Genomic DNA, 71,808 nt, shown 5'->3' on the forward strand with positions numbered 1-71,808 from the left:
CTCTCTGCTTTCTGTTGGTTAGCCAATCCTCTATCCAAGCTAATATATTACCCTTAGCTGCGTGTGATCTTATCTTGTGTATTAATCTTTTGTGCGGCACCTTATCAAATGCCTTCTGGAAGTCCAGACATACTACATCTACAGGATCCCCGTTATCCACTTTGCTTGTCACATCTTCAAAGAACTCTAGCAAATTAGTCAAACACGATTTACTCTTCGTAAAGCCATGCCGACTCTGACGGATTGCATTTTGACTTGCATTTTAGGAAGGTAGTGGAGGCATTGGAGAGAGTGCAGAAGAGGTTTACGAGTTTGGTTCCAGGGGCGAGGAAGTTGAGTTATGAAGTAAGATTGGAGAAGTTGGGACTGTATTCCTTGGGGAAAAGAAGTCTGAGAGGAGACTTGATAGAGGTATTGAAAATCATGAGGGGTCTGGAGAGAGTAGATAGGGAGAAACTGTTTGCACCGGGGCAAGGATCGAGAAGGAGAGGGCACAGGTTTAAAGTAACTGGCAAAAGAAGCAAAAGCGATAGGAGCAGCGAGCGGTCAGGGTCTGGAATGCACCACCTGATAGCGCGGCGGAGGCAGGTTCAATTGAAGAGGGAATGAGATGATTATTTGAAAAGAAAGCATGTGCCGGGTTACGTGGAGAAGGCAGGAGAAAGGCACGAGGTGAAATGTTCACCGGGAGAGCTGGTGCAGGCACGACGGGCGGAATGGGCTCCTTGTGCAATGTAAGGATTGTGTGAATGTGGATGTAGAGGTTTCGGAGTAGCTGTGTAAAGTGTGTGAGCTTTGAGGTGTGAGTTTTGATTGTTGCTGTGTCAGCAGCAGCAGCGGCAGCGGCAGCAGAGAGCTGGTTTAAAATGTTGTGAGGCGAAAGGTGCAGCTGAGAGAGTGTTTGAGAGGTGTATTTGCAAGTGAAAGCTGTTTTTGTATAAGTGAGGTAGAGTGTTTGTGAGATGAGAGTGCTGTCTGTGAGTGTTGGGTGAGCGTGCGTGTTTTTTGTGTGTAGCTGCTGCGGGTGAGTGAGTGAGAGAGAGAGAGAGAGAGAGAGAGAGAAAGAAAGAAAGTTGGATAAAAACAAAAAGCTAAAAGCTACTGCGGATGCTGGAAATCCAAAACAAAATAAAAACAGAATTACCTGGAAAAACTCAGCAAGTCTGGCAGCATCGGCGGAGAAGAAACCAGTCAACGTTTCGAGCCCTCATGGCCCTTCAGCAGAACTGAAGCATAGTTTCAACAAGGGAGAAATATAAATTGGTTTAAGGTGGGTGGGGGGGGAAGAGACACATTGAGGGTGTAGTGTGAGCAGATAATCAAAAGATGTCAGAGACAAAAGGGTCAAAGAGGTGTTGAAGGTGGTGGTCTTTGTCTGAGAAAAGTGCTAATTAAGAATGACTAAAGACCTTTAGTCTTTCCACCCCACCCCCACTAGAGCTGTACTTTGAATATCCTGTCTTGCATTCTTAATTAGCACTTTTCTCAGACAAAGACCACCACCTTCAACACCTCTTTGACCCTTTTGTCTCTGACATCTTTTGATTATCTGCTCACACCACACCCTCAATGTGTCTCTTCCCCCCCACCCACCTTAAACCAATTTATATTTCTCCCTTGTTGAAACTATGCTTCAGTTCTGCTGAAGGGCCATGAGGGCTCGAAACGTTGACTGATTTCTTCTCCGCCGATGCTGCCAGACTTGCTGAGTTTTTCCAAAGAAAGTTGGATTTTGGAACATGTACATGTTGAGAAGTAAAGAAAGCAGATGTTTGTAAGAAAACTATTTTTAGCATTGAAAATCCCCTGGAAAGGGGAGGGTGCACCGTTCCCAGAGATACTGCAATACCGGGTCGATGCGTGGAGTGGACGGAGCAAGCCCCTATTCCATCTCCCTGCTCCAAAAATCAATTTAATATATGGTCCCCAGATAAGGGACGTATCAGATATTAAACTGATAAGAACAGATTTTTTTTTTTTTTTTTTTTGTAAAAATATACTTTATTCATAAAAATCTTCAATCACATTCAAAACCATTTCAAAAACAACATTACAAGGGTACAATCCAGGTTAAACTTTTACAAAATGTATCACCAGGTGCATCAGTACAAACAATATTACAGTCATTTACAGCCTTTCATTTTGATCTGTACAGCCCGAGGGGCTCTAAACAGTTCCCAGTCTCTCGGTGCGCTGTGGTAGAAAGGTCTTAGACAGCGACCCTTCCCCATTGCGCCTTTGCGGCAGCTGCCCCAAGCTTTAGTGCGTCCCTCAGCACGTAGTCCTGGACTTTGGATTGTGCCAGTCCGCAACAATCGGTCGGGGACAAATCTTTGTGCTGGAAGACCAACAAGTTTCGGGCAGACCAAAGCGCGTCTTTCACCGAGTTGATGATCCTCCAGCTGCAGTTGATGTTTGTCTCGGTGTGTGTCCCTGGGAACAGCCCGTAGAGCACAGAGTCCTGTGTCACAGAACTGCTCGGGATGAACCTCGACAGCAACCACTGCATCTCTCTCCAGACTTTCTTTGCAAAGGCACAATCCACAAGGAGGTGAACAACGGTCTCTTCCCCACCACAGCCACCTCGAGGGCATCGTGCAGAGGGGGTGAGACTCCTGGCGTGTAGGAAGGATCTGACGGGGAGGGCCTTTCTCACCACCAGCCAAGCTACGTCTTGGTGCTTGTTGGAAAGTTCTGGCGATGAGGCATTCTGCCAAATGACTTTGACAGTCTGCTCGGGGAACCATCCCACAGGGTCCACCCTCTCCTTATCCCTCAGGGCCTCTAGGACGTTACGTGCTGACCACTGCCTGATGGACTTGTGGTCAAAGGTGTTTTTCTGCATAAATTTTTCCACCAGGGACAGGTGGTACGGCACGGTCCAACTACTTGGAGCGTTCCGCGGCAGCGTGGCCAGACCCATCCTTCGCAACACCGGGGACAGGTAGAACCTCAGCACGTAGTGACACTTGGTGTTTGCGTACTGAGGGTCTACGCACCGCTTGATGCAGCCGCACACAAAGGTGGCCATCAGTATGAGGGCGATGTTGGGCACGTTTTTTCCCCCTTTATCTAGAGGCTTGTACATCGCGTCCCTGCAGACACGATCCATTTTCGACCTCCAGATAAAGCGGAAGATGGCTCGAGTGATCGCCATCGCGCAGGAGTGTGGAATGGGCCAGACCTGCGCCACGTACAGCAACAGCGAGAGTACCTCACACCTGATGACCAGGTTCTTACCCGCAATGGAGAGGGAGCGTCGCTCCCACATGCCCAGTTTCCTTTTCACCATAGCCACTCGCTCCTTCCAGTTTCTAACGCATGCCCCGGTCCCTCCGAACCATATCCCCAGCACCTTCAGGCCGTCAGCCCTGACAGTGAAGGGGACAAAGGATCGGTCAGCCCACTTCCCAAAGAACATGGCCTCGCTCTTCCCACGATTTACCTTGGCTCCCGAGGCCAGTTCGAACTGGTCGCAGACGTGCATCAGTCTGCGCACCGACAGCGGATCCGAGCAGAAGACGGCGACGTCGTCCATGTACAGGGAGGCTTTTACCTGAGTGCCTCCACTGCCTGGGATCGTCACTCCTCTTATGCCCGGATCCTTCCTGATGGACTCGGCAAAGGGTTCTATGCAGCACACGAAAAGGACAGGCGAGAGAGGGCAGCCCTGCCTGACTCCAGATTTAATGGGAAAGCTATCTGTTTCCCACCCATTGATTGAGACTGCGCTACTGATGTTAGTGTAGAGCAGTTGGATCCAATTTCGAATTCCCTCCCCAAAGCCCATTTTGGAGAGCACATCCCCCATGTAGGTGTGCGATATTCTGTCAAAGGCCTTCTCCTGATCCAAGCTGATGAGGCAGGTATCCACACCCCTGTCCTGTACATAGGCAATCGTATCCCTGAGCAGCGCCAGGCTGTCAGAGATCTTCCTGCCTGGCACAGAGCAGGTCTGGTCAGGGTGAATCACCAATTCCAGAGCGGATTTGACCCGGTTGGCGATGACCTTGGACAGAATCTTATAGTCCACATTCAACAGTGAAATGGGTCGCCAATTTCTAATTTCCTCCCTTTCCCCCTTGTGCTTGTAGATGAGGGTGATGATGCCTTTCCTCATGGATTCTGACATGCTGCCGGCCAGGAGCATACTCTCGTACACTTCTAGCAGGTCTGGGCCGATCAAGTCCCACAGAGCCCAATACAACTCCGCCGGCAGGCCGTCGCTTCCGGGGGTTTTACTCTTCTCGAAGGACTCGAGGGCCTTAGTCAGTTCGTCAGGAGTTAGCGGTTTGTCTAGGCTCTCCCGCGTACTGTGGTCTAGGACCTCTGTGATAGAGGACAGGAAGGACTGGGAGGCCGTGCTGTCCGTGGGCTTCACGTCATACAGTCCGGCATAAAAGGATTTGCTGATCCTCAGAATGTAGGACCGTGATGACTTTACTGAGCCGTCTTCTTCCTTCAGGCTGCTGATCACAGAGCGCTCTCTGTGTACCTTTTGGAAGAAGAAACGTGAGCACGTCTCATCCTGCTCCACGGAGCGGACTCTGGAACGGAAGATGATCTTGGAGGCCTCCGAGGCAAAGTGCGAGGCTTGCTGGCCCTTCACCTCTTGGAGCTCCTCCTTGACATCGACCCCCATCGACTGCAGCCGGAGCAGATTCTGCATCTTTTCCTGGAGTCGGGACATTTCCCTCTGTTCCTTTCTAGCTTTCTGGGTGCCTTTGAGGATGAAAAACCTCTTGATGCTTCCCTTGATCACTTCCCACCAGTGTGTCAGGGACTCAAAGAGGGGTTTCACGGTTCTCCAACCTTTGTAATCCCTCTTGAGCTCCTCAATGTTCTCTGGGGTCAGCAGTTGCACATTTAGCTTCCATGCCCCCCTGCCCACCCTCAGGTCTTCCTCCAAGTGGCAGTCCGCCAGTAGGAGGCAGTGGTCAGAGAAGAACACCGGCTTGACGTCGGTGGATCTGACTGTGAATGCGCGGGACACAAACAGGAAGTCTATCCTGGAACGAATGGACCCGTCTGGCCGCGACCAGGTGTATCTACGCTGCGCTCCGTCTGCAGGGTTGCTGAAGACGTCGTGCAGCTTGGCATCCTTAACTGTTTCCATCAGGGATCTGGACGTAGCGTCCAATCTGCTTCCGGCCCTGCCGGATCGTCCAGCCGCATCGATGATGCAGTTGAAGTCCCCGCCCAGAATGACCGGCCTGGAGGTCGCCAGCAGCAGTGGGAGCTGCTGAAAAACCTCCAGCCGCTCAGCCCCTTGTGCCGGGCCGTACACGTTAATTAACCGGAGTGGAGCGTTCTTGTACATTACGTCTGCTACCAGGAGTCGCCCGCCCACCACCTCCTTGACCTCGGAGACGGTGAAGTTGCCTCCCCGCAGCAGAATACCCAGGCCGGAGGAACGAGAGTCGTTTCCGCCCGACCAGATCGATGGCCCGTGGGACCACCATCGTGACCATTGCCTGTAGGAGCTGAGGTGCGGTATCGCACACTCCTGCAGAAACAACAGGTCAGCTTTGACCTTGGCTAGGTAGTCCAAGGTCGCAACACATCGCGTAGTAGATTTAATGCTACGCACATTTATGGATACAATCTTTAAACCCATATTAAAGCATTTATTCTCCTACCAAACCCACTGTCTCTGAGAGTCCCAGACCTTTAGTCTGCTCCTTCATACCCGTAGTGAGCTCAAATTCCTTCACTTTGGATGGGCTGAGGTAGATCTCCTTGGCCGTGTTCTGCTCCGGTGGCATCTGGAGGTTCACGTAGTGAGCGGATTTTGAGATGACCTTTGCTGGAGAAGCTTCTCCAAAACTCACCCCCTCTGGGGGGTTGCTGTTCCCGGCTTCCTGGAGCTGGGGTGCGATGATTGCCTCACTGCTCCCAGATTCCAGGGGCTGTGGTGCACTGGCCTCCTCAGGTTGCAGGCCAAGTTGGGGTGCGCTGGTCTCCTTGTTGTCTCCAATTTTCTGGAGCTCGGGTGTCTCGTCCTCCAACGCCCTGGAGCTTTGCCGCCTCTTCTGTCGGTGCCGCTCTGGCACTTCATCATCCGAAGAGCTGCTGCCCTTGTCATCCGTGTCGGATGGGAGACGCCTCTTGCCGCTTCTCTGGGAAACGCCTTTGCTTCTTCTTCGCTCCCTCTTACTTTTCTTGTTCTTCACCGTCCGCCACTCCCCCTGCTGCTTTTCCACTGCTGCCTCCTCCTCCATTGATTCGCTGTCCTGAGGGCTGGAAGGTTCAGGGGGTAGTGCTGTTGATTGGCTCTCTGTTGCCTCAATCTCTTTCTCCACCTTGTCTCTCTCTGTGTCCTCCTTTGTCCCGTTGAGCTCCCTGGGGGCCCTGGTGGTTGGAGTGACCCGGAACCTTTCTTCTGCTTCCCCCTGGTCGGCTTTGGCTGCCTGTGCGTAAGTACGGCAGCGTTTGGGGCAGGTCCTGTAGAGGTGACTTGCCTCGCCACACAGGTTGCAGCACTTGGCCTGTTTGCAGTCTTTTGTCTGGTGCCCTTCCTGTTTGCAGATCTTGCAGAGGGAGGCGCTGCAGTTGGCCGCCACATGGCCAGCCTTGCCGCATGAGCGACAATGCTTGGGTTGCCCAGCGTAGACCAGGTAGCCACGGTTTCCCCCGATTGCGAAACTGGAAGGAGGGTGGAAAATGGCTCCCTTACCATCGGTCTTTAGCGTGACCTTAAACAGGCGTTTGCCTGTCCAGATCCCCAAGTCGTCTCGAATCTCCGTGCCGCTCCCCACCTTATCGAAGTACCTGGTGAGGAAGGTGACCACGTCGGCGACAGGGACGAAGGGGTTGTACACATGCACCATCACCTCACGTTCCCGTTGCAACGGCAGAGAAAAGTGCGGCTCCGCCGTCAGGATCTTCATCTCCGGCAGGTCTCTCTTCTCCTCGAACACCCTCAGGAGCCGGACGCAGTCTGCCACTTGCTTGAACGTCACGTCGAAATAACCACCTTTGCGGGAGTCGTGCAGGGTGAAGATCTCCGTAGCTTGGAAGCCGCACGCCTTCAACAGGATCCTCCTGGTGAAGAAGCCCCGATCCATAGGTGATCCTCCTTCGTCACTGTGGTTCACCGTGACTCGGACGGTGATAGGTAACCCACGGTATGGATTTCGATTGCGATTGGTTATAGCCCTTCCATCCCGACCTTGCCTTGGTAGGACCATGGTGTCGCCCCTGCAACACTTGATCTTAGCCAAAAGGCCGAGAAGCGATTCCATTTGCCTTCCTTGTTACCTGCTGTACCTGCATACTAGCTTTCAGCGATTCGTGCGCGAGGACACCCAGATCCCTCTGTGCTGAAGCATTTCTGAAGTTTCTCTCCATTTGAATAATAAGTCGCCTTTTTATTCTTCTGACCAAAATGGATAACCGCACACTTATTAAACTTATTTAACTTAGTTAAACTCCATCTGCCAAATTTTGGCCCATTCACCTAACCTGTCCATATCCATTTGTAAATTTCTTATTTCTTCATTGCAACTTACTTTCCCACCTATTTTGGTGTCATCTGCAAATTTAGCTATAGTACCTTCTACTCCTGAATCCAAGTAAATAGTTGGGGCCCGAGGACCGAACCCTGTGGCACCCCACTAGTTACAGCTTGGCATCCACAAAAGACCCATTTATCTTGACTCTCTGCTTTCTGTTGGTTAGCCAATCCTCTATCCAAGCTAATATATTACCCTTAGCTGCGTGTGATCTTATCTTGTGTATTAATCTTTTGTGCGGCACCTTATCAAATGCCTTCTGGAAGTCCAGACATACTACATCTACAGGATCCCCGTTATCCACTTTGCTTGTCACATCTTCAAAGAACTCTAGCAAATTAGTCAAACACGATTTACTCTTCGTAAAGCCATGCCGACTCTGACGGATTGCATTTTGACTTGCATTTTAGGAAGGTAGTGGAGGCATTGGAGAGAGTGCAGAAGAGGTTTACGAGTTTGGTTCCAGGGGCGAGGAAGTTGAGTTATGAAGTAAGATTGGAGAAGTTGGGACTGTATTCCTTGGGGAAAAGAAGTCTGAGAGGAGACTTGATAGAGGTATTGAAAATCATGAGGGGTCTGGAGAGAGTAGATAGGGAGAAACTGTTTGCACCGGGGCAAGGATCGAGAAGGAGAGGGCACAGGTTTAAAGTAACTGGCAAAAGAAGCAAAAGCGATAGGAGCAGCGAGCGGTCAGGGTCTGGAATGCACCACCTGATAGCGCGGCGGAGGCAGGTTCAATTGAAGAGGGAATGAGATGATTATTTGAAAAGAAAGCATGTGCCGGGTTACGTGGAGAAGGCAGGAGAAAGGCACGAGGTGAAATGTTCACCGGGAGAGCTGGTGCAGGCACGACGGGCGGAATGGGCTCCTTGTGCAATGTAAGGATTGTGTGAATGTGGATGTAGAGGTTTCGGAGTAGCTGTGTAAAGTGTGTGAGCTTTGAGGTGTGAGTTTTGATTGTTGCTGTGTCAGCAGCAGCAGCGGCAGCGGCAGCAGAGAGCTGGTTTAAAATGTTGTGAGGCGAAAGGTGCAGCTGAGAGAGTGTTTGAGAGGTGTATTTGCAAGTGAAAGCTGTTTTTGTATAAGTGAGGTAGAGTGTTTGTGAGATGAGAGTGCTGTCTGTGAGTGTTGGGTGAGCGTGCGTGTTTTTTGTGTGTAGCTGCTGCGGGTGAGTGAGTGAGAGAGAGAGAGAGAGAGAGAGAGAAAGAAAGAAAGTTGGATAAAAACAAAAAGCTAAAAGCTACTGCGGATGCTGGAAATCCAAAACAAAATAAAAACAGAATTACCTGGAAAAACTCAGCAAGTCTGGCAGCATCGGCGGAGAAGAAACCAGTCAACGTTTCGAGCCCTCATGGCCCTTCAGCAGAACTGAAGCATAGTTTCAACAAGGGAGAAATATAAATTGGTTTAAGGTGGGTGGGGGGGGAAGAGACACATTGAGGGTGTAGTGTGAGCAGATAATCAAAAGATGTCAGAGACAAAAGGGTCAAAGAGGTGTTGAAGGTGGTGGTCTTTGTCTGAGAAAAGTGCTAATTAAGAATGACTAAAGACCTTTAGTCTTTCCACCCCACCCCCACTAGAGCTGTACTTTGAATATCCTGTCTTGCATTCTTAATTAGCACTTTTCTCAGACAAAGACCACCACCTTCAACACCTCTTTGACCCTTTTGTCTCTGACATCTTTTGATTATCTGCTCACACCACACCCTCAATGTGTCTCTTCCCCCCCACCCACCTTAAACCAATTTATATTTCTCCCTTGTTGAAACTATGCTTCAGTTCTGCTGAAGGGCCATGAGGGCTCGAAACGTTGACTGATTTCTTCTCCGCCGATGCTGCCAGACTTGCTGAGTTTTTCCAAAGAAAGTTGGATTTTGGAACATGTACATGTTGAGAAGTAAAGAAAGCAGATGTTTGTAAGAAAACTATTTTTAGCATTGAAAATCCCCTGGAAAGGGGAGGGTGCACCGTTCCCAGAGATACTGCAATACCGGGTCGATGCGTGGAGTGGACGGAGCAAGCCCCTATTCCATCTCCCTGCTCCAAAAATCAATTTAATATATGGTCCCCAGATAAGGGACGTATCAGATATTAAACTGATAAGAACAGATTTTTTTTTTTTTTTTTGTAAAAATATACTTTATTCATAAAAATCTTCAATCACATTCAAAACCATTTCAAAAACAACATTACAAGGGTACAATCCAGGTTAAACTTTTACAAAATGTATCACCAGGTGCATCAGTACAAACAATATTACAGTCATTTACAGCCTTTCATTTTGATCTGTACAGCCCGAGGGGCTCTAAACAGTTCCCAGTCTCTCGGTGCGCTGTGGTAGAAAGGTCTTAGACAGCGACCCTTCCCCATTGCGCCTTTGCGGCAGCTGCCCCAAGCTTTAGTGCGTCCCTCAGCACGTAGTCCTGGACTTTGGATTGTGCCAGTCCGCAACAATCGGTCGGGGACAACTCTTTGTGCTGGAAGACCGACAAGTTTCGGGCAGACCAAAGCGCGTCTTTCACCGAGTTGATGATCCTCCAGCTGCAGTTGATGTTTGTCTCGGTGTGTGTCCCTGGGAACAGCCCGTAGAGCACAGAGTCCTGTGTCACAGAACTGCTCGGGATGAACCTCGACAGCAACCACTGCATCTCTCTCCAGACTTTCTTTGCAAAGGCACAATCCACAAGGAGGTGAACAACGGTCTCTTCCCCACCACAGCCACCTCGAGGGCATCGTGCAGAGGGGGTGAGACACCTGGCGTGTAGGAAGGATCTGACGGGGAGGGCCTTTCTCACCACCAGCCAAGCTACGTCTTGGTGCTTGTTGGAAAGTTCTGGCGATGAGGCATTCTGCCAAATGACTTTGACAGTCTGCTCGGGGAACCATCCCACAGGGTCCACCCTCTCCTTATCCCTCAGGGCCTCTAGGACGTTACGTGCTGACCACTGCCTGATGGACTTGTGGTCAAAGGTGTTTTTCTGCATAAATTTTTCCACCAGGGACAGGTGGTACGGCACGGTCCAACTACTTGGAGCGTTCCGCGGCAGCGTGGCCAGACCCATCCTTCGCAACACCGGGGACAGGTAGAACCTCAGCACGTAGTGACACTTGGTGTTTGCGTACTGAGGGTCTACGCACCGCTTGATGCAGCCGCACACAAAGGTGGCCATCAGTATGAGGGCGATGTTGGGCACGTTTTTTCCCCCTTTATCTAGAGGCTTGTACATCGCGTCCCTGCAGACACGATCCATTTTCGACCTCCAGATAAAGCGGAAGATGGCTCGAGTGATCGCCATCGCGCAGGAGTGTGGAATGGGCCAGACCTGCGCCACGTACAGCAACAGCGAGAGTACCTCACACCTGATGACCAGGTTCTTACCCGCAATGGAGAGGGAGCGTCGCTCCCACATGCCCAGTTTCCTTTTCACCATAGCCACTCGCTCCTTCCAGTTTCTAACGCATGCCCCGGTCCCTCCGAACCATATCCCCAGCACCTTCAGGCCGTCAGCCCTGACAGTGAAGGGGACAAAGGATCGGTCAGCCCACTTCCCAAAGAACATGGCCTCGCTCTTCCCACGATTTACCTTGGCTCCCGAGGCCAGTTCGAACTGGTCGCAGACGTGCATCAGTCTGCGCACCGACAGCGGATCCGAGCAGAAGACGGCGACGTCGTCCATGTACAGGGAGGCTTTTACCTGAGTGCCTCCACTGCCTGGGATCGTCACTCCTCTTATGCCCGGATCCTTCCTGATGGACTCGGCAAAGGGTTCTATGCAGCACACAAAAAGGACAGGCGAGAGAGGGCAGCCCTGCCTGACTCCAGATTTAATCGGAAAGCTATCTGTTTCCCACCCATTGATTGAGACTGCGCTACTGATGTTAGTGTAGAGCAGTTGGATCCAATTTCGAATTCCCTCCCCAAACCCCATTTTGGAGAGCGCATCCCCCATGTAGGTGTGCGATATTCTGTCAAAGGCCTTCTCCTGATCCAAGCTGATGAGGCAGGTATCCACACCCCTGTCCTGTACATAGGCAATCGTATCCCTGAGCAGCGCCAGGCTGTCAGAGATCTTCCTGCCTGGCACAGAGCAGGTCTGGTCAGGGTGAATCACCAATTCCAGAGCGGATTTGACCCGGTTGGCGATGACCTTGGACAGAATCTTATAGTCCATATTCAACAGTGAAATGGGTCGCCAATTTCTAATTTCCTCCCTTTCCCCCTTGTGCTTGTAGATGAGGGTGATGATGCCTTTCCTCATGGATTCTGACATGCTGCCGGCCAGGAGCATACTCTCGTACACTTCTAGCAGGTCTGGGCCGATCAAGTCCCACAGAGCCGAATACAACTCCGCCGGCAGGCCGTCGCTTCCGGGGGTTTTACTCTTCTCGAAGGACTCGAGGGCCTTAGTCAGTTCGTCAGGGGTTAGCGGTTTGTCTAGGCTCTCCCGCGTACTGTGGTCTAGGACCTCCGTGATAGAGGACAGGAAGGACTGGGAGGCCGTGCTGTCCGTGGGCTTCACGTCATACAGTCCGGCATAAAAGGATTTGCTGATCCTCAGAATGTCGGACCGTGATGACTTTACTGAGCCGTCTTCTTCCTTCAGGCTGCTGATCACAGAGCGCTCTCTGTGTACCTTTTGGAAGAAGAAACGTGAGCACGTCTCATCCTGCTCCACGGAGCGGACTCTGGAACGGAAGATGATCTTGGAGGCCTCCGAGGCAAAGTGCGAGGCTTGCTGGCCCTTCACCTCTTGGAGCTCCTCCTTGACATCGACCCCCATCGACTGCAGCCGGAGCAGATTCTGCATCTTTTCCTGGAGTCGGGACATTTCCCTCTGTTCCTTTCTAGCTTTCTGGGTGCCTTTGAGGATGAAAAACCTCTTGATGCTTCCCTTGATCACTTCCCACCAGTGTGTCAGGGACTCAAAGAGGGGTTTCACGGTTCTCCAACCTTTGTAATCCCTCTTGAGCTCCTCAATGTTCTCTGGGGTCAGCAGTTGCACATTTAGCTTCCATGCCCCCCTGCCCACCCTCAGGTCTTCCTCCAAGTGGCAGTCCGCCAGTAGGAGGCAGTGGTCAGAGAAGAACACCGGCTTGACGTCGGTGGATCTGACTGTGAATGCACGGGACACAAACAGGAAGTCTATCCTGGAACGAATGGACCCGTCTGGCCGCGACCAGGTGTATCTACGCTGCGCTCCGTCTGCAGGGTTGCTGAAGACGTCGTGCAGCTTGGCATCCTTAACTGTTTCCATCAGGGATCTGGACGTAGCGTCCAATCTGCTGCCGGCCCTGCCGGCGAGTGTTGGGTGAGAGTGCGTGTTTTTTGTGTGTAGCTGCTGCGGGTGAGTGAGTGAGAGAGAGAGAGAGAGAGAGAGAGAGAAAGAAAGAAAGTTGGATTTTGGAACATGTACATGTTGAGAAGTAAAGAAAGCAGATGTTTGTAAGAAAACTATTTTTAGCATTGAAAATCCCCTGGAAAGGGGAGGGTGCACCGTTCCCAGAGATACTGCAATACCGGGTCGATGCGTGGAGTGGACGGAGCAAGCCCCTATTCCATCTCCCTGCTCCAAAAATCAATTTAATATATGGTCCCCAGATAAGGGACGTATCAGATATTAAACTGATAAGAACAGATTTTTTATTTTTTTTTGTAAAAATATACTTTATTCATAAAATATCTTCAATCACATTCCAAACCATTTCAAAAACAACATTACAAGGGTACAATCCAGGTTAAACTTTTACAAAATGTATCACCAGGTGCATCAGTACAAACAATATTACAATCATTTACAGCCTTTCATTTTGATCTGTACAGCCCGAGGGGCTCTAAACAGTTCCCAGTCTCTCGGTGCGCTGTGGTAGAAAGGTCTTAGACAGCGACCCTTCCCCATTGCGCCTTTGCGGCAGCTGCCCCAAGCTTTAGTGCGTCCCTCAGCACGTAGTCCTGGACTTTGGATTGTGCCAGTCCGCAACAATCGGTCGGGGACAACTCTTTGTGCTGGAAGACCAACAAGTTTCGGGCAGACCAAAGCGCCTCTTTCACTGAGTTGATGATCCTCCAGCTGCAGTTGATGTTTGTCTCGGTGTGTGTCCCTGGGAACAGCCCGTAGAGCACACAGTCCTGTCTCACAGAGCTGCTCGGGATGAACCTCGACAGCAACCACTGCATCTCTCTCCAGACTTTCTTTGCAAAGGCACAATCCACAAGGAGGTGAACAACGGTCTCTTCCCCACCACAGCCACCTCGAGGGCAACGTGCAGAGGAGGTGAGCTTCCTGGCGTGTAGGAAGGATCTGACGGGGAGGGCCTTTCTCACCACCAGCCAAGCTACGTCTTGGTGCTTGTTGGAAAGTTCTGGCGATGAGGCATTCTGCTAAATGACTTTGACAGTCTGCTCGGGGAACCATCCCACAGGGTCCACCCTCTCCTTATCCCTCAGGGCCTCTAGGACGTTACGTGCTGACCACTGCCTGATGGACTTGTGGTCAAAGGTGTTTTTCTGCACCAATTTTTCCACCAGGGACAGGTGGTACGGCGCGGTCCAACTACTTGGAGCGTTCCGCGGCAGCGTGGCCAGACCCATCCTTCGCAACACCGGGGACAGGTAGAACCTCAGCACGTAGTGACACTTGGTGTTTGCGTACTGAGGGTCTACGCACCGCTTGATGCAGCCGCACACAAAGGTGGCCATCAGGATGAGGGCGATGTTGGGCACGTTTTTTCCCCCTTTATCTAGAGGCTTGTACATCGCGTCCCTGCGGACACGATCCATTTTCGACCTCCAGATAAAGCGGAAGATGGCTCGAGTGATCGCCGTCGCGCAGGAGTCTGGAATGGGCCAGACCTGCGCCACGTACAGCAACAGCGAGAGTACCTCACACCTGATGACCAGGTTCTTACCCGCAATGGAGAGGGAGCGTCGCTCCCACATGCCCAGTTTCCTCTTCACCATAGCCACTCGCTCCTTCCAGTTTCTAACGCATGCCCCGGTCCCTCCGAACCATATCCCCAGCATCCTCAGGCCGTCAGCCCTGACAGTGAAGGGGACAAAGGATCGGTCAGCCCAGTTCCCAAAGAACATGGCCTCGCTCTTCCCACGATTTACCTGGGCTCCCGAGGCCAGTTCGAACTGGTCGCAGATGTGCATCAGTCTGCGCACCGACAGCGGATCCGAGCAGAAGACGGCGACGTCGTCCATGTACAGGGAGGCATTTACCTGAGTGCCTCCACTGCCTGGGATCGTCACTCCTCTTATGCCCGGATCCTTCCTGATGGACTCGGCAAAGGGTTCTATGCAACACACGAAAAGGACAGGCGAGAGAGGACAGCCCTGCCTGACTCCAGATTTAATCGGAAAGCTATCTGTTTCCCACCCAATGATTGACACTGCGCTACTGATGTTAATGTAGAGCAGTTGGATCCAATATCGAATTCCCTCCCCAAAGCCCATTTTGGAGAGCACATCCCCCATGTAGGTGTGCGATATTCTGTCAAAGGCCTTCTCCTGATCCAAGCTGATGAGGCAGGTATCCACACCCCTGTCCTGTACATAGGCAATCGTATCCCTGAGCAGCGCCAGGCTGTCAGAGATCTTCCTGCCTGGCACAGAGCAGGTCTGGTCAGGGTGAATCACCAATTCCAGAGCGGATTTGACCCGGTTGGCGATGACCTTGGACAGAATCTTATAGTCCGCATTCAACAGTGAAATGGGTCGCCAATTTCTAATTTCCTCCCTTTCCCCCTTGTGCTTGTAGATGAGGGTGATGATGCCTTTCCTCATGGATTCTGACATACTACCGGCCAGGAGCATACTCTCGTACACTCCTAGCAGGTCTGGCCCGATCAAGTCCCACAGAGCCCAATACAACTCCGCCGGCAAGCCGTCGCTTCCGGGGGTTTTACTCTTCTCGAAGGACTCGAGGGCCTTAGTCAGTTCGTCAGGAGTTAGCGGTTTGTCCAGGCTCTCTCGCGTACTGTGGTCTAAGACCTCCGTGATAGAGGACAGGAAGGACTGGGAGGCCGTGCTGTCCGTGGGCTTCACGTCATACAGTCCGGCATAAAAGGATTTGCTGATCCTCAGAATGTCGGACCGTGATGACTTTACTGAGCCGTCTTCTTCCTTCAGGCTGCTGATCACAGAGCGCTCTCTGTGTACCTTTTGGAAGAAGAAACGTGAGCACGTCTCATCCTGCTCCACGGAGCGGACTCTGGAACGGAAGATGATCTTGGAGGCCTCCGAGGCAAAGTGCGAGGCTTGCTGGCCCTTCACCTCTTGGAGCTCCTCCTTGACATCGACCCCCATCGACTGCAGCCGCAGCAGATTCTGCATCTTTTTCTGGAGTCGGGACATTTCCCTCTGTTCCTTTCTAGCTTTCTGGGTGCCTTTGAGGATGAAAAACCTCTTGATGCTTCCCTTGATCGCTTCCCACCAGTGTGTCAGGGACTCAAAGAGGGGTTTCACGGTTCTCCAACCTTTGTAATCCCTCTTGAGCTCCTCAATGTTCTCTGGGGTCAGCAGTTGCACATTTAGCTTCCATGCCCCCCTGCCCACCCTCAGGTCTTCCTCCAAGTGGCAGTCCGCCAGTAGGAGGCAGTGGTCAGAGAAGAACACCGGCTTGACATCGGTGGATCTGACTGTGAATGCACGGGACACAAACAGGAAGTCTATCCTGGAACGAATGGACCCGTCTGGCCGCGACCAGGTGTATCTACGCTGCGCTCCGTCTGCAGGGTTGCTGAAGACGTCGTGCAGCTTGGCATCCTTAACTGTTTCCATCAGGGATCTGGACGTAGCGTCCAATCTGCTGCCGGCCCTGCCGGCGAGTGTTGGGTGAGAGTGCGTGTTTTTTGTGTGTAGCTGCTGCGGGTGAGTGAGTGAGAGAGAGAGAGAGAGAGAGAGAGAGAAAGAAAGAAAGTTGGATTTTGGAACATGTACATGTTGAGAAGTAAAGAAAGCAGATGTTTGTAAGAAAACTATTTTTAGCATTGAAAATCCCCTGGAAAGGGGAGGGTGCACCGTTCCCAGAGATACTGCAATACCGGGTCGATGCGTGGAGTGGACGGAGCAAGCCCCTATTCCATCTCCCTGCTCCAAAAATCAATTTAATATATGGTCCCCAGATAAGGGACGTATCAGATATTAAACTGATAAGAACAGATTTTTTTTTTTTTTTTTGTAAAAATATACTTTATTCATAAAATATCTTCAATCACATTCCAAACCATTTCAAAAACAACATTACAAGGGTACAATCCAGGTTAAACTTTTACAAAATGTATCACCAGGTGCATCAGTACAAACAATATTACAATCATTTACAGCCTTTCGTTTTGATCTGTACAGCCCGAGGGGCTCTAAACAGTTCCCAGTCTCTCGGTGCGCTGTGGTAGAAAGGTCTTAGACAGCGACCCTTCCCCATTGCGCCTTTGCGGCAGCTGCCCCAAGCTTTAGTGCGTCCCTCAGCACGTAGTCCTGGACTTTGGATTGTGCCAGTCCGCAACAATCGGTCGGGGACAACTCTTTGTGCTGGAAGACCAACAAGTTTCGGGCAGACCAAAGCGCCTCGTTCACCGAGTTGATGATCCTCCAGCTGCAGTTGATGTTTGTCTCGGTGTGTGTCCCTGGGAACAGCCCGTAGAGCACAGAGTCCTGTGTCACAGAACTGCTCGGGATGAACCTCGACAGCAACCACTGCATCTCTCTCCAGACTTTCTTTGCAAAGGCACAATCCACAAGGAGGTGGACAACGGTCTCTTCCCCACCACAGCCACCTCGAGGGCAACGTGCAGAGGGGGTGAGCTTCCTGGCGTGTAGGAAGGATCTGACGGGGAGGGCCTTTCTCACCACCAGCCAAGCTACGTCTTGGTGCTTGTTGGAAAGTTCTGGCGATGAGGCATTCTGCCAAATGACTTTGACAGTCTGCTCGGGGAACCATCCCACAGGGTCCACCCTCTCCTTATCCCTCAGGGCCTCTAGGACGTTACGTGCTGACCACTGCCTGATGGACTTGTGGTCAAAGGTGTTTTTCTGCATCAATTTTTCCACCAGGGACAGGTGGTACGGCACGGTCCAACTACTTGGGGCGTTCCGCGGCAGCGTGGCCAGACCCATCCTTCGCAACACCGGGGACAGGTAGAACCTCAGCACGTAGTGACACTTGGTGTTTGCGTACTGAGGGTCTACGCACCGCTTGATGCAGCCGCACACAAAGGTGGCCATCAGTATGAGGGCGATGTTGGGCACGTTTTTTCCCCCTTTATCTAGAGGCTTGTACATCGCGTCCCTGCGGACACGATCCATTTTCGACCTCCAGATAAAGCGGAAGATGGCTCGAGTTATCGCCGTCGCGCAGGAGTCTGGAATGGGCCAGACCTGCGCCACGTACAGCAACAGCGAGAGTACCTCACACCTGATGACCAGGTTCTTACCCGCAATGGAGAGGGAGCTTCGATCCCACATGCCCAGTTTCCTCTTCACCATAGCCACTCGCTCCTTCCAGTTTCTAACGCATGCCCCGGTCCCTCCGAACCATATCCCCAGCACCTTCAGGCCGTCAGCCCTGACAGTGAAGGGGACAAAGGATCGGTCAGCCCAGTTCCCAAAGAACATGGCCTCGCTCTTCCCACGATTTACCTTGGCTCCCGAGGCCAGTTCGAACTGGTCGCAGATGTGCATCAGTCTGCGCACCGACAGCGGATCCGAGCAGAAGACGGCGACGTCGTCCATGTACAGGGAGGCTTTTACCTGAGTGCCTCCACTGCCTGGGATCGTCACTCCTCTTATGCCGGGGTCGTTCCTGATGGACTCGGCAAAGGGTTCTATGCAACACACGAAAAGGACAGGCGAGAGAGGACAGCCCTGCCTGACTCCAGATTTAATCGGAAAGCTATCTGTTTCCCACCCATTGATTGAGACTGCGCTACTGATGTTAGTGTAGAGCAGTTGGATCCAATTTCGAATTCCCTCCCCAAACCCCATTTTGGAGAGCACATCCCCCATGTAGGTGTGCGATATTCTGTCAAAGGCCTTCTCCTGATCCAAGCTGATGAGGCAGGTATCCACACCCCTGTCCTGTACATAGGCAATCGTATCCCTGAGCAGCGCCAGGCTGTCAGAGATCTTCCTGCCTGGCACAGAGCAGGTCTGGTCAGGGTGAATCACCAATTCCAGAGCGGATTTGACCCGGTTGGCGATGACCTTGGACAGAATCTTATAGTCCGCATTCAACAGTGAAATGGGTCGCCAATTTCTAATTTCCTCCCTTTCCCCCTTGTGCTTGTAGATGAGGGTGATGATGCCTTTCCTCATGGATTCTGACATACTACCGGCCAGGAGCATACTCTCGTACACTCCTAGCAGGTCTGGCCCGATCAAGTCCCACAGAGCCCAATACAACTCCGCCGGCAAGCCGTCGCTTCCGGGGGTTTTACTCTTCTCGAAGGACTCGAGGGCCTTAGTCAGTTCGTCAGGAGTTAGCGGTTTGTCCAGGCTCTCCCGCGTACTGTGGTCTAAGACCTCCGTGATAGAGGACAGGAAGGACTGGGAGGCCGTGCTGTCCGTGGGCTTCACGTCATACAATCCGGCATAAAAGGATTTGCTGATCCTCAGAATGTCGGACCGTGATGACTTTACTGAGCCGTCTTCTTCCTTCAGGCTGCTGATCACAGAGCGCTCTCTGTGTACCTTTTGGAAGAAGAAACGTGAGCACGTCTCATCCTGCTCCACGGAGCGGACTCTGGAACGGAAGATGATCTTGGAGGCCTCCGAGGCAAAGTGCGAGGCTTGCTGGCCCTTCACCTCTTGGAGCTCCTCCTTGACATCGACCCCCATCGACTGCAGCCGCAGCAGATTCTGCATCTTTTTCTGGAGTCGGGACATTTCCCTCTGTTCCTTTCTAGCTTTCTGGGTGCCTTTGAGGATGAAAAACCTCTTGATGTTTCCCTTGATCGCTTCCCACCAGTGTGTCAGGGACTCAAAGAGGGGTTTCACGGTTCTCCAACCTTTGTAATCCCTCTTGAGCTCCTCAATGTTCTCTGGGGTCAGCAGTTGCACATTTAGCTTCCATGCCCCCCTGCCCACCCTCAGGTCCTTCTCCAAGTGGCAGTCCGCCAGTAGGAGGCAGTGGTCAGAGAAGAACACCGGCTTGACCTCGGTGGATCTGACTGTGAATGCACGGGACACAAACAGGAAGTCTATCCTGGAACGAATGGACCCGTCTGGCCGCGACCAGGTGTATCTACGCTGCGCTCCGTCTGCAGGGTTGCTGAAGACGTCGTGCAGCTTGGCATCCTTAACTGTTTCCATCAGGGATCTGCTGCCGGCCCTGCCGGCGAGTGTTGGGTGAGAGTGCGTGTTTTTTGTGTGTAGCTGCTGCGGGTGAGTGAGTGAGAGAGAGAGAGAGAGAGAGAGAGAGAGAGAAAGAAAGTTGGATTTTGGAACATGTACATGTTGAGAAGTAAAGAAAGCAGATGTTTGTAAGAAAACTATTTTTAGCATTGAAAATCCCCTGGAAAGGGGAGGGTGCACCGTTCCCAGAGATACTGCAATACCGGGTCGATGCGTGGAGTGGACGGAGCAAGCCCCTATTCCATCTCCCTGCTCCAAAAATCAATTTAATATATGGTCCCCAGATAAGGGACGTATCAGATATTAAACTGATAAGAACAGATTTTTTTTTTTTGTAAAAATATACTTTATTCATAAATTATCTTCAATCACATTCAAAACCATTTCAAACACAACATTACAAGGGTACAATCCAGGTTAAACTTTTACAAAATGTATCACCAGGTGCATCAGTACAAACAATATTACAATCATTTACAGCCTTTCATTTTGATCTGTACAGCCCGAGGGGCTCTAAACAGTTCCCAGTCTCTCGGTGCGCTGTGGTAGAAAGGTCTTAGACAGCGACCCTTCCCCATTGCGCCTTTGCGGCAGCTGCCCCAAGCTTTAGTGCGTCCCTCAGCACGTAGTCCTGGACTTTGGATTGTGCCAGTCCGCAACAATCGGTCGGGGACAACTCTTTGTGCTGGAAGACCAACAAGTTTCGGGCAGACCAAAGCGCCTCTTTCACCGAGTTGATGATCCTCCAGCTGCAGTCGATGTTTGTCTCGGTGTGTGTCCCTGGGAACAGCCCGTAGAGCACAGAGTCCTGTGTCACTGAACTGCTCGGGATGAACCTCGACAGCAACCACTGCATCTCTCTCCAGACTTTCTTTGCAAAGGCACAATCCACAAGGAGGTGGACAACGGTCTCTTCCCCACCACAGCCACCTCGAGGGCAACGTGCAGAGGGGGTGAGCTTCCTGGCGTGTAGGAAGGATCTGACGGGGAGGGCCTTTCTCACCACCAGCCAAGCTACGTCTTGGTGCTTGTTGGAAAGTTCTGGCGATGAGGCATTCTGCCAAATGACTTTGACAGTCTGCTCGGGGAACCATCCCACAGGATCCACCCTCTCCTTTTCCCGCAGGGCCTCTAAGACGTTACGTGCCGACCACTGCCTGGTGGACTTGTGGTCAGAGGTGTTTCTCTGCATAAATTTTTCCACCAGGGACAGGTGGTACGGCACGGTCCAACTACTTGGAGCGTTCCGCGGCAGCGTGGCCAGACCCATCCTTCGCAACACCGGGGACAGGTAGAACCTCAGCACGTAGTGACACTTGATGTTTGCGTACTGAGGGTCTACGCACCGCTTGATGCAGCCACACACAAAGGTGGCCATCAGTGTGAGGGCGATGTTGGGCATGTTTTTCCCCCCTTTATCTAGAGGCTTGTACATCGCGTCCCTGCGGACACGATCCACTTTCGACCTCCAGATAAAGCGGAAGATGGTTCGAGTGATCGCCATCGCGCAGGAGTCTGGAATGGGCCAGACGTGCGCCACGTACAGCAACAGCGAGAGTGCCTCACACCTGATGACCAGGTTCTTACCCGCAATGGAGAGGGAGCATCGCTCCCACATGCCCACTTTTCTTTCCACCATAGACACTCGCTCCTTCCAGTTTCTAACACATGTCCCGGTCCCTCCGAACCCTATCCCCAGCACCTTCAGGCCATCAGCCCTGACGGTGAAGGGGACAAAGGATCGGTCAGCCCAGTTCCCGAAGAACATGGCCTTGTCTGAACATATCAACGGACAGGCCTCCTGGGGAGCAGATTGAAAGACCTCCCAACATGCCAGGGGTGGAGTCTGCAAACTGCTCGTTCAGGGTATACCTGGCTAGGAACCCAATCCGAAGACCGCCTCCAGAGTGCGGAGCTAGTCCCCACTCTGGCTTAATGTGTGTGTGTTCCCTCTGTCTCAATCTGCTTTATAACTTTTTGACTTGTTTGTATTTGAATGTTGCTGAGTTGCAACTGAGAGTGAATCATTGGCTCTTGTGCTATTTTGTTTGAAAATGATCTTTGCTTTCTGTTTTAATGAAATTAATTTTCTCCCCCACCCCTCAAGGAATTTTTATTTTGAAACTTGCAATCTGAAGATCCAGATCGGGACAAGGACTCTTCCTCTTCAGGAGCTTCCTCCAGAGGGGACGGACTGAGACCTTCTCCAAGGCTGCGCCCCATGGGCCCACGTGAGTTTGTGTCGGTTTCTTACCCTGAGATTTCATTTCCTCTCCGGGACCCTGGTTTTCGGTGGCTCCGGTTAACCAGTTCCTGTTGGACTGCAGGCCTGGAGTTTCAAAAAGATAATCCTGGGGTTAAAGTAGCCCGGCCTTGCAATCTAAAACTTACATGTTAGCCTCTGGTGCGTGAGGAACAGGAGCCCCACAAGAGGAAATGAAAAGTCCTAATGTGAAGCTGCCTAAAATCTTGTTATAATTCAGGGATAATGCGTGTATTTTGGGCTGTGCGATCATTCTGACGGTTAAACGGGATTGCCGGTGGTCATTTTACTGAGGGTTTAGATTTCTATCTGCCTTTCTCCAGTTTTCTTTCTGTTTATTTCTTCGCTTTGCGCTATTTAAGTCTTCAAGGAATAATCACAGGTGAATTGATGGACCCACAGCAGGGGAAGTGAGCTGCAGAAGGGGCAGGGAAAGACTTTACACATGGGGAGAGGGGGCAGGAGTTTCAGAAGGTAGGAGTGACAGAGGGGGCTGATCAAGGGGGAGGGAGGCTGCTGTTCGTTTCGGAGGGGGGTAATTAGAATGAACATGGGGACAGGCTGCTTGTTCATGTTTGAAGTAGTGAGGGGTCGCTGCTACATGTTTTAAATGGTGAATGCATATGAGTTAATAGCTGACTGATATGAGTTTGTATTTACACAAAAGTCCAGAGAGGTAGGGGGTGGAGGGCGCTGCTGGGAGTCGGGGGACTGTTGTGATGGTGGGTTGGGAGTTACATGGGGGTTTGAGAGAGATTTTTGAGTGGGCAAATGTGGGGTTAAAAATGGCGCGAGTAATTTGGTGGCGACAAAACAAATGGTCGGGCGAAAATGACGTGACAGAAAAACATGCAGAATCTGCTCCGGCTGCGGTCGATGGGGGTCGATGTCAAGGAGGAGCTCCAAGAGGTGAAGGGCCAGCAAGCCTCGCACTTTGCCTCGGAGGCCTCCAAGATCATCTTCCGTTCCAGAGTCCGCTCCGTGGAGCAGGATGAGACGTGCTCACGTTTCTTCTTCCAAAAGGTACACAGAGAGAGCTCTGTGATCAGCAGCCTGAAGGAAGAAGACGGCTCAGCAAAGTCATCACGGTCGGACATTTTGAGGATCAGCAAATCCTTTTATGCCGGATTGTATGACGTGAAGCCCACGGACAGCACGGCCTCCCAGTCCTTCCTGTCCTCTATCACGGAGGTCTTGGACCACAGTACGCGGGAGAGCCTGGACAAACCGCTAACTCCTGATGAACTGACTAAGGCCCTTGAGTCCATGGAGAAGAGTAAAACTCCCGGAAGCGACGGCTTGCCGGCGGAGTTGTATTCGGCTCTGTGGGACTTGATCGGCCCAGACCTGCTAGGAGTGTACGAGAGTATGCTCCTGGCCGGTAGTATGTCAGAATCCATGAGGAAAGGCATCATCACCCTCATCTACAAGCACAAGGGGGGAAGGGAGGAAATTAGAAATTGGCGACCCATTTCACTGTTGAATGTGGACTATAAGATTCTGTCCAAGGTCATCGCCAATCGGGTCAAATCCGCTCTGGAATTGGTGATTCACCCTGACCAGACCTGCTCTGTGCCAGGCAGGAAGATCTCTGACAGCCTGGCGCTGCTCAGGGATACGATTGCCTATGTACAGGACAGGGGTGTGGATACCTGCCTCATCAGCTGGGATCAGGAGAAGGCCTTTGACAGAATATCGCACACCTACATGGGGGATGTGCTCTCCAAAATTGGGTTTGGGGAGGGAATTCGAAATTGGATCCAACTGCTCTACACTAACATCAGTAGCGCAGTCTCAATCAATGGGTGGGAAACAGATAGCTTTCCGATTAAATCTGGAGTCAGGCAGGGCTGTCCTCTCTCGCCTGTTCTTTTCGTGTGTTGCATAGAACCCTTTGCCGAGTCCATCAGGAAGGATCCGGGCATAAGAGGAGTGACGATCCCAGGCAGTGGAGGCACTCAGGTAAAAGCCTCCCTGTACATGGACGACGTCGCCGTCTTCTGTTCGGATCCGCTGTCGGTGCGCAGACTGATCCACATCTGCGACCAGTTCGAACTGGCCTCGGGAGCCAAGGTAAATCGTGGGAAGAGCGAGGCCATGTTCTTTGGGAACTGGGCTGACCGATCCTTTGTCCCCTTCACTGTCAGGGCTGACGGCCTGAAGGTGCTGGGGATATGGTTCGGAGGGACCAGGGCATGCGTTAGAAACTGGAAGGAGCGAGTGGCTATGGTGAAAAGGAAACTGGGCATGTGGGAGCGACGCTCCCTCTCCTTTGCGGGTAAGAACCTGGTCATCAGGTGCGAGGCACTCTCGCTGTTGCTGTACGTGGCGCAGGTCTGGCCCATTCCAGACTCCTGTGCGATGGCGATCACTCGAGCCATCTTCCGCTTTATCTGGAGGTCGAAAATGGATCGTGTCCGCAGGGACGCGATGTACAAGCCTCTAGATAAAGGGGGAAAAAACGTGCCCAACGTCGCCCTCATACTGATGGCCACCTTTGTGTGTGGCTGCATCACGCTGTGCGTAGACCCTTGGTACGCAAACACCAAGTGTAACTATGTGTTGAGGTTCTACTTGTCCTCAGTGTTGCGAAGGATGGGTCTGGCCACGCTGCCGCGGAACGCTCCAAGTAGTTGGCCCGTGCCGTACCACCCGTCCCTGGTGGAAAAATGTATGCAGAGAAACACCTTTGACCACAAGTCCATCAGGCAGTGGTCGGCACATATCGTCTTAGAGGCCCTGCGGGAAAAAGAAAGGGAGAATCCTGTCGGATGGTTCCCCAGCAGACTGTGAAAGTCATTTGGCAAAATGCCTCATCGCCAGAACTTTCCAACAAGCACCAAGACGTAGCTTGGCTGGTGGTGAGAAACGCCCTCCCGGTCAGATCCTTCCTACACGCCAGGAGTCTCACCCCCTCTGCATGTTGCCCTCGAGGTGGCTGTGTTGGGCACGAGACCGTTGTTCACCTCCTTATGGATTGTGCCTTTGCAAAGAAGGTCTGGAGAGAGATGCAGTGGTTTCTGTCGAGGTTCATCCCGATCAGTTCTGTGACACAGGACTCTGTGCTCTACTGGCTGTTCCCAGGGAACACACCGAGAGGAACATCAACTGCAGCTGGAGGATCATCAACTCGGTGAAAGACGCGCTTTGGTCTGCCCGAAACTTGTTGGTCTTCCAGCGCAAAGAGTTGTCCCCGACTGAGTGTTGCAGACTGGCACATTCCAAAGTCCAGGACTACGTGCTGAGGGACGCACTAAAGCTTGGGGCAGCCGCCGCAAAGGCACAATGGGGAAGGGTCGCTGTCTAAGACCTTTTGTGCTACAGCGCACCGAGAGACTGGGAACTGTTTAGAGCCCCTCGGGCTGTACAGTTCAAAATGAAAGGCTGTAAATGATTGTAATATTGTTTGTACTGATGCACCTGGTGATACATTTTGTAAAAGTTTAACCTGGATTGTACCCTTGTAATGGTGTTTTTGAAATGGTTTGGAATGTGATTGAAGATATTTTATGAATAAAGTATATTTTTGCAAAAAAAATCTCTCTCCAGACCTTCTTTGCAAAGGCACAATCCACAAGGATGTGAACAACGATCTTGTCCCCACCACAGCCACCTCGAGGGCAACATGCAGAGGGGGTGAGACTCCAGGCGTGTTGCGGATTCCCTCCCCAAATCCCATTTTGGAGAGCACATCCACCATGTTTGTCCAGACTCTCCCATGTACTGTTATCAAAGCCCTTTGTAATGGTGGACAGGAAGGACTGGGACTCCGTACTGTCTGTGGGCATCACATCACACAATCCGACATAAAAGGATTTGCTGATCCTCAAAATGTCGGACTGCGATGACTTTACTGAGCTGTCTTCTCCCTTCAGGCTGCTGATCACAGAGCTCTCTCTGTGTACCTTTTGGAAGAAGAAACGTGAGCACGTCTCATCCTGCTCCACGGAGCGGACTCTGGACCGGAAGATCATCTTGAGAGGCCTCCGAGGCAAAGAGCGAGGCTTGCTGGCTCTTCACCTCTTGGAGTTCCTCCTTGATATCGACCCCCATCGACTGCAGCCGGAGCAGGTTTTTCTGGATAAAAGCAAAAAACTGCGGACGCTGGATATCCAAAACTAAAACAAAAATACCGGAAAAACTCAGCAGTTCTGGCAGCATCTGCGGAGAGGGACACAGTTAACGTTTCAAGTCCGAATGACCCTTCAACAGAGAAGTTCTGTTGACGGGTCATTCGGACTCGAAACATTAACTGTGTCCCTCTCCGCAGATGCTGTCAGACCTGCTGTGTTTTTCCAGGTATTTTTGTTTTTGTTCAGGTTTTTCTGGAGACGGGAAACGTTCCCCCAGCCTCTCCCTCTCTCTCTTGCCTTCTGAATACCTTTGAGGGTGAAAACCTCTTCATGTTACTAACAAAAACACATGAACATATGAATTAGCAACAGGAGTCGGCCTCTCAGCCTTTCAAGCCCACTTCGCCACTCAATAAGCTCCCGGCTGATCTGATCGTAACCTCATTTCCACATTACCCCCTACCCTCGATAACCTTTCACCCACTTACTTCTCAATAATTAAAAATATTCAACGATTCTGCTTCCATCGCCTGTTGAGGAAGAGAATTCCAAAGTTTCACGACTCTCTGAGAGAAAAGAATTTCCCCTCACCTCTGTCTTAAACAGTGGCCCCAAATACAAGATTCTCCCACAAGAGGAAACATCCTCTCCACATCCACCCTCTCAAGGCCCCTCAGCTTCTTGTATGTTTTAATCAAGTCGCCCCTTACTCTTCTGAACTACAGCAGATACAGGCCTAGCCTGTCCAATCCTTCCTCATAAGGCAATCCGCCCAATCCAGGTACTAGCTGGGTAAACCGTATCTGAATGGCTTCCAACGCATTGACATTCTTCCTCAAATAAGGAGACCAATAGTGTACACAGTGCTCCAGATGGGGTCACACCAATGCCCTGAATAACTGAAGCATCAGCTCTCTACTTTTCTATTCAACAGTGAGGCCCGAGTGCGCAGGCGCAACTGTTGCTGACGCCTTTCCAGTCAGCGGAAGGAGTTACAGTATTTTCAGTGGTAGCAATAGAATCAACATCAGTGCTGCCTCTATTAAATAGCTCAAGGAACGCTGCTTATGGAAAACAAAGAAAAGATTGCTTTCTATTATTCTGCCTGATTGCGTTGGTTTATTTTAGATTTTACTTTTCTGATTGTGCAATTTAATTAACGGTAATTAATGTTCAGTTCAGGGATCTGTCACCTGCAACATTAAATGACATTTGATTTTGTGTTATTGGCCTGAGTTTGCTTCATTTGTTCTGCAGGTGCAGCGTAGGCCAATGTTTAATGATGCACCGAAATATCGCGAGAGTGCGCGTTGACGTTGGGACGCTCGGCTGATGTCAACATGTGTCATTTCAGGCTCGAGTGAATGGGACACGCGCCCGCCCGCCAAGCGAAAAATTCTGCCCATTGAGTTCAGTCTTTAGCCTAATTTGGGCAGTGAAAGAAGTTGTTTTGGACAATGGAGCCCCAAATACTGGAAAACCGTTCAAACAAAAGCACCATTCACTTGCAAATACACTCTCTCTCTCTCTCTCTCTCCCTCACTCCACTGCAGCTTTTACCTCACAACATTTTAAACCAGTTCTCTGCTGCCGCTGCTGATACCGCTCTTAAAAGTACAGCAAGCTCCCAGCTCAAAGCTCATAGACTTTACACAGCTGCTGACAAGCGTCTAAATTCACGATCACACAATTGTTACGGTGCATAAGCAGGCCAATCGGCCCATCGTGTCTGTACTGGCTCTCTGAATGAGCATCTCAATACCGAGTGTCATTCTCCTACCTTCTCCCAGTAACCCTACAGATTGTTTCTTTTCAACTAATTATCTAATTCCCTCTTGAATGCTTTGATTGAACCACACTCTCAGTCAGTGCGTTCTGGACCCTAGCCACTCTGTGTGAAAAAGCTTTCTCTCAAATCGTTTTTGCTTCTTCTGCCAGTTGCTTTAAATCAGAGCCCCTCGGGCTGTCCAGCTCACAATGCATTGAATGCATTGAATGCTAATTGTATTATAATTGTATTGAAGCACCTCAGAGAGCAACTTGATGGATGTTGATAACTCCAACCCCATTGTCTGATTGTCTGTAATGACCAGATTGAAATGATTGTAATATTCATTGATCGTATTGATGCACCTGGTGATCCATGTGTAAAAGTTGAATCTGACTGTACTTTTTGTGATGGTGAATTTGAAATATTTTGGAATGTTCTTCCAGATATTTTATGAATAAAGTATATTTTTCACAAAAAACGTTTCGGTTCTTCAAAAGAATCCCACCTCAGCAGCACCCCTCCCCTAGCCATGAGGTGGAACCTGGTGGGGGATGGGGGCAACAGCTAAAGCGAGACAAGACCTGTTGGAGTGGATGGCTCCCTTACATGTGCAAATCAGGACCCAGACGCTTCATGTGGGGCCGACAGTAAACTATTAAAAAAAGCTTTACTGCCGGACATTCGGAAAACAATCTCAAAATTACAGAAGCTGCAACATGACACAGCTCAGCCCAATTGAGGCCGTGCAATACAATGAGACAAATTATCAACTTTTGCCGTCACACCATTATTTCCTTCACAATCACTTGAGATTCCATTTTTACAATGTTTATCCGTCCTTCTCCAAGGTTATTTTCTACAACATTTTAGGAATTTTTCAACCTCAACCTGCATTTGAATGCAAGGCAAACTTGGGAACAAAATCACTTGTGAGCACAGAACAATATCTGCCAGGTTGCACCAATTTCCTCTCACTTTACTTTTAATCATCTCCCCATCATTTCATGAAGCCCCTGTGCGACAGGCAAGGTGAGTGGGAAGGGGCAGCAGAAAAGAACAACCGTGCAGATTGAGCAACTTGCAGAAAGGAAAAGGCTTGTTCTAGGAAAGTGAAAATTATCTGCGCTGTAAATACATCTTGCACAACATTTTGAACTTGATCTTCAAACTAGCATGCTTACCTGAGTGTCTTTGCTGCTCAATTCTCCCAGATCTCAGCTTTCCTCTTTTCAATTGAATTTGTCTTGGTCTCTTGTGCTTAGCACAGTTTTCAGGTTCCTCCTGGCAATGCACTGGGCTGGTCAATTCTTGTGAGTGCTCCGTGATAGATCAACACTCGGTATTTCTGTCCTCAGCAGTGGCTGCTAACCTTTGATTGTTTCAATCAAGGCTTGTATCAGTAACATCCATGCGGAAATTAAAATGCCGCTACACTGTTCGCTCACTGCTCCTAGTCTGGTCTTTTCCTCACACTGAATTTGAATAAACATTCCAGGCTGCTGAATCGATCAGATATCAGGGACAGAGAGAAGCCCAACACCTTGACTCCTCCCCTCAGCCCAGTAAACAACAGTCACTGTACTTGATTTGCTGTTGATCTCTAAGCTTGTGAAAAAGTACATTTTGTTTCATAAAATGTGTAAAGCTACATTCCAGAACAGTTCAAATTTAACACATCAGTTTCATTCCATACAGGGTGCCTCACTACACTTAGAGTTACAGGTTACATTACAGTATTCATTTCATGTTAAACATACAGCCCGAGGGGTTTTACACAGCTTCCAGCAAGACTTGGCTTGGCCGGTGGTGAGAAAGGCTCTTCCAGTCTTTTTTCATTCATTTACACAGGACGTGGGTATCACTGGCTAGACCAGCATTTATTGCCCATTCCTAATTGCCCTTGAGAAGGTGGTGCTGAGCTGCCTTCTTGAACCGCTGCAGTCCATGTGCTGTGGATACACCCACATTGTGTTAGGGAGCGCTTCCAGGATTTGGATCCAGCGACAGTGAAGGAACGGTGACATATTTCCAAGCCAGGATGGTGAGTGGATTGGAGGGGAATCTGTAGGTGGGGGTGTTCCCATGTGTCCGTTGTCCTTGTCCTTCAGATGGTAGTGGTCGTGGGTTTGCAAGGTGCTGCCTAAGAAACTTTGGGGAGTTCCTGCTGTGCATCTAGCAGAAGGTACACACTGGTGCCGCTGTGCGTTGGTGGTGTTGGGAGTGAATGTTTGTGGATGGGGTGCCAATTAAGCGGTCTGCTTTGTCCTGGATGGTGTCAAACTTCTGGAGTGTTGTTGGAGCGGCACTCACCCAGGCAATTGGAGAGTATTCCATCACACTCCTGACTTATGCCTTGTAGGTAGTGGACAGACTTTGGGGAGTCAGAAGGTGAGTTACTCGGCGCAGGATTTCTGGCCTCTGACCTGCTCTTGCAGCCACAGTATTGAGATGGTAGTCCAGTTCATTTTCTGGTCAATGGTAACCCCCAGCACATTGATAGTGGGTGATTCAGCGATGGCAATGCCATTGAATGTCAAGGGGTGATGGTTAGATTCTCTCTTGTTGGAGGTGGTAATTTCTTGGCACTTATGTGGCGTAAATGTTACTAGCCACTTGTCAGCCCAAGCCTGGATATTGTCCAGGTCTTGCTGCATTTGGACATGGGCTGCTTCAGTAACTGAGGAGACACGAACGGTCCTGAACATTGTGAAATCATCAGCGAACGTCCCCGCTTCTGACCTTTTGATGGACGGAAGGTCATTGATGAAGCAGCTGAAGATGGTTGAGCTGAGGATACTACCCTGAGGAACTCCTGCACTGTTGTCCTGGAACTGAGATGATTGACCTCCAACAACCACAACCATCTTCCCTAGTGCTGGGTATGACTCCAACCAGCGGAGAGCTTCCCCCCATTTCCCATCGTCTCCAGATTTGATCGGGCTCCTTGATTCCACACTCGGTCAAATGCTGTCTTGATATCAAGGTCAGTCACTCTCACGTCACCTCAGGAGTTCAGCTTTTTTGTCCATGCTCGAACCAAGGCTGTAATGAGGCCAGGAGCTGAGTGACCCTGGCCAAACCCAAACCTGTCAGTGAGCAGGTTATTGCTAAGCAATGGCCGCTTGATTGCGCAGTTGATGACCCCCTTCCATGACTTTACTGATGAACGAGAGTAGAGTGATGGGGCGGTAACTGGCTGGGTTGCGTTTGCCCTGATTTGTCTGTACAAGACATACCTGGGCAATTTTCCACATTGACGGGTAGATGCCAGTGTGGTAGCTGTACTAGAACAGCTTGGCTAGGGGCACGGCATGTTCCGGAGCACAAGTTTCAGTACCATTACCGCAATATTGTCAGGGCCCATAGCCTTTGCAGTATCCAGTGTCTTCAGCCATTTCTTGATATCAAGTGGAGTGAATCGCTTTGGCTGAAAACTGGCATCTGTGATGCTGAGGACCTCAGAAGGAGGTCGAGATGGATCATCCACTCGGCATTTCTGGCTGAAGATTATTGCAAGTGCTTCAGCCTTATCTTTTACACTGATGTGCTCCGCTCCACACTTGGTCAAATGCTGTCTTGATATCAAGGTCAGTCACTTGACTCTGTCTGTCATTTGCTGCTTATGCTGTTTGGCTCGCAAGTCGTCCTGTGATGTAGCTTCACCAGGTTGATACCTCATTTTTAGGTATGCCTGGAGCTGCTCCTGACATGCCCCCCTGCACTCTTCAATGAACCTGGGTTGAACCCCTGGCTTGATGGTAATGGCAGAGCAGGGAACTTGCCGGTTTATGAGGTTAGAGATTGTTTCGGGTACAATTCTACTGCTGCTGATGGCCCACAGAGCCTCATGGATGCAGTCTTGAGTTGCTAGGTCTGTTTGAAATCCATCCCATTTAGCACAGTGGTAGTGCTACACAACACAATAGAGGGTATCCTCAATGTGAAGATGGGACTTTGTCTCAACAAGGACCGTGTGGTGCTCACTCCTACTGATACTGTCATGGACAGATGCTTCTGCAGCAGGTAGGTTGGTGAGGATGAGGTCAAGTATGCTTTCCCCTCTTGTTGGTTCCCTCACCACCTGCCACAGACCCAGTCTAGCAGCTATGTCCTTTAGGACTCGGCCAGCTCGGTCAGTAGTGGTGCTACCGAGCCACTCTTGGCGAAATGGACATTGCCGTCTCCTACCCAGAGTACATTCTGCACCCTTGCCACCCTCAGTGCTTCTTCCAAGTGGTGCTGAACATTGGTGAACACTGATTCTTCAGCTGAGAGGGGTGGTAGGTGCTAATCAGCAGGAGGTTTCCTTGTCCATGTTTGACCTGATGCCATAAGACTTCAGAGTCCAGAGTCAATGTTGAGAACTCCCAGACCAACTCCATCCTGACTGTATACCACTGTGCTACTGCCTCTACTGGGTATAATCCTGCCAGTGGGACAGGACATAACCAGGGATGGTGATGCTGGTGTCTGGGACATTACCTGTAAGCTATGATTCAGAGTATGACCATGTCAGATTGTTGCTTGACTCGTCTGTGAGGCAGCTATCCCAATCTTGGCACCAGCCCCCGCAGGTTACTAAGGGGAACTTTGCCAGGTCGACAGCGCTGAGATTGCCATTGTCATTTCCGGTGTCTAGGTCCATGCCGGGTGGTCAGTCCGGTTTCATTCTGTTTTGACATTTTAGCGGTTTGATACAATGAGTGTCTTGCTGGGCCATTTCAGAGGGTATTTAAGAGTCACATTGCTGTGGATCTGGCGTGACATGTAGGCCAGAGCACTAAGGAGAGCGGGTTTCATTCCCTGAAGGACATTAGTGAACCAGGTGGGTTTTTACAACAATCAACAATGGTTTCATGGTCATCATTAGAATTATAATTCCAGATTTTTATTGAATTCAAATTCCACCATTTACCGTGATGGGATTTGATCCCGGCTCCCCAGAGCACTATGCTGAGTCGCTGGATAACTAGTCCAGTGACAATACCGCTTTGTCACAACCTCCCCCAAGTCACATCCTTCCCAAACGCCTGCATTCTCACCCCCTCTGCACGTTGCCCTCGAGGTGGCTGTGGTGGGGAAGAGACCGTTGTTCACCTCCTTGTGGATTGTGCCTTTGCAAAGAAGGTCTGGAGAGAGATGCAGTGGTTTCTGTCGAGGTTCATGCCGAGCAGTTCTGTGACACAGGACTCTGTGCTCTACGGGCTGTTCCCAGGGACAAACACTGAGACAAACATCAACTGCAGCTGGGGGATCATCAACTCGGTGAAGGATGCTCTTTGGCCTGAAACCTATTGGTCTTCCAGTGCAAAGAGTTGTCCCCGACGGATTGTTGCAGACTGGCACATTCCAAGGTCTAGGAATATGTGCTGAGGGACGCACTAAAGCTCAGGGCAGGGGCTGCAAAGGACTCGTTCATGTCACAGTTGCTGGAGCAACATTCTCAGAAGCTGTGTGAAGATTTATGGAGCGTGCGCAGTGCATGGTCATCATCATCTTCCTGCAATTGAGTGACTATTAGGGCCTCCCCTGCGTCTCCATGACAGAAGCATTCTCACATTCTGCCATAAGCCAGACGGGAGCCAAACGTTCACAAATGTGATGTGAGGGACTATGGTGTCTCCTCACTGCATGTCATCATCATCCTCCACAAATCTAGCAACTATGAGGGCCTCCCGAGCGTGCCTGCCTCGTCTAGCCTGTGCGAGGTCCTCATCCCCGTCATCGCCGCCTCCGAGGACCTCCTCAGCCTCATCCCCTTCGGCGTCCTCCTCATCGGAGGAGGTCTGCAGCTCCTCCAGCTCCTCCTCAGCCAGCTCGTCTCCCTGTTGGAGCGCCAGGTTGTAAAGGGCACAGCAAACGATGACCCTCAGCCACCAGTCACCTCAACGGCAAGGCTGCACTTGCCCCCCACTCCCCCTCACCCACAAAAGTCGCCTCCGAGGCAGGGCAGCACATACCCCCGACCCCCCCTGTGCCCCTGAAGCCTGGAAAGCAACAGGCAACCCCAGTGAGCTGTTCACTCACCTCCAGTTTACCCAAAGTGCAGCCGCCAAGTGCACGTCACCTCTGTGCTGTTGTGAAACACGTCAGCGTGCTTTCCCGCTGACGTGGACGGATGATCCAGCGGGGGTGCAAGAGCCTGGCGGGATGGCCTGATAATGATATGCTGGTGTATTACAATGAGGTTCCCGATGACCGATGGTGGGAAACGCGGCCTGTCGTTGGCGGGCTGAGCGGACAATCACAACCTGCCTTCCCACCATCGTGAAACCGATCGCGCCACCTATCATGCCCACCACCAGCGGGCACGGAAAATTCAGGGACAAATGCGGGTTAATTAAGAAGAGCCAGCATGGATTTCTTAAGGGAAAATGGCGTTTCCCTAACTTGCTGAAATTTTCTGAAGAGGTAACAGAGAGGGTTGGTGAAGGTGATGCTGTTGATGTGGTGTACATGGACTTCCAAAAGGCATTTGATACAGTGCCACACAGACTTGTGAGAAAAGTTATATCTCATGGAATAAAACAGACAGTAGCAATGTGGATAGAAAATTGACTGAGTGACAAGAAACAGAGAGTAATAGTTAATGGATGATTTTAGGGCTGGAGGCGGGTTTGTAGTGGAGTTCCCCAGGGGTCAGTATTGGACCCTTGCTTTTCCTGATATATATGAATGGTTTAGACCTTAGAGTAGAGGAAAATTTTTCAAAATTTGCAGACGATACAAAACTTGGAAGCAACTGTGAACCGTGAAGAGGGCAGTGGAGAACTTGAAAAGGACACAGACTAGTTGGTCGAATGGGCGGATATGTGGCAGATGAAGTTCAGTGTGGAGAAATATGAGCTGATGCATTTTGGTAGGAAGAACATAGAGAGACAGCACAAAATAAAGGGGGCGTCGACACAGATGGACCTGGGTGTGTATTTGCATAAGTCATTAAAGGTGGCAGGACAAGTTGAGAGAGCAGTTAACACAGCGTTCAGTATCCTAGGCTTTATTAATAGGGGCTTGTATAAGACACGAGTTAGACCACAGCTGGAGTACTGCGTACAGTTCTGGGCACCACATTTTAGGGAGGATGTGAAGGCATTGGAGAGAGTGCCGAAGAGGGATGTGGAAGATCAGTTACGGAGTAAGATTGGAGACGTTGAGACTGTTTTCCTGAGAGAAAAGAAGGCTGAGAAGAGAGTTGATAGAGGTATTGAAAGTCATGAGAGGTCTGGAGAGAGTAGATAGGGAGAAATTGTCCCCACTTGTGAAATGATCGAAAATGAGGGGATACAGATTTAAAGCAACGGGTCAAAGAAGCAGAAGTGACATAAGAGAAACCGATTTCACACCGTGAGTGGCTAGGGTCCGGAATGCACTGACTGAGAGTGTGGTTCAATCAAAGCATTCAAGAGGGAATTAGATAATTAGATGAAAAGAAACAATCTGTAGGGTTATTGGGTGAGGGCAGGAGAATGGCACTGGGTATTGAGATGCTCATTCAGAGAGCCAGTACAGACACGATGGGCCGATTGGCCTGCTTACGCACCGTAACCATTGTGTGATCGTGAATTTAGACGCTTGTCAGCAGCTGTGTAAAGTCTATGAGCTTTGAGCTGGGAGCTTGCTGTACTTTTAAGAGCGGTATCAGCAGTGGCAGCAGAGAACTGGTTTAAAATGTTGTGAGGTAAAAGCTGCAGTGGAGTGAGAGAGAGAGAGAGAGAGTGGTGGAGAGGTGTATTTGCAAGTGAATGGTGCTTTTGTATGAACGGTTTTCCAGGATTTGGGGCTCCATTGTCCAAAACAACTTCTTTCACTGCCCAAAATAGGCTAAAGACTGAACTCAATGGGCAGAATTTTTGGCTTGGTGGGCGGGCGCGTGTCCGATTCGCTCGAGCCTGAAATGAAACATGTTGACATCAGCCGAGCGTCCCAACGTCAACGCGCACTCTCGCGATATTTCGGTGCATCATTAAATATTGGCCTACGCTGCACCTGCAGAACAAATGAAGCAAACTCAGGCCAATAACACAAAATCAAATGTCATTTAATGTTGCAGGTGACAGATTCCTGAACTGAACATTAACCGGTGTTGTTTGTCACACCATTAAAAAACTCAAAGCAAAATGGGGGAACAAAACATCACCCGTGACAAGACCATCTTGTGCTTAAGGTGCTTTAAATTTACATTTGTGGGTGCTATGTCTAGGTGCTGCCCCCTCACTGGCACTGGCATTGGAGGCAGCCTGCTGACTCTGCTGCCTTGTTGGCCTGGGTGACCTTGGCGGTCGTCCTCTGGCCAGTGGAGCCTGTGCTGTCCCCACCTGGGAGGGAGCGGCCAGTGCCATGGCTGCCATCTCCCCAGTCGCCGCAGCCTCATCAGATGCCACGGTCACTGGCAGAGGGGCAGAGGGGCTGCTGCCATCATCCGTAGAGCCCTGAGAGGAGCCCGCAGAGACAACAGGCAGCTCGTGCGCCAACGTGAGGTCACTCAGGACCTCCCTGCTCACCATTGATGGACGGGCACCTAGCTGGTATACTGGGTACCCCATCCATCTCACACACGGACACTGACCACCTGAGGTCATTGCCGGTGTGAGCGCTTGCAGGTCCGAGTGTATCCCCAGGGACCCCTGATCCTGTCCCTGGGGCAGCCTCTCCCTGACAGTCACCACTCTCTCCTTGGCTGAGGCAGTGCGCTCAGTGGTCATGCTCCGCATGGACTCCTCCATAACGGAGACCATGGCGCACATACCCTCATAGATCTCCGCTAGATCCTCCCGCACACCCCGCTGGACGTCCAGCATCTGCTTCCTAATGGACGACTCCAGAGGCTCATCATCAGCCTTCGACTGAGCATCGTCCTGGTCTCCAGCAGTCCTCCGACTGCCAGCACCCTGGGCACTCTCTGCCTCCGCCTGCACCTCAAACGAGTGTGAAGTGCCCTCACCAATGTGCACTGAGATACTGGACGGCCATCTAATGCTGGTATCTGCGCTGGTGCCTGCTTGACAGAGCGGGTGTGAGGCAGGCGCGTGGGGAACATGGTGATCTTCCGGGGTCAGGGGTGGCCCTTCAGGGTCCTGAGTGCGAGCGCCTGCTGCTGAACCCAAAAGGGAGAAGATGAACATGTCGTTAGTGAAAGTCATCAGACTCTCACTGTACATGCCAGGCACCCTGGTGAGACAACGGAGATCTGCTTCATGGTGCCCTCGTCTTTTGATTGTCAATGGGGACTCCAGGTTCGAGGCGCACATCAATGAAGAGGCTACACTAGAATGGTTGCACAAGCTGAAGTTCTCACCTCAGTGCGCTGCACTCTGACCTTCGTCTGATACCCCAACCTCACCATGGCTGGTTGACCGAGGTACTTGCTGCCCCTCGAGTTCCAAGGCCTTCTGCTTATAGTGAGTGAGGATGAGGAGGTGTGGGGTTCCCCGCCAGTCTGTGACCTCTCAATATTGTTATGGGATGTCTTCTCCTGAAAGTATAGAGGAGCAGTGAGTCCACTCTCTACCTGCAGCGCCATTGCAGCCAGTCCAACCCCAGCTGAGGACCATCTCGCAGGGCACATCCGATTCGTGGCACTCGACCCGCAAGGCACTCAGTCCATGCAGCCAGGGCTCACCCCCTTGGCGAACTTCGGCATCATTGGCAGCTGCCACTGACTGTAACACCCCTGAGGTCCATGGGGGATGGCCAGCCCCTAACTGTTCTCCACACTGACCCATGCCAACATGCTACTCATGGGCACTCATCCTTCCTAAGAATGGGTTTGGGTGCATGCCCAGTGCTCTTATTACCATTGCCACTCATTCCTTCCAGTTTCTAACACATGCCCCGGACCCTCCGAACCATATCCCCAGCACCTTCAGGCCGTCAGCCCTGACGGTGAAGGGGACAAAGGATCGGTCAGCCCAGTTCCCAAAGAACATGGCCTCGCTCTTCCCACGATTTACCTTGGCTCCCGAGGCTAGTTCAAACTGGTCGCAGATGTGGATCAGTCTGCGCACCGACAGTGGATCCGAGCAGAAGACGGCGACATCGTCCATGTACAGGGAGGCTTTGACCTGAGTGCCTCCACTGCCTGGGATCGTCACTCCTCTTATGCCCGGATCCTTCCTGATGGACTCAGCAAAGGGTTCTATGCAACACACAAACAGGACAGGCGAGAGAGGACAGCCCTGCCTGACTCCAGATTTAATGGGAAAGCTATCTGTTTCCCACCCATTGATTGAGACTGCGCTACTGATGTTAGTGTAGAGCAGTTGGATCCAGTTGCGAATTTCGTCCCCAAACCCCATTTTGGAGAGCACATCCACCATGTAGGTGTGCGATATTCTGTCAAAGGCCTTCTCCTGATCCAAGCTGATGAGGCAGGTATCCACACCCCTGTCCTGTACATAGGCAATCGTATCCCTGAGCAGCGCCAGGCTGTCAGAGATCTTCCTGCCCGGCACAGTGCAGGTCTGGTCAGGGTGGATCACCAATTCCAGAGCGGATTTGACCCGATTGACGATGACCTTGGACAGAAGCTTATAGTCCACATTCAACAGTGAAATGGGTCACCAATTTCTAATTTCCTCCCTTCCCCCCTTGTGCTTGTAGATGAGGGTGATGATGCCTTTCCTCATGGATTCTGACATACTGCCGGCCAGGAGCATACTCTCGTACACTCCTAGCAGGTCTGGGCCGATCAAGTCCCACAGAGCCGAATACAACTCCGCCAGCAAGCCGTCGCTTCCAGGAGTTTTACTCTTCTCGAAGGACTCAAGGGCCTTAGTCCCTGGAACAGAAGATGATCTTGGAGGCCTCCGAGGCAAAGAGCGAGGCTTGCTGGCTCTTCACCTCTTGGAGTTCCTCCTTGACATCGACCCCCATCGACTGCAGCCAGAGCAGATTCTGCATGTTTTTCTGGAGTCGGGACATTTCCCTCTGTTCCTTTCTAGCTTTCTGGGTGCCTTTGAGGATGAAAAACCTCTTGATGCTTACCTTGATCACTTTGGAGAGAGAAACTGAGTGAACTTTTCAGGTGAATGACCTTTCATCACAACCTGAAACGTTAACTCTGTTACTCCACACAGAGGCTGAAAACCTGCTGTGTATTTCCATCATTTTCTGTGTGTATTATCACAGAGATATTCTGTTTCTGCTCATTACTGAATATTCCAAACACTTTACTCCATGAAGCACTTTTGAAGTGTTGAAATGTGTTTTGCTGTTGTAAGTGTGGCAGTTATTTTGTACCCAGCAAGGACCCATATACAACAGCGGGATAATGACAAATAACCTCTTTTAACTGATGTTGGTTGAAGAATAAATGTTCAGCAGGAAACCAGGGAGAATTCCCCAGCTTGAATCGTACCTGGGATCTTTTTCAGCTACTTGTTAAAGCCTTGATTTCCGATCTCCTCCAACAGGACTGTCAGCTTGGATTAAGTGCACAAATCTCTGGAGTGAGATTTGAACCCACAACCTTCTGCTTGAGAGGCTACAGAGTCAGCAAGTGAAGCACAGGAGTAAATGGAGCTGGATCGTGAGTTTGGAGCTATACTGATGTAAGTGAAGATACTTTTAGTCAGCTGAATGGAGTGTCTCTTTAAATCTCTGCGTAGCTCTTTTCACAGACATTCTGTAAACAGCTTTTGGCTGGGTGGGTGGGGGAGGGGGGGAAGCTGTGTTGTTTTTTACAACTGTCCCTAACCTGTTTGACCAGAATTTTCTATTTTAAATTCAGACTTTAGCGACATGTCCTCTTTGTTTTCAGTTGTCTCACTGCCCCCCTCACATCAGTGTCTTAGCTTTTCACATTGACATTTTTTTTGCTGATGTCTTGAAATTCTTTAATGTTTCTTTCCATTCCCTGGTGTAAATATCATCTCAGTCGTCTGCACACAAGTTTACAGCACAGAAACAGGCCGGGACAATTCCGGTTCGACTGTCATCTGGAAATTGGGCCCAAATAGCGTTTGAAAGTGCACTGGTATGGTTATGCTTCGAGTTACCGTTAATTAAATTGCACAATCAGAAAGGAAAAATCTAAGATCAACCAACGCAATCAGGCAGAATAATAGAAAGCAATCTTTTCTTTGTTTTCCATAAGCAGCATTCCTTGAGCTATTTAATAGAGGCAGCACTGATGTTGATTCTATTGCTACCACTGAAAATACTGTAACTCCTTCCGCTGACTGGAAAGGCGTCAGCAACAGTTGCGCCTGCGCACTCGGGCCTCACTGTTGAATAGAAAAGTAGAGAGCTGATGCTTCAGTTATTCAGGGCATTGGTGTGACCCCATCTGGAGCACTGTGTACACTATTGGTCTCCTTATTTGAGGAAGAATGTCAATGCGTTGGAAGCCATTCAGATACGGTTTACCCAACTAGTACCTGGATTGGGCGGATTGCCTTATGAGGAAGGATTGGACAGGCTAGGCCTGTATCTGCTGTAGTTCAGAAGAGTAAGAGGCGACCTGATTAAAACATACAAGAAGCTGAGGGGCCTTGAGAGGGTGGATGTGGAGAGGATGTTTCCTCTTGTGGGAGAATCTTGTATTTGGGGCCACTGTTTAAGACAGAGGTGAGGGGAAATTCTTTTCTCTCAGAGGGTCGTGAGACTTTGGAATTCTCTTCCTCAACAGGCGATGGAAGCAGAATCGTTGAATATTTTTAATTATTGAGAAGTAAGTGGGTGAAAGGTTATCGAGGGTAGGGGGTAATGTGGAAATGAGGTTACGATCAGATCAGCCGGGAGCTTATTGAGTGGCAAAGTGGGCTTGAAGGGCTGAGAGGCCGACTCCTGTTGCTAATTCATATGTTCATGTGTTTTTGTTAGTAACATGAAGAGGTTTTCACCCTCAAAGGTATTCAGAAGGCAAGAGAGAGAGGGAGAGGCTGGGGGAACGTTTCCTGTCTCCAGAAAAACCTGCTCCAGCTGCAGTCGATGGGGGTGGATGTCAAGGAGGAACTCCAATAGGTGAAGAGCCAGCAAGCCTCGCTCTTTGCCTCGGAGGCCTCCAAGATCATCTTCCGTTCCAGAGTCCGCTCCGTGGAGCAGGATGAGACGTGCTCACGTTTCTTCTTCCAAAAGGTACACAGAGAGAGCTCTGTGATCAGCAGCCTGAAGGAAGAAGACGGCTCAGTAAAGTCATCGCAGTCCGACATTTTGAGGATCAGCAAATCCTTTTATGTCGGATTGTATGACGTGAAGCCCACAGACAGTACGGAGTCCCAGTCCTTCCTGTCCTCCATTACAAAGGGCTTTGATGACAGTACATGGGAGAGTCTGGACAAACATGGTGGATGTGCTCTCAAAATGAGATTTGGGGAGGGAATCCGCAACACGGCAGGAGTCTCACCCCCTCTGCACGTTCCCCTTGAGGTGGCTGTGGTGGGGACAAGACCGTTGTTCACCTCCTTGTGGTTGTGCCTTTGCAAAGAAGGTCTGGACGTCGGTGATAGACGCTCTTTGGTCTGCCTGAAACTTGTTGGACTTCCAGCGCAAAGAGTTGTCCCCGACCGAGTGTTGCAGACTGGCACGTTCCAAGGTCCAGGACTACGTGCTGAGGGACGCACTAAAGCTTGGGGCAGCCACCGCAAAGGCGCAATGGGGAAGGGTCGCTGTCTAAGACCTTTCTGCCACAGTGCACCCAGGGACTGGGAAATGTTGAGAGCCCCTCGGGCTGTACAGCTCCAAATGAATGTCTGCAGTGAATACTAATTATATTGAAGCACCTCAGAGAGCAACATGATGTATGTTGATAACTCCAATACTTTTGTCTGATTGTCTGCATTGACCATATTGAAATGATTGTAATATTCATTGATTGTATCGATGCACCTTGTGATCAATGTGTAAAAGTTGAATCTGATTGTAGTTTTGTGATGGTGATTTTGAAATGTTTTGGAATGTTCCTCCAGATATTTTATGAATAAAGTATATTTTTCAAAAAAAAATCTGTTCTTATCAGTTTAATATCCGATACGTCCTTTATCTGGGGACCAAATATTAAATTTATTTTTGGAGCAGGGAGATGGAACAGGATCTTTCTCCGTCCATTCCACACATCGACCCGGTATTGCAGCGTCTTCAGGAATGGTGCAGTTTTGCCCTCTACAGGGTGAAAGGGAAACTGAAAAGAAGAAAAAGTCATTCAGAGCATTGTCCTGCTTTCCATCATTGATCTGGTTGAACTGAACTTGTGCTGAGTGGCAGGACAGGCTCATTGGTGCCAGACTGAGTGATGCCCCCTTTACCTTTAATTTCTCCTTTAACTCCTCTCAATTCCTCCAAATAAAAGGTGTGGCCATGGGTACCCGCACGGGCCCCCGCTATGCCTGTCTCTTTATGGGGTATGTGGAACATTCCTTGTTCCAGTCCTACTCCGGCCCCCTCCCACAACTCTTTCTCCGGTACATCGATGATTACTTCGGTGCTGCTTCATGCTCTCGTCGGGAACTGGAAAAATTTATTAATTTTGCTTCCAATCTCCACCCCTCCATCATTCTCACATGGTCCATCTCTGACACTTCCCTTCCCTTCCTTGACCTCTCTGTCTCAATTTCTGGTGATAGACTGTCCACCAATATCCATTACAAGCCTACCGACTCCCACAGCTACCTTGACTACAGCTCCTCACACCCTGCTTCCTGTAAGGACTCCATCCCATTCTCTCAGTTCTTTTGCGTCCGTCGCATCTGTTCTGATGCTGCTACCTTCAAAAACAGTTCTGCCACCACCAAACACACCTTCCCTTCACCCCCCTTGGCGGCATTCCGTAGGGATCGTTCCCTCCGGGACACCCTGGTCCACTCCATCACCCCTACTCCTCAACCCCCACCTATGGCACCTCCCCATGCACACGCAAAAGATGCAACACCTGCCCCTTCACTTCCTCTCTCCTCACCGTCCAAAGGCCCAAACACCCGTTTCAAGTGAAGCAGCATTTCACTTGCATTTCCTCTGACTTAGTCTACTGCATTCGTTGCTCCCAATGCGGTCTCCTCTACATTGGAGAGACCAAACGTAAACTGGGCGACCGCTTTGCAGAACACCTGCGGTCTGTCCGCAAGAATGACCCAAACCTCCCTGTCGCTTGCCATTTTAACACTCCACCCTGCTTTCTTGCCCACATGTCTGTCCTTGGCTTGCTGCATTGTTCCAGTGAAGCCCAACTCAAACTGGAGGAACAGCACCTCATCTTCCGACTAGGCACTTTACAGCCTTCCGGACTGAATATTGAATTCAACAACTTTAGATCTTGAACTCCCTCCCCCATCCCCACCCCCATTTCCGTTTCTTCCCCCTCCCTTTTATTTTTTCCAATAATTTATATAGATTTTTCTTTTCCCACCTATTTCCATTATTTTTAAATTTATACCTTTTATGCCCTGTTAGTCTTATATCACCCCACCCCCACTAGAGCTGTACCTTGTGTGTCCTCCCATCCATTCTTAATTAGCACATTCGTTTAGATAATACCACCACCTTCAACACCTCTTTGTTCTTTTGTCTCTGACATCTTTTGGTTATCTGATCCTATCACTGCTTGCTTGTCCCTACAACCACACCACCCCCCCCCCCGCCCGACTTCTCTCCCCCCACCCCCCCACCTTAAACCAGCTTATATTTCACCCCTCTCCTAGTTTTACTCAGTTCTGTTGAAGGGTTATGAGGACTCGAAACGTCAACTTTATTCTTCTCCACCGATGCTGCCAGACCTGCTGAGTTTTTCCAGGTAATTCTGTTTTTGTTTTGGATTTCCAGCATCCGCAGTTCTTTGTTTTTATATCTGAATGATGCCCCCCGTTGGATTTTGGTGCAACTGCAGGGCTGCTGCTGGTTTGCACTTGTGCTGCTTGTCAGGGTGGAGCCCGGGACTGGACGATGCCCCCTGTTGGATTTTGGTGCAACTGCAGGGCTGCTGCTGGTGTGCACTTGTGCTGCTTGTCAGGGTGGAATCCTGGACTGGAAAATGCCCCCTGTTGGATATTGGTACAACTGCAGGGCTGCTGCTGGTGTGCACTTGTGCTGCTTGTCAGGGCGGAGCCCGGGACTGGACGATGCCCCCTGTTGGGTTTTGAAGCTGTTGCAGGCGCTGCTTCAGGGAGGCAGCATCAAGCAAGAAAGGTCCTGATGCTCAATGCTGGCTGTCGGGTCTTCAGCCCGTGTTCGGCCACACGCAGCAAAACGGACGGTGAAGCCGGAGGCCGAGGAAGACGGGACGGGTGCATGGGTTTCTGGGTTATCGCTTCTCGGCCTTTTGGCTAAGATCAGTTGTAGTGAAGCGACGGCTAAAACCAAAGGAGCCCCAAACCAGGGGGTACGTAACACCGTTCGGGTGACAGTGAAGGACAGTGAAGGAGGAGCACCCATGGATCGGGCCTTCCTCATCAAGCGGATCCTGTTGAAGGCGTTTGGATTGGAAGCGGAGGAGAGCTACTCCCTGCAAGACTTCCCCAGCGCTGGATATTTCGACGTGACCTTCAGGAATGTTGCTGCCTGCGTCAAGTTCCTGAAGGTGTTCGAGGAGAAGAGAGACCAGCCGGAGATGAAGATCCTGATGGTGGAGCCGCTCTTTGCTCTGCCGTTGCAACGGGACCGTGTGGTGACGGTGCATCTCTACAACCCCCACGTCGCTGTCGCCGACGTGTTCACCTTCCTCGCCAGGTACGTCGACAAGGTTGGGAGCTGCACCGAGGTTAGAGACGCCTTCGGGATTTGGACCAGCAAACGCCAGGTTAAGGTCACGCTCAAGACCGACGGTAAGGGAGCCGTCTTCCACCCTCCTTCCAGATTTGCTATCGGGGGAAGCCGTGGCTACCTGGTCTACGCTGGACAACCCAAACTTTGTCACTCATGCGGCAAGTCTGGTCATGTGGCGGCCAACTGCAGCGCCGCCCTCTGCAAGAACTGCAAACAGGAAGGGAACCAGACAAAGGACTGAAAACAGACTAAGTGCTGCAACCTGTGTGGCGAGGCAGGTCACCTCTACAGGACCTGCCCCAAACGCTGCCTCACTTATGCACGGGCAGCCAACGCCAATGAGGGGGAAGCAGAAGAAATGCTTCGTGTCACTACTACCAAGGACTCTTGTAACACTCCAAACACCATGGCCCCCAGTGAGAACAACGGGACAAAGGAGGACACAGAGAGAGACTAGGTGGAGGATAAGATTGAGGCAGCAGACAGCCAATCAACAGCACTGCCCCCTGAACCTCCCACTCCTCAGGAGAGCGAATCAATGGAGGAGGAAGCAGCGGAAAATCAGCAGGGGGAGTGGCAGCTGGTGAAGAGAGCCAAAAGGAAGAAGGGGCTAAGAAGGGACCAAGCCACTTCCCAGACAAGTGGCAAGAGGCGTCTCCTATCCGACACGGATGACAAGGACAGCTGCTCTTCAGACGAAGAAAGGTAAGGGCGGCACCTACAGAAGAAGCGGAAAAGCTCTAGGGAGTTGGAGGACGAGACACCCGAGCTCCAGAACATTGGCGACAATGAGGAGACCAGCGCACCCCGACTTTGCCCACAACCTGAAGAGGCCAGTGCACCCCAACCCCAGCAATCTGGGAGCAGTGAAGCGCTCAGCGCACCCCAGCTCCGGGAAGCCGGGAGCAGCGACGCCCCAGAGGGGGAGAGGATTGGGGAAGCTTCTCCAACAGAGGACATTTCAAATCCCGTCCTCTACACGAATCCCCAGATGCCACCTGAGCAGAACATCTCCAATGGGGAGGTTCAGGACAGTTTCCTCAGCCCATCCAAAGTGAGGCAATTTGTGAACACTATGGGTATGCAGGAGCAGACCAAAGGTCTCGGACTCTCAGAGACAACAGGTTTGGTAAGACACTAAATGCTTTAAAATGGGTGTAAAGATTGTATCCAGAAATGTGCGTAGCATTAAATCTACTACTCGATGTGTTGCGACCTTGGACTACCTTGCCAAGGTCAAAGCTGACCTGTTGTTTCTGCAGGAGTGTGCGATACCACTTCTCATCTCCTGCAGGGGTCCAAGTGAGGCCTCACCCTCCCACTTCAATCCAGCTTCACTCTCTGCAACATCAAACATTCCAGTTAGAGAGGGGAAAGGGGGACGTCCAACATCTAGAGGATCAATGTCCCACCAGCTTCAGGTACAAGATCTCTCCTTCCTCTGGGACCTAACCACAACTCCCTTGTGGCACCACAGTTACCCACATGGCAACAGGCACAAATGTCAATGCTCGATTCCTCCAATGGGGTCCAGCTAAACAAGAGAAAGATCCCATCAACCAGGTTGTGCATCACATCCCCACACAACATCCCTGAGGGAGAGAGAGGGGGAACTGACACATTCTGCACCTTCTGGAAAGTACAAGCTTTGTTCCTGGAATCCCTCTGATCCAATGGAGCAACTTTCAGGTGACAGGTGATGAAAATCTGAGGGACACATTCAACACAAGTCATGATTCAGTGACTCCCTCCCAACATGGAGACCCCAATGATCAGCTTCCTCTTACCAAGGAACGGTCATCTCCAAGGAAACGGAACACATCCAGGTCAAAGCGGAGCTTGTCCAGCTCCCGCTCGTCTCTTGGCAACACAAAAGTTGAAAAGGAGTCCTCAGCTTTGCTGTCCAGGAGGCAACTGAAGAAAGATTAAAAAGGGACAGGAAGTGAATCAAGTGAAGCCATTGAGATGGGACCAGCTGGAGAAAGCAGAGAGATCCTTGCCCATTGTGGTCAATGAAGCTGTATCTCCGGGTGGAGTCCTTGTCTGGGCTCAGTGTAGCTACACAGCGGTCAATGTAGAGCTTCAGGGGCATGTGGTTGATCATTGAAACAGAGGCCTCAATGTGAATGAGCTCACCCAGGTAGTAGACAGTCGAAGTGCGCTCTGTAAGCCAGTCACCTGAAGTACAAGAGGACAAGGGTTAGAGACAGTGGCTGTAACTCCCAGTGAGTGACTACAGGAAATCACTCCCCATCCACCCATCACATACCATTCATTAGGCGCAGAGAGAATGACAGATGCCCTTCTCCAGACTTGGTGGAGCTGAATGGGATCCAGGTGGGCTTGATGGGGTCACTGCTCACATTGCCCTTCCTGGAAAGGCAGGGGAGTCATTTTAGGACATCTTCAGAGACCACCAGCAGCTGTAGATCTTATTGACAAAGCGAATAAAGATTCTCACCTCAAATAACGACACTCAATGGGAACGACAGCTCCATTTGTTCTCACAATGACAGATCCATGATACTCTGGGGTGTGGTTCAGGTGGGTGGTGTAGATGAGGAAATCTCCAATCATCTGAAAGAATCAGGTGAAGGAATGAAGAACTGATCTGAAATGAGAATGTTCTCCACAGGGGCTAACAATGAAGTCATCCCATCCCCTGAAAACAATTCTGAGGGGGATGGACAGGATCAGTGTGAAGAGGCTGCTTCCCCCCAGCCGGAGGAGAGTTGATTATTAGGGGTAGGCATCTCAGGTCAGGGGGTCACTTAAGATTAATGTGACAGGGAATTACTTCATACAGCAGGTGGTGAATGTTTGGGATTCTATCCCAGAGAGCTGTGAATGCTCAGTCACCGAGTACATTGGAGACAGATGGATTTATTTTGGGGAATGAAGGGAATGTTATGATGTGGCAGATGATGCTAGTCAGGTGGATCAAATCCACGAGGGAAACTTGATTAGGCACTCAACTGTTTTGCAATTAGTATTTTATTTTGAGATCAGTGCCCGGAATTCAGGAACAGCAAAGACTGCCACAAATTCAGGAGGTTTAGATAAAAATGTAAACATTTAAAGAAAAGATTAAGCACATCCATTATGTCTACAAATTACTATAAGAACTCCCAAAATTCTGATTAATCTGGCTCCCAGTGACACCTTCATTAAGGCAACAGTTAAAAAACAGATTTGTACAGACCCAGGCAAAGCAACACCACCTGGACAGGAGAATTCAATACGAGTTGACACATCCTTGGTTCCTTTAGACAGGAACTTGATGCAGAGGCTGGAGGCTTCTCACATTTATGAAAGATCTTAGGATGTCTTCAATACTGACTCAGCCTCATCCTCTCTACAGGTAAATTCCATTGTTCCCATATCTTGTTGCAACTTCACTTTTCATAATATAAAAGTTTAGTACTAATTTATCAATAACCTTTTGAAAAAAATTAACACTTCAGCTTAGTTTCTGAAAGCTGGGTGTCACATCCCACCATTGCTTGGAAATTCAAGCTATCCAAATTTATATGAAAAAGCAAATTTTCATCACATCTCATTCTAAACCTGGTTCGATTAAACTGGACTGAAACCTCCAGTTGGATTGATCTGAATGAGGGGAATAGAGCTGAAAATCCTCAAAACAACAAAAGGAAAAGCTTGGAGGATCCAAAGAGAAGGTTCAAGACCAATGGGGCTGATGTCATAGGTTGGAGAGACTCAGGGATCAGTTAAAGTAAAGTACAATACAAGATAGAAAGCTAATTTGTAGTTTTATAAAGCAGGAGACAGCTATCTCCTCAATATCATTGACATCTCACCCAGTGTTGGAATGAAGAGTGGGGAACAACCTACAGCCCAAGCTTAGAGCAAGAGCTGAGGATTCCCATTACCTGCAACCTGCTGCCACACTCATGGAGTCCATAGTCAAAGAGGACAGTGTGGTTCTGAGAGTAGATCCTGGTTGGCCAACAACCTGCTGTCCCCAGGGTCAGGTCAGCAGCTTTGATCAGGTGCCAGGTTCCAAATAAATCCAGCTGGACCCTGAGCAGCAGCTTGTCCTCTCCACACTGCACCATCACAGTCTGCAGTGGAGACACACTTCCACCCTCAGACACACGGAAATGGGAACCAAAGGGAGGCCCAGGCGGAGAGAATGTCTGAGGCACAGGGGTGGCTTTGACTCTGCTCCATGGAAACCTCTGGCCGAGAAACAGTTGCCAAGTATCAGAGCCACAAACAGCTCCAACTAACACCAGCCCTGGGAACAAAGCCCTCACTACAAAATCCCCCATGATACCAAACAACTCAACCATCCCTTCAGGCACCGAGCAGCACCTTTTATACACACAAGCCGCACTCACCTGACACCAGTGAGACCAGAAGCAGCAACATTGAACCAATTAACCAGCCACAATCTCCACCAATGACAGAACTCATGGATTTATTACCAGGAAGGCCGATTTTATTTGGACCAATAGGAGTTGGCCTGGGGAGGGAATGATGTCGATGAACAAAAGGGAAGGTGTGTGATAGGGTGGAGGGCAGGAGACATTAAAGGATAAAAGGTTTCATGGTACAAAAGCCAGAGGCAGTGGTAATGGGTAAAGTAAAGAAACAAAAGATGTGTCCAGATGAGGTGTGAATGGCTGCATAGCAACCGTCTGAATGTACCGTAGAATCGTAGAATGTTTACAGCACAGAAAGAGGCCACTCGGCCCATCGTGTCTGCCCTGGCTGAAGAACGAACCCCCGCCAGCCTAATCCCACTTTTCAGCACTTGGTCCGTAGCCCTGCAGGTTCCGGCAGTTGAGGTGCATATCCAGACACCTTTTCAATGAGTTGAGGGTTCCGGCCTCTACTCCCCTTTCAGGCAGTGAGTTCCAGACCCACACAATCCGCTGGGTGAGAAAAGGTTTTCCTCATCTCCCCTCTAATCTTTCTATCAATCTCTTAAAATCTATATCCCCTCGTCAATGTGCTCTCTGCTAAAGTAAATAGGCCCTTCCCATCCAGTCTATCCAGGCCCTTCACAATTTTGTACATCTCAATCAAATCTCCCCTCAGCCTCCTCTGTTCTAAGGAGAACAACCCCAGCCTCTCCAATCTTTCCTCATATTTGCAATTTTCCAGCCCAGGCTACATCCTGGTAAATCTCCTCTGTTCCCTCTCGAATGCAATTACATCCTTTCTGTAACAAGGTGACCAGAACAGCACACAGTACTCAAGTCGTGGCCTAACTAATGTTTTATATAGTTCCAGCATAACCTCCCTGTTCTTATATTCTATGCCTCAGCTAAGAAATGAAAGGATTCCATCTGCCTTCTTAACCACCTTCTCAACCTGTCCTGCTACCTTCTGGGATCTGTGGACATTCACTCTATGACCCCTCACTTCCTCTACACCTCTCAGTTTCCTCCCATTTATTGTGTAATCCTTTGCCTTGTTTGACCTCCCCAATTGCATCACCTCACACTTCTCTGGGTTGAATTCCATTTGCCACTTTTCTGCCCACTTGACCAGTGTATTGATATCTTCCTCCAGTCCACAGCAACTCTCCTCGCTATCAACCAATTTTTCTGCTGTCTGCAAACTTCTTGATCATTCTACTTTTATGCCCAAATCATTAATATAGACCACAAAAAGCAGGGGGCCCAGTACTGAGCCCGGCAGAACCCCACTGGAAACAGCCTTCCAGTCACAAAAACATCCATCCTTTGTTTCCTGCCACTGAGCCAATTTTGTATCCAGCTCGCTACGTTCCCCTGGATCCTATGGGCTGTTATTTTTTTAAGCAGTCTGCCATGTGGAACCTTGTCGAAAGCCTTGTTATAATCAATGTGTATCACATCAACTACACCACCCTCATCAATCCTACTTGTTACTTCCTCAAAAACTTCAATCTAATTAGTCAGATATGACCTGTGTACTATAGGCCCCCAAACAGTCAGGGAGAGATAGAGGATCAAATATGTAGACAAATTTCAGAGAAGTGTAAGAATAATAGGGCAGTAATGGTAGGGGATTTTAACTACCCAAATATTAAGTGGGATAGTTTCAGTGTGCAAGGTAGGGAGGGAGTAAAATTCTGAAGTTGCATCCAGGAGAACTTTCTTAGACAGTGCGTAGAAAGCCCAGCAAGGGAAGGGGCAGTTCTGGACCTAATATTCTGAACTGAGCCCGGGCAGGTGGAAGGCATATCAGTAGGGGAACATTTTGGAGATAGTGACCATAACTCAGTTAGATTTCGGATAGTTATGGAAAAGAATAAGGTTGGGCCAGGAATAAAAGTTCTAAACTGGGGAAAGGCTAATTTTACTAAGATGAGATGCGATTTGGCACAAGTGGACTGGGAGCAGCTACTTGCAGATAAAACTGTGTCAGAGCAGTGGGGGTTCTTCAAGGAGGTAATAGCAAAAGCACAGGGCAATTATGTTCCCATAAAGGCAACGGGTGGGGGGAACCAATCCTGAAGAACCCTGGATGTCAAGGGGCATAAAGGTTAGGATGAAGAAAACAAGAGAAGCTTATGGCAGATACCGAGGGCTCAATACAGCTGAGTCCTTCCTGGAATGTAAAAAGTGTAGAGGGAACTTAGAAAGGAAATTAGGAAAGCTAAGAGAGTGCATGAGAAAGCATTGGTGGATAGAATAAAGGAAAACTCAAAGGGGTTATTTAAATATATATAGAGTAAGAGAATAACTAGGGAAAGAGTAGGGCCAATTTGGGATAACAGAGGTAATCTGTGTGTGGACCCGGAAGACATGGGTGCAGTCCTCAATGAATCCTTTACGTCGGTCTTCACAATGGAAAAGGACGACGCAGATACAGATATCAGGGTGTAGGACTTTGAAATATTAGAGGAAATTAACATAGAGAGCGAGGGGGCACTTGCAGGTCTAGCGGCCTTAGAAATGGATAAATCCACAGGCCCGGATGAGATATATCCCAGGCTGTTGAGGGAGCCTAGGGAAGAGATTTCAGGGGCCCTGGCAATAATTTTCAAATCCTCTCTGGCCACAGGTGTGATGCCAGAGGACTGGAGGACCGCTAAAATTGTTCCAATATTAAGAAAGGGAGGAAGGGATAGACCAGGAAATTACAGGCCAGTCAGTCTAACCTCAGTGGTGGGGAAGTTACTAGAAAGAATTCTGAGGGGCAGAATATATCTGGCCTTGGAGAGACAAGGATTAATCGGGGACAGTCAGCATGGGTTTGTTAAGGGAAGGTCGTGTTTGAAAAATTTGTCCGAATTTTTTGAGGAGGTAACCAGGAGTGTTGATGAGGATAATGCATTTTACTTTAGCAAGGCTTTTGATAAAGTCCCTCATGGCAGACTGGGCATGAAAGTAAGAGCCCATGGGGTCCATGGCAAAGTGGCATGTTGGATCCAAAATTGGCTGAGAGGCAGGAAGCAGAGTGTGATGGTAGAGGGATGTTTCTGTGACTGGAAGTCTATTTCTAGTGGGGTTCCACAGAGCTCGGTACTGGGGCCCTTGCTGTTTGTGGTGTACATAAATGATTTAGATTTAAATGTAGGGGGTATGATCAAGAAGTTTGCAGATAAGAGGAAAATTGGTAGAGTGGTAAATAGCGAGGAGGATAGCCGTAAACTGCAGGAGGATATCAATGGACTGGTCAGGTGGGCAGAGCAGTGGCGAATGGAATTCAACCTAGAAAAATGTGAGGTAATGCACTTGGGGATGGCTAACAAGGCAAGGGAATACACTATGAATGGTAGGACCCTGAAAAGCACTGAATATCAGAGGGACCTTGGTGAGCATATCTATAGATCCCTGAAGGTAGCAGGGCATGTAGATCAAGTGGTTAAGAAGGCATGAGGGATACTTGCCTTTATTAGCTGAAGCATAGAATACAAGAGCAGGGAGGTTATGCTGGAACTGTATAAAACGCTGGTTAGGCCACAACTGGAGTACTGTGTGCGGTTCTGGTCACCACATTATAGGAAGGATGTGATTGCACTGGAGAGGGCGCAGAGGAGATTTACCAGGATGCTGCCTGTGTTGGTGTGTCTGAGCCATGAGGAAAGATTGGATAGGCTGGGGTTGTTTTCCTAGGAGCAATGAAGGTTGAGAGGGGACCTGATAGAGGTGTATGAGATTATGAGGAGCATAGATAGGGTGGATATGAAGGCACTTTTTCCATTAGTAGTGGGGTCAATAACCAGGGGGCATAGATTTAAGGTAAGAGGTAGAAGGCTAAGAGGGGTGTTGAGGAATATTTTTTTCACCCAGACAGTGGTGGGAGTCTAGAACTCACTGCCTGAAAGGGTGATTGAGTTAGAAACTCTCGTAACATTTAAGAAGTATTTAGATATTCACTTGCGTTGACATAGCCTCCAGGGCTACGTGCCAAGCATTGGAAAATGGGATTAGAGTAGTCAGATCCTTGTTGACTGGAGCGGACACAGCCCGGGGTACATTTCATCCAGCCCTGGTGATTTATCCACTTCTGGCGATGCTAATCCCCTTGATACTTCCTCTCTCCCTACGTTTATCACATCCAATACTTCACACTCCTCCTCCTGAACTACAATGTCAGCATTCTCCCCCTCTTTTGTTAAGACAGACGCAAAGTATTCATTCAGACCCAAACCCACATCCTCCGCCTCCACCCACAGGTTACCTTTTCGGTGTTTTATGAGCTCCATTCTTTCCTTCGTGATCCTCTTACTCTAAATTGATCAATCATCTTTGTGTTGATTTTGCTTGCCAATATTCTTTCATGCCCTCTCTTTACTGTCCTAATTTCCTTTTTGATTTCACCCCTCCGCTTTCCCTACTTCTCTCAGCTTGATCTCTTTGTCTAAATCATTAACAGGGATTGTAAATAGTTGAGGCCCCAGCTCTGATCCTTGCAGAAATCCCCTAGTTAGCGGCTGAGAAAGCGAAAATGTCCCATTTATCCCTACTCTCTGCTACTTCTCCATTGTCCAATCATCCACCCATGCTAAATGGATACATGGATCCATGTCAGAAGGTTAATGGTTAATTTGAGACAATGTCAGAAGAGTAAAAATACAATTTTAGAAGCAAACAAGTTCTAACAAAATGGCCCAGGGAACTTGTTTTCAATAACATCCATTGCATCCGTGATCCCGGGCTGGAGTAACAGAGAATTCCTCTGAATACATTCAGAAATCCTTGGATATACTCATCAGGTCTGACAGCATCTGTACAGAGAGAAATCGAGTTAACGTTTCAGGCATCAGAACTGGACAAGTTTGAAATGTCATCGACTTTAAGCAACAGGAGGGTGAGAAAAAGGACAATAGGGAAGCTCTGTGATTGGGTGTAAGACAGGGAGAGATTAAATGACAGAAGAGCTAGTCGTGCGGAGTCAAAGGGAGTGGAAATGGGACAAGTAAAGAAACAAAAGATGTGCCTCGAGCAGTTGTGCTGCATTCCGAATGTGAGAACAAGAGTAAGAGTGAAACATGAAAAGAAATGGAGACAGAGATTCCAGTCTGTAATGGTTGAACTCAGTGTTGATTCTGGAAGGCTGTAAAGTATCGAATTGAAAGATGAGGCCGGAGTCTTCCGAGGAATGTCAATCACTGTCGGATTGCCACCCCACTCCTACTTTCCTCCAGCACACAGGAGCGCGGCGTTCCTGACCAGGTCTTCCCATCCCGGCTTCTCCAGAAATGCGGAGCGAGTCTGAAATGGAACTGCTTCTTCCTAGCGTCGGATCGTTGGGAGAGGACAGGCCACGCCCCCTTTTTACAACACCAGCTGCCGGATTTTCTTTTATTCATTCACTTGATGTGGGCTTCACTGGCCGGGGCAGCATTTATTGCCCATCCCTAGTTGCCCTCGAGAGGGAGGTGGTGAGCTGCCTTCTTGAACCACTGCAGTTCACGTGGTGTAGGTACACGCACAGCGCTGTTAGGAAGGGAGCTCCAGGACTTTGACCAGTAAGTAAAGAGTTTAAATGTCCCAAAGCTTCTTTGGAAAGCTACGGAGAGAAGGTAAGTGAATAATAGGGGTGGGCGGGCAAGGGGGTAGGTTGTGTGAGGTAAATGGGTAAGGGGATAGGGTGTCAGGTAGGTAAGGTGGAAGCTGGGAAGGTTGGCAGGTGGGTGAGGTGGGTAGTTTGGCAGGTGGGTAAGCGGGTAGCTGGGGCAAAGGGTGGTCAGGTTGAGTCGGGGGAATAGGGTGCGTCGGCGGAGTCGGGTGGAGCAGCTAGTCAGGTCGAGTTGGGGGTTTTGGGAGGTCAATGGGGAGTCAGGGGTCGGGGGTAGTTGGGGGTCACGAGGCAGTCAAGTTGGGGGGACATTGTGAGTGATTGGTCGGTCAGCTGTGCAGTTACCCAGGAGTTAGACTAGGTTTTCATCGGTCTAACATTTCCTGGGTATCTATTCAGGTAAGTACGTGGGAACTGTCTGAAGTTGGAGACTTTTGCGGAGGGTCCCAGTGAGCAGGTGAATTGCCCATCAGATGTTCAAACTTCCCTGGCAGTTCCCGCAGAGTCAGTGCGTTGGGACTTCCGATAATGTCCCATGGCGCATCTTCCGGGGTACATCCATCCGGACTCCGACTATCCGAAGATCAGAAGCTCTCTGCTGAGGAATTCAGAGCTGGAGATCGCCTGTGAAATCAACCTAAAAATTGAAAGCTGCCTCACAGTGTTGGACAAGGAGTTAAATACACCGCAGTGTTTATTAAAAGTTCATCTCATGGGATTTGTTACTGAGCCCCCAGAGCAGGACAGGCCCAGGCTCCAGATTATGCTGTGTTAGCTGAAGTCTCCTGGTGTGATAGCGAGCCACACGGAGCAGGATGGGCCCTGGCTCCATCCCGGGCCTGCGTTGAGTGAGCTGATCCCCCTGTGTGTGATACTGAGTCACACACGGAGCAGGATGGGCCCTGGCTCCATCCCGGGCCTGTGTTGAGTGAGCTGATCCCGTGCCAGAGATCACCCAATACCCTCCCCTACGTCCTGTCACCATGTGGAAATCTCCCAATTCCCAGTCCCCTGTCACCTTGGCAACAGGCCTCTCCCCTAATGCTTTTTCACCATGGGAACAGGCCCCACCCTCAGTCTCCCATCACTATTGGCCGCAGGCTGTACCCTCACTTCACTGTCACTGTGGGAAACAGGACCCACCCCCATTCCCTATCACCATGGGGAACAGGACATGGCCCCTGCTGGAAATGTGAAATAAAATGAGAAGGTGCTTGAAGCTCTCAATGATTCAGTTTTTCTGATCAATGAATGAGTCGAACAATTTGGGTGAAGGGATATTTCAGCATATCCTTCAGATGTTCTCTAAACTTAGTCTGGGTCACGGCATAAATACAAGTGTTTGTGCAGCAACTCAGGAGCTGCAGCATGAAGCCCAGTTCCAGCACAACTTCATCAATCCAAACAGAACCATATCCCAAGTCCCACATCCGGTACCACACGGAATAAACCATTAACGTCGTCCATAACAGGATGAAATTTGCCGAGATAACAAACAGTAAAATGATGGATTTCCTTCGACTCTCCATCTCTGGGTCTCTGGGACTCTCCCCACTGCTGTCAGCCCGGAGTCTCCTGTGGGCTCTGCTGCTCACTAAAATGTGTCTGACAGTGAAAACGTTGAGCAGCAAAATCACAACAAATGGGACCGCTGGGTTTAGAATATTATGGAGGAACTCGATTGATCCCCAGACTTGAGAATACTGAATACCCCCTGTTACATCACAAAACCAGGGGACATTCAACAGCAAATATTCACCTATGAACATAAAATACCAGAAAATGTTCTTTAAACAGCTCAGCACAGTCACTGTTCCCACAACCACAGTCGCTGTTTTCTCAGTGCAATATTTACTTTTCAGCTTCTGGCCACAAATGGCCACAAATCGGTCAATGGTGAAAGTGACAGTGAACCAGACAGAACAGTCAGTGGCTGCATAAAGGAAAACAGCGTGTATGTTACACACGGGAATGGAAAACAGGAACCGGAACTGCTCCCCATAAACAATTGGTATGTGTCTTAATATCAGGTCCAGGATAATGACCAGTAGATCTGCCACTGCCATGGCCACCAGGTAGCAAGTAACACATTTGGAGAGACCGCACTTTTGCTGAGACAGTATTCTAATCGCCATTAAGTTAACTGTGAAGAAGGAAAATAAAGTGGGGTAAAATACATCAGGTTGAGAACAAAGTTACTAGCTTGATTGAGAACTTATTAAGGTTTTAACATTTGTTATTGAATTCAGTCATATATTGAAACGAGGCCCAAACAATGCTCATCCACCACCACTCTCCTCTGTCTGGCTGAACTTGTTCTCCCACTGAATAACTTTTCCTTTAACTTGTCTCACTTCCTCCAACTAAAAGGTGTGGCTATGGGAACGGAGCAGAGGCAGGTCAGGAACCAGGATCAGCATAAATAGATACTTGGGCTCAGAGCACAGCCTTTCCTGCCTGAGAGCGGAGCAGAGGCAAGTCTGGAACCAGGAGAATTTCAGCTTCTGTAGAAGCTGAGTGGTAAAAGCAACTGTGACATCGCATGAAACCAGTAAGCTGATTGGCTGGTAAGAGCTTGGTGTAAGGGTTAGTGTGTTAAAAGCCAGCTTAGAATGCAGGAGTTAAAGTAGGTCTTGTAAATAACAAGAAGTAAAACTTTAAAATAAAAAATATATATACAGCAAAATAAGTAAAATAAAATAGCTAAAATAAAATAATTAAAATAAATACTTAAAACACATTCCCGTGTAATTAAGGAATGTGTAACTTTTAGTTGTAATTGTGGGTGATGCTAGCCTTTAATAAACACAGTACTGTACTATACGTGGGAAATATTCCAAATTAATTAAGAAAATAATTGTTTTAAATGAGTAATTTAGAATAAATTATGAAATAAATACCGTAGTAAATGCTTCATACAAAGTTTAAGGTATGTCAGCGCAGCTCGGCCATGTGGAATGTACATCCTGTGGGATGTGGGAAGTCGTGCAGGCACAGAGTGGACTCAATGATCATATCTGCAGGAAGCGTCACTAGTGGCAGAAAGTTGAGCTCTGATTTGCGGAGCTTGAGTGGCTGCTGGAGTCACTGCAGTACATCCACAAGGCCGAGGATTACGTGGATAGCACTTTTAGAGAGGTAGTCACACAGCAGGTTCGAAGAACACAGAGAGGGAATGGGTGACCGGCAGAGTATCTAGGAGAAGCAGGCAGGTAGTGCAGGAATCTGCTGAGGCTACCTCACTCTCTAACTGCTTTTCCATTTTGGATACTGGTGAGCGAGATGGTTCCTCGGAGGACGATATCAAGAGCCAAGTTCATGGCACCACAGGTGGCTCAGCTGCACAGGAGGGGAGGAGGAAGGGCGGGAGTGCTAAAGTAGTAGGGGATTCCATAGTTAGAGGAGCAAACAGGCATTTCTGTGGCCATAGACATGACTCCAGGATGGTACGTTGCCTCTCTGGTGCCAGGGTCAAGGATGTCACAGGGCAGCTGCAGAACATGCTTTTGGGGGAGGGTGAACAGCCAGAGGTTGTGGTCCCCATTGGTACCAATGATATAGGTAGGAAAAGGGATGAGGTCCTGAAACCAGATTTTAGGGAGTTAAGAAAATAATTAAAAAGCAGGACCTCAAGAACAGTAATGACAGGATTATTCCCAGTGCCACGTGCCAACGAGCACAAGAATAGGAAGATCGAGCAGTTCAACACGTGGCTGGAGAAATGGAGGAGAAGGGAGGGCTTTAGATTTCTGAGGCATTGGGTCAGGTTCTGGGGGAGGTGGGACCTGTACAAGCTGGACGATCTACACCTGAATAGGACTGAGACGAATGTCCTCGCGGGGAGCTTTGCTAGTGCTATTGGGGAGGGTTTAAACTAGATTGGTATGGGGATGGGACCCTGAGGGGAAATTCAGAGTGGAGAGGAGAAAAACTGGCAGTGGGGAGTAGGGAAGCATCAACTGATACCAAGGATATATCAGCCAGTTGTATCAAGGTTAATAGAACCTTGGAGAGTTTGTTAGAACTAGAGTAGGCAACAGCAAGTCATTAGATGGGGCCAGAATGAGGGGGAGAGGATAAAAAGCCTCAATCAGGGCTAATGTGCATGTGTGTGAAAGCACAGAGTGTGGTTAATAAGATTGGTGAACTGCAGGCACAGGTTAACAAATGGAATTATGATACTATTGTTATAACAGAGACCTGGCTCAAAGAAAGGCAGGACTGGGTTAAATATTCCTGGTACAAGGTGTTCAGGAGAGACAGGAAAGGAAGAAAATGTGGTGGTGGGGGTTAGGGTGGCAGTGGGAAGTGGCAATTCTGGTTAAAGATGGCATTACAGGATTGGAGAGAGAAGATGTTCCAGACGGTCAAGGACACAATCTCTCTGGCTGGAGGTAAGGAATGAAACAGGTGCAGTAACATTGATTATATACGACACAGACCACAAACTAGTGGAAGGGATATGGGGAAACAAATTTGCAAAGAAATTATGGAGAGGTGCAAGAGTTATAGAGTAATCAGAATGGGAGATTTCAATTATCCGAATATGGACTGGGATAGGAATAGTACAAAGGGAAAAGTAGGCAAGAGTTCCTGGAATGTGTTCAAGATAATTTTCTGCATCTGTATGTTTCCAGTCCAACTAGAGGACATGTACTTTTGGACCTGGTTCTGGGGAATGAGTTGGCCCAAGTGGATCAAATATCAGTGGGAGAGCCTCTAGGGGACAGTGACCATTGTATCATAAGGTTTAGGTTAATCATGGAAAAGGACAGGGAACAATCCAGAGCGGGGATAATTAATTGTGGGAAAGCCAAGTTCGGTGGGATGAGAAGGCATCAGAGATGAGTGAGTGGGAATCAAATGTTGGCAGAAAAGATGGTGGCCGACAATGGGCCACCTTTAAAGAAAAAGTATTGCAGCAAATGTCAAGGGATATTCCCTGAAGGGGAAAGTTAGGACAAATAAATCCAGAGAACCATGGATGATGAGAGAGATAGAAGATGAAAAGGAGAAAGTGCGCACACAACAGATGTCAGGTCGAAAATACAATGTAAAATCAGCCTCAATATAGCAGGACCGGGGGGAAATTTAAAAACCAATAAGAAAAGCAAAGAGAGAGCATGAAAAGAGGCCGGCAGCGAACAGAAAAGGAAATCCCAAGGTCTTCTACAAGCATGTAAATAATAAAAGGGTGGTAAAAGAAAGAGTAGGGTTGATTAGGGTCAAAAAAGGGACTTGCATATGGAGGCTGGAGAAAGAGTGCAGGTGTTGTCCGAGTACTCTGCATCTGTCTCTACAAAGGAAGAGGATCCTACCCAGGCCAAGGTGAGAGAGGAGGTAACTGGTACACTAGAAAAACTTACAATCAAGAGGAAGGAGGTGTTGGAAAGACTACCTTTACTTAAAATAGATAAGGTACCAGAACCGGATGAGATGCATCCAAGAGTACAGAGAGAAGTGAGTGGAAATTGCAGAGGAAATAATGATAATCTTCCAGTCTTCCTTAGACACAGGGGATGTGCCACACAACTGGAGAATTGCAAATGTTACACCCTTGTTCAAAAAGGGGTGCAAGGATAAAGCCGGCAACTACAGAGCAGTCAGAATGACCTCAGTGGTAGGGAAACTTCTGGAAACTACAGTATGGGGTAAAATCAATAGTCACTTAGACAAGTACATGATATTGAGGGAAAGCCAGCATGGATTCATTAAGGGAAAATCATGTTTAACTAACTTGCTAGAATTTTTTGAGGAAGTAACAGAGAAGGTTGATAAGGGAAACACTGTTGATGTGGTGTATATGGATTTTTAAAAAAGGCTTTTGATACAGTGCCACACAACAGACTTGTGAGAAAAATTCTAGGTCATGGAATAAAAGGGAAAGTAGGCACTTGGATAAGAAATTGGCTGAGTGACGGGAAACAGAGAGTAGTGTTAAATGGTGGTTTTTCTGATTGTGAAAGGTTTGTAGTGAAGTCTCCCAGGATCAGAGTTGGGACACTTGTCCTTCATGATATATATTAAGGACCTAGACTGTGGTGTGCAGGGCATGATTTCCAAATTTGCAGATGATACGAAGATTGGAAATGTTGTCAACTGTGATGGGGATAGTCTTGAACTTCAAAAGGACATAGACATGTTGGTGGATTGGGCAGACAAGTGGCAGATGAAGTTCAATGCAGAGAAGAGAGAAGTGGCAGGAAAAAGATGGAGAGCACCTAAAGGAGCTGCAGGAACAGAGGGACCTCGGTGTATGCGTACATAGGTCATTGAAGATGGCAGGGCATGTTGAGAAAGCAGTTAATAAAGCATATAGTATCTTGGGCTTTATTAATAGGGACATTGAGTACAGGTGATCATGCTGAACTTGCATAAGACACTAGTTAGGCCTCATCTGGAGTACTGGGTCCAATTCTGGACACCATACTTGAGGAAGGATGTAAAGGCATTGAAAAGAGTACAAAGGAGATTAATGAGAATGATTCCAGGGATGAACAACTGCAGCTATGAGGATAGACTGGAGTGGTTGGGACACTTTTCCTTGGAAGAAAGAGGGCTGAGAGGAGACTTGATAGAGGTATTCAAGATCCTGAGGGATATGGACAGGGTAAATAGTGAGAAACCTTTCCCACTCAAGAAAACATCAAGACCCAAAGGGCACAGATTCAAAATAATGGGCAAGAGGAGTAGAAGTGATGTGAGGAAAATTTTTTTCACCCAGAGGGTGGTGGAGGCAGGTTCGATCAAGGTATTCAAAAGGCAATTGGATTGCTAACGGAAAAGAGAGAATGTACAAGGTTATGGGGATAATGCAGGGGAGAGGGAAGAGGTAGAATGTTCTTTCAGAGAGCCAGTGCAGACTTGATGGGCCGAATGTCCTCCTTCTACACTGTAAAGATACTGTGATACTGTGGGTACCCGCATGGGCCCCAGTTATGCCTGTCTTTTTGTGGGATATGTGGAACGTTCCTTGTTCCAGTCCTACTCAGGCCCCCTCCCACATCACTATTTTCGATGCATTGATAACTGTATCGGTGTCGGTTTGTACTCTCATCGGTACCTGGAAAATTTATCGATTTTGCATCCAATTTCCACCCCTCTCTCACCTTCACATGGTCCATTCTGACACTTCCCTTCCCTTCCTTGACACGGCCCTCAACCATGTCCGACCCCTCTCCCACACCTCTGCCCTCACCGCTTCCTCTCCCTCCCAGAACCATGATCGTGTCCCCTTTGTCCTCACTTTTCACTCCACCAGCCTCCGCATTCAAAGGATCATCCTCCACCATTACCGCCAACTCCAACATGATGCCAACACAAAACATATCTTCCCCTCACCCACCCCCCCTATCAGCATTCCGTAGGGACCGTTCCCTCCCTACACCCTGATCCACTCCTCCATCCCCTTCCCACGGCACCTTCCCATGCAATCACAGAAGGTGCAACACCTGCCCTTTTACCTCCTCCCTCCTCACCGTCCAAGGGCCTAAACACTCCTTTCAGGTGAAACAGTGCTTCACTTGCACCTCCTTCAATTTGGTCGACTGCATTCGCTGCTGCTAACGCGGTCTCCTCTACATTGGGGACACCAAACGCAGACTGGGTGACCGCTTTGCGGAACACCTTCGGCCTGTCCGCAAGCATCGGACAGAGTCAGCATGGATTTACGAAAGGGAAATCATGCTTGACAAATCTACTGGAATTTTTCGAGGATGTAACTAGCAGAGCTGATGAGGGGAAGCCAGTGGATGTGGTTTATTTGGGCTTTCAGAAGGCTTTCGACAAAGTCCCACATAAGAGATTAGCGTGAAAAATGAAAGCGCGTGGGATTGGGGGTAGTGTATTGAGATGGATCGAAAACTGGTTGGCAGAAACAAAGAGTAAGAATAAACGGGTCTTTTTCCGAATGGCAGGCAGTGACTAGTGGGATATCGCAGGGATCGGTGCTGGGACCCCAGCTATTCACTATATATATTAATGATTTAGATGAGGGAATTAAATGTAATATCTCCAAATTTGCAGGTGACACAAAGCTGGGTGGGAGGGTGAGCTGTGAGGAGGATGCAGAGATGCTTCAGTGTGATTTGGACAAGCTGAGTGAGTGGGCAGATACATGGCAGATGCAGTATCATGCGGATGAATGAGAGGTTATCCACTTTGGTAGCAAAAACAGGAAGGAAGATTATTACCTGAATGGTGATAAATTGACTGGAGGATGAGGAGCATGATGGACGCTGGGCTATTGGAGGACTGGTGGATAGGAGGTTGTTCGAGTGGGAGAATCAGATCCTCTTTCCCTCCCCCTACCCGGATTTTAACCTAGCGACAGATTTAAAGATAAATCTGTTGAATGAGTTAATAAATTTTATTTATTCTGAGAGGGGAATGTGCAACGAGACCGGCGTGTCCTTGTACACCAGTCGCTGAAGGTAAGCATGCAGGTGCAGCAGGCGGTAAAGAAGGCAAATGGTATGTTGGCCTTCATAGTGAGAGGATTCGAATACAGGAGCAGGGATGTCTTGCTGCAATTATACTGGGCCTCTGTGAGACCATACCTGGAATATTGTGTGCAGTTTTGGTCTCCTTATCTGTGGAAGGATGTTCTTGCTATAGAGGGAGTGCAGTGAAGGTTTACCAGATTGATTCCTGGGATGGCGGGACTGACATATGAGGAGAGATTGAGTTGATTAAGATTATATTCGCTGGGGTTCAGAAGAATGAGGGAGGATCTCATAGAAACCTATAAAATTCTAACAGGGCTAGATAGGGTGGATGCAGGAAGGATGTTCCCGATGGTGGGGGAGTCCAGAACCAGGGGTCACAGTCTGAAGATACGGGGTGGACCATTTAGGACTGAGGCGAGGAGAAATTTCTTCACCCAGAGAGTGGTGAGCCTGTGAAATTTGCTACTACAGAAAGTAGTTCAGGCCAAAATATTGTATGTTTTCAAGAAGGAGTTAGATCTATCTCTTGGGGAGAAAGGGATCAAAGCATATGGGGAGAAAGCGGGAGCAGGGTTGGATGATCAGCCATGATCATAATGAATGGTGGGGCAGGCTCGAAGGGCCGAATGGCCTACTCCTGCTCCTATTTTCAATGTTTCTATGACCCAGACCTTCCTGTCGCTTGCCATTTCAACACACCATCCAGCTCTCATGCCCACATGTCTCTCCTTAGCCTGCTGCAATGTTCCAGTAAAGCTCAACACAAACTGGAGGAAAATCACCTCATCTTCTGATTAGGCACTTTACAGCCTTCCGGACTGAACATTGAGTTCAACAACTTCAGACCATAAACTCTCTCAACCATCTCTAATCCTTTATTAATCCCACTTGTTTTATTTCAATTTTAATTTCAATTTTTCTTCTTCTTTATTTTTATTTATTTATTTTTATTTATTTATTTTTATTTATTCATTGATTTTTCCCCCCACCCCTGCTCCCACAGGGCTTTCTGTCACTTGTTTCTATGTTGTGCTTTCACAGAGCGCTGACCCTTGTTCTGCTATTAACACATTCTGCCGCTATCAGCACCTCCTTTAGTCCTCACAAAAAAAGCAGCTCTGAAGAAGAGTCACACGGACTCGAAACGTTAACTCTGCTCCTTGCTGCACAGGCGCTGCCGGGTCTGCGGAGCTTTTCCAGCAGTTTTTGTTTTTATTTCAGATTTCCAGCATCTGCAGCATTTTGCTGTCATTTCATTGAAATGATTGTACCTGAAAGAACAAATGTTCTTTCAAAGGGAAGGTCTATGATATGATGGAAGGCAGGACAGATTAAATGCTAAAAGGATGATACTGAAATTGTTGATGATGTCAGTGTTGATCCAAATGCTCCTCTCCAGCCTTTCAATGTCTGGCTAAAATAATTAAAATTCCCCAAGTGCCCCCAGTAATGATGTAGATCCATGGACCGGAAACATTAGCTCTGTTTCTCGCTCCATAGATTCTTCCAGCCATGCTGACTATTTCAACAACAATAACATCTTTACACAGCACTTTCAGTGTATTAAAACATTCCAAGACTCTTAACAGGAGCATTATAAAACAAAAGGTGACACTGGAGCCACACAAGGAGTCCACAGCATTAAGCTTTGTCTGAGTGCAGCGAGTTTAAGTGTTTAGCTCCGGGAATTTGGGAAGTGAAAGAATTTTAAGGATTGATTCCTTTCTAAAATCTAGTTGAGTTTGCATATTATGTTTAACTTAAGTGTAACAGAAAATTGTAGTTTCTTTCAGTGTTAGTCATTTATTCTTTCATGGGATGTGGGCATCACTGGCTGGACCACCATTTATTGCCCTTCCCTAATTGTCCTTGAGAAGGTGGTGTTGAGCTGCCTTCTTGAACCGCTGCAGTCCATGTGGTGTAGCTTCACCCACTGTACTACAAGGAAGGGAGTTCCAGGATTTTGACCCAGCAATAGTGAAGGAACAGCAATATAGTTCCAAATCAGAATTGTGTGTAGCTTAGAGGGGAACTTGAAGATGGTGGTGTTTCTATGCATCTACTGCCCTTGTCCGTCAAGGTGTTAGTGACTGTGGGTTTGGAAGGTGCTGTCGAAGGAGCCTTGGTGAGTTTGTGCAGTGCATCCTGTAGATGGTACACACTGCGGGCACTGTGCGTTGGTGGTGGGGGGAGTGGATGTTGACGGTGGTGAATGGGGTGCCAATCAAGCCGGCTGCTTTGTCCTGGATGGTGTCCAGCTTCTTGAGTGTTGTTGGAGCTGCACTCACCTCGGGAAGTGCAGAGTATTCCATCACACGCCGCACTTGTGCTTTGTGGATGGTACAGGCTTTGGGGAATCAGGTGGTGAGTTACTCACTGCAGAATTCCGAGCCCCTGACCTGTTCTTGTAGCCACAGTATGTTTTTGGCTGGTCCTGTTCAATTTCTAGTCAATGGTCAGCCGCCCATGGGGTGGAATTTTCCATGCCCGCTGGCATTGGGCGTGATCGGTGGCATGAGCGGACAATATGGCCACGATGGCGGGAAACCAGTTCTCGATTGTCCGCTCAGCCTGCCGACAGCGGCCGTGTTTCCCGCCATCGGACATCGGGAACCTCATTGTCATACATCAGCCCATCATTTTCCGGCCAGGCCGCCGGAATCACCCTCCCCCCAACACCTCTCCCGCTGGATTGTGCGTCCAGGTCGGTGGGAAAGCACGCCGACGTGTTTCACAACAGCACAGAATCGACCTGCACTTGGCAGCTGCACTTTGAGGGGAATTCGGAGTTGAATACCTCGTATTAGGGAAACCTGTATGAAGTGACCATTCCTCTGAAATTCAGACAGTTCAGGCACAGCCACATTGATATGATTGGGGTCGGGCTCCGAGCTTATCTGCCCACTCAAGCAACGCAGAGGCATCAAAGAGCCACCAAGTTCTCCAGAGCTCCCCCCAGCACAGACTGCACATTCAGGAGCACTTTAGTGGACTGCAGAGCAGTTGGACTGCACACGTTGTACAATCTCCTCGCTAAAGCTGGCCATGGAGCAGTCACTGCTGGAGGTGTTCACAGCCTCTTGCAATGTAAACATCCCGGTTTGGACCAGCCTCCCCCATGGTTCAAGCTAACAGGGCAGCCATGCAGCGCACTAATCTCTGGCCATCCAAGTGGGGATCAGCTCTCTCCGGGAAATGTTAAGGGGCCGTCACACTTAACCAGGACAGGTTCTTAGTACACCCATGCTAACCAGGTGTCTCTCTCTTTAACCCAGCAGGAGGAGTACATTAGGATCATGGAGCCTGGTGAACTAGCTGTATGCCTGATGGCCTACAGAGAGCGAAGACGACGGAGGAGAGAGTGACTGAGGCTCCTGGCTGCGCAGAGGCAGGAGCAGCAACCTCAGGAAGAAGTGGGGCTGTGGCTCCCGCACACGCAGCCCAAGAGCCAGAGCGAGCCCTGGCTGGTTGGCGCCTAGCGACACCCAGGGTCTATAGACGCCGCCTTTCATTCCTGCAGATGACCAAGAACCAATGTCTCCGCAGACTGTGCATTTCTAGGGAACTGGTTGGTCACATCTGCCAGCTACTGCAGGATTTGGCACCACGGGGACATGGAGGGCACCCACTGCCAGTGGCCATGAAAGTGACCACAGCGCTCAATTTCGACGCCAGTGGCTCCTTTAAGAGCTGCACAGGTGACCTCTGTGGGACATCACAAGCCTCCACCCATAAATGCATCCATGAGGTCACGGATGCCATCTTTTTGAGGGCACACAACTTTGTGCATTTTGCCCGGGACCAGGAAAGCCAGGATGCAAGAGTGATTGGATTTGCCCAGACCTCGGGTTTCCCACTGGTGCAGGATGCGATCGACTGCACTCGTGGTGCTCAGATATCCGTCACAACACATGGTGGACTACATCAACCGCAAGGGGTTCCATTCGCTGAATGTGCAGCTGGTGTGCGACCACCAGAAACACATCCTGCAGGTGTGTGCTCGGTTTCCAGGGAGTGTGCACGATGCCTACATCCTCAGTCGGTCACAGATCCCTGGAGACTTCCAGGATCCACTGAGGCTGCAGGGATGCTCCTCGGGGACAAGGGCTCCCCGCAGAGTCCATGGCTGATGATGCCGAGCGGCAGCCTCAGACTGCAGCAGAGCGACAGTATAATGAGGCTCATGCTGCAGCTCGCAACTTGCTGGAGGTAACCATCGGGATGCTGAAGGTGAGGCTCCGGAGCCTGGAGTGGTCTGGTGGAGCGCTGCAATACAGTCCACAGAGGATGTCACACATCGTCATCGTTTGCTGTGCCCTTTACAACCTGGCGCTCCAACAGGGAGACGAGCTGACTGAGGAGGAGCTGGAGGAGCTGCAGATCTCCTCCGATGAGGAGGACGCTGAAGGGGATGAGGCTGAGGAGGTCCTCGGAGGCGATGATGACGGGGATGAAGACCTCGCACAGGCTAGACGAGGCAGGCACGCTCGGGAGGCCCTCATAGTTGCTAGATTTGTGGAGGATGATGACGACATGCAGTGAGGAGACACCATAGACCCTCACATCACACTTGTGAACGTTTGACTCCCGTCTGGCTTATGGCAGAATGTGAGAATGCTCCTGTCATGGAGACGCAGGGGAGGCCCTAATAGTCACTCAATTGCAGGAAGATGATGATGACCATGCACTGCGCACACTCCATAAATCTTCACACAGCCTCTAAGAATGTCTGACTCCTGTCTGGCCGAGGGCAGCTCACTTGTTCTTTGTGATCAGGGTCATATCATAGAGATGCAGCCATAAAACTGTTAAAGTATCTGATCCTTTATCCACCTTCAGCACCTGTTGCTGTTGCTGTCCATCCTGCGGCCAGAGCGGGCGTAGAGGACATCCTGGCAGGTCTCTACGGCATCCAAAAGGTTCTCGAAGAACGTGTGGCTGAAGCTGGGGCTGCAGTCCTCTTTAGTTTCAGGGCCATGTCTTCCATGCAGCAGTGGTGGTCTGGATGAACTGAGATATGTGCTTGTGGCTGGACTTTAAACATGGCGCCTGGCGAGATGCAGCGGCTGGGTGATGGCAGGCGGGTGAATGGGAGCCCGTTCGCCATGGAAACGGCGGGTTTCCCAGGAATGCAGAAATAATGTGCCGGGTTTGGGATGATACAGTGTGAAAACCCGACATCGAGGCCCACGGGTAAAACATCATTTTACCCACCCGCTACCGCACTTAGTGCCAACCTGGGAAAATTCCACCCATGATGTTGATAGAGGGGGGCGGGGGGTGCAGTGATGGTAATGCCATTGAATATCAAGGGGGGATGGTTAGATTCTCTCTTGGTGAAGATGGTGGGCATTTGTGTGGAGTGAATGTTACAAGCTCTCTACTAAGAGGTAGTTGTACATACGAACATACAAGTTAGGAGCAGGAGTAGGCCACTCAGCCCCTCGAGCCTGCTCTACCATTCAATAAGGTCATGACTGATCTGATTGTAACCTCAACCCCACATTCCTTCCTACCCCTGATAACCTTTCACCCCTTGTTAATCAAGAATCCAGCTAGCTCTGCCTTAAAAATATTCAGACTCTTCTTCCACCGCCTTTTGAAGAAGAGCGTTCCAAAGACTCCCTACCCTCTGACAGAAAAACATTCTCCTCATCTCTATCTTAAATGAGCGACCTCTTATTTTCAAACAGTGACTCCTAGTTCTAGATTCTCCCACATGAGGAAACACCATCTCCACATCCACCCTGTCTAGACCCATCAGGGTCTTAAAGGTTTCAAGCAAATCGCCTTTTACTCTTCGAAATTACAACCTTTCCTCATAAGACAACCCACCCATTCCCAGTATTAATCTAGTAAACCTTCTCAGAACTGTTCCTAATGCATTTACATCTTTCTTTGGATAAGGAGACCAGTACTGTACACAATGCTCCAGATGTGGTCCCTCCAATGCCTGTACAACTGAAGCATAACCCCCCTACTTTAGTGATCAATTTCCCTCACAATAAATGATAACATAGTATTAGCTTTCCTAATTACCTGCTGTACCTGCACACTAAGCTTTTGTGATCCATGTGCTAGGATTCCAAGATCCCTCTGAATCTCAGAGCTCTGCCCTCTCTCACCATTTAGTTAATAAGCTTCCTTTTTATTCTTCCTGCCAAAATGAACAATTTCACATTTGCTCACATTCTAGCCCATTCGCCAGATCTTTTCCTACCCACATAACCGATCTATGTCACTTTGTAGCCTCATGTCCTCTTCATAATTTACATTCTTACCTATCTTTGTGTCATCAGTAAATTTAGCAACCATTCCTTTGGTCCTTTCATCCAAGCCATTTATATAAATTGTAAAAAGTTGAGGCCCAGCACTGATCCCTGGCACACCACTCGTCATATCCTGCCAACCACAAAAAGACCCATTTATGCCTACTCTCTGCTTCCGGTTAGTCAGCCAATCTTCTATCCATGTCAATATGTTACCCCCTACCCCATGAGCTTTTATTTTCCACAATAACATTTGATGTGGCACTTTATCAAATGCCTTCTGGAAATCTAAGTTAAGTTCATCCACTGGCTACCCTTTATTCACAGCATATGTGACTCCTCCAAAGTGCTCCAATAAATTGGTGAAACATGATTTCCCTTTTACAAAATCATGTTGACTCTGCCTGATTGCCTTGATTTTTTTCTAAGTGCCCTGCTGTAACATCTTTAATAATAGCTTCTAACATTTTCCCTATGACAGATGTTAACTGGCCTGTAGTTTCCTGCCTTCTGTCTCCCTCCCTTTTTGAATAAGATAAATAAATAACCTTTGTTATTTTGCAGTCTAATGGAACCTTCCCCAAATCTTGGGAATTTTGGAAAATTAAAACCAATGTATCAATTATCTCACTAGCCACTTCGTTCAAGACCTTAGGCTGAAGTCCATCTGGACATGTGGATTTGTCATCCTGCATTCCAACAATTTGCTTAATATCACTTCCCTGGTGATTGTAATTTTCCCAAGTTCCTCCCTCCCTTCCATTTCCTGATTCACAGCTATTTCTGGGATGTTACTTGTCTTATCTACAGTGAAGACTGAAGCAAAATGCCTGTTTAATTCATCCACCATCCATTATTTTCCACTAGCAATTCCTCAGACGCACTTTCTATAGGACCAATGCTCACTTTGTTAACTCTTTTCTTATTTAAATACCTATTGAAGCTCTTACTATCTGTCTTTATGTTACTAGCTAGCTTTCTCTCATACTCAAATTTTTCCATCCTTATTAATCTTTTTGCCATTCTTTGCTGTTCTTTATATTCTTTCCAATCTTCAAGCTGCCACCCATCTTTGCGTAATTATATGCTTTTTCTTTAAGTTTGATACTGTCTTTAACTTTATTAATTAACCACGGATGGTGGGCCCTCCCCTTGGAATTTTTCTTTCTCATTGGAATGTATATATTCTGTGTATTCTGAAATATCCCTTTAAATGTCTGCCACTGAACCTCTATTGACCTATCCCTTAACCTCATTTTCCAGTTCATTAACTAGCTCTGCTTTCATGGCCTAATAATTGCCTTTATTTAAGTTTAAAATACTAGTCTTGGACGTAATCATTTGTCCCTCAATATGGATGTAAAATTCAATCATATTATGATCACTGTTACCCAGGGGGTGCCTTCACTAAGAGGTTATCAATTAATCCTATCTCATTGCTCAATACCAGGTCTAGTATAGCCTGTTCTCTGGTTAGTTCCAGAATGTGCTGTTCTAAGAAACTATCCCGAGAACATTCTATGAACTCCTCATCTATGATACCTTTGCCCATTTGACTTTTCCTGTCTATATGTAGATTAAAATCCCCCATGATTATTGCCGTACCTTTCTGACAAGCTCCCATTATCTCTTCCTTTGTACTCTGTCCTACTGTGTGGGGGGCCTGCAAACCACTCCCACAAGTAACTTCTCGCGTTTATCATTCCTCTTCTCAATCCAAACTGCATCAAAATCCTGGTTTCCTGAATTTAGGTCATCCCTCTCTAATGTGCTAATATCATCTTTAATTAACAGATCCACCCCTCTAGCTTTTCCTAACTTCCTGTCCTTCCTAAATGTCACACACTGTTAAATATTCAGATCCCAATCTTACATCATCCTGTAGCCATGTTTCTGTAATTGCTATCAGATCGTATTTATTTGTTTCTATTTACGCTATCAGTTCATCCGTTTTGTTTTGAATGCTACGTGCATTTAGATACAGAGACTTTAGTTTTGTCCATTTATTATTTTTGTAGTGTATAGCCTTATCTGCTGATTTACTCTGAGTGCACTCTTTGTCCCTTTCTGTCATGGATGGTTTATCATTTCCCACATTAATAGCTTTCCCTCTTGTCTTATCTCTACTCTTTGCTTTACCACATTTTCCCAGATTTGATGCCTTGACCCCACTATTCAGTTTAAAACCATCTCTACTTCCATAGTTATGCAGCTCACGAGGATACCAGCCCCAGCACAGTTCAGTTGTTGACCGTCCCAATGGTACAGATCACACTTTCCCCAATACTGATGCCAGTGCCCCACAAACCGGAACCCACTTCTCACACACCAGTCTTTGTCCCACACATTCATTTCTCTCATCTTACTTGTCCTAGGCCAATTTGCATGTGCTCAGGTAATAATCCAGCGTGTAATAGAGTTGATCTTTCAGACAATTTTC

At 49.0% G+C, this 71,808-nt stretch overlaps 1 non-coding gene and 5 pseudogenes across 1 annotated transcript; 1 reads left to right on the forward strand and 5 right to left on the reverse strand.

Moving 5' to 3' along the window:
* Positions 1–1,815: 1,815 nt before the first annotated feature.
* LOC144669630 (U2 spliceosomal RNA) lies at positions 1,816–1,998 on the reverse strand. The gene has a single exon (XR_013573703.1). It is a non-coding gene; the product is annotated as a U2 spliceosomal RNA (small nuclear RNA).
* Positions 1,999–9,471: 7,473 nt separating this feature from the next.
* On the reverse strand, positions 9,472–9,651 carry LOC144669904 (U2 spliceosomal RNA; annotated as a pseudogene).
* Positions 9,652–12,998: 3,347 nt separating this feature from the next.
* Positions 12,999–13,177, reverse strand: LOC144669902 (U2 spliceosomal RNA; annotated as a pseudogene).
* Positions 13,178–16,525: 3,348 nt separating this feature from the next.
* LOC144669628 (U2 spliceosomal RNA) lies at positions 16,526–16,705 on the reverse strand (annotated as a pseudogene).
* Positions 16,706–20,035: 3,330 nt separating this feature from the next.
* On the reverse strand, positions 20,036–20,210 carry LOC144669629 (U2 spliceosomal RNA; annotated as a pseudogene).
* Positions 20,211–41,898: 21,688 nt separating this feature from the next.
* On the forward strand, positions 41,899–42,069 carry LOC144669862 (U2 spliceosomal RNA; annotated as a pseudogene).
* Positions 42,070–71,808: the final 29,739 nt, after the last annotated feature.

Source organism: Cetorhinus maximus, chromosome 29, assembly GCF_964194155.1.
Source record: "Cetorhinus maximus chromosome 29, sCetMax3.hap1.1, whole genome shotgun sequence".
In the NCBI taxonomy this organism is placed as follows: domain Eukaryota; kingdom Metazoa; phylum Chordata; class Chondrichthyes; order Lamniformes; family Cetorhinidae; genus Cetorhinus; species Cetorhinus maximus.